The following is a 72,089-nucleotide window of genomic DNA, read 5'->3' on the forward strand; positions in this document are numbered from 1 at the left end:
GGTCAGGTCCAAAGTTAAAGGTGAAGCATAACTCGGGAGACCCATTTCAGAACCACGAGTTTACACCCAGTGACGTCTACGACGAACTATCGAAACTCAAGGTGAACAAAGCCATGGGACCGGACAATCTGCACCCAAGGGTGCTCAGAGAGCTATGTGACGTTCTGGCGGAACCGTTAGCCGTACTCTTCAATCTCTCTCTCAGTACGGGAAAAGTCCCATTGGACTGGAAAACAGCTAACGTCGTTCCTCTGCACAAAAAGGGTTGCAAGGCAGAAGCTGCAAATTACAGACCGGTGAGTCTCACTTCGATTGTGAGTAAGCTCATGGAAACACTAGTCAAACACAAACTAGACACGATCCTTGATAAGGAGAACCTACGCAACCCCCACCAACACGGTTTCACCAAGGGTAGGTCATGCCAATCCAATCTTATCAGCTTCTTTGACTGGGTAACTAGGAGGCTGGACCTGGGAGAGTCCCTAGACGTCGTGTACTTGGACTTCAGCAAAGCTTTTGACAGCGTCCCCCACCGTAGATTACTGAGCAAGATGAAATCAATGGGATTGGGTGATACACTGACTGCATGGGTCAGCGACTGGCTAAGCGGGAGACTTCAGAGGGTGTTGGTTAACGGTACCCTCTCTGAAACGTCGAGGGTGACCAGTGGAGTGCTGCAGGGATCAGTCTTGGGCCCGATACTTTTCAACATATTTATAGGAGACATGACTCAGGGGCTTCAAGGTAAAATAGCATTATTCGCCGACGATGCCAAATTATGTAACACTGTGAGTGACACCGCAAGTAAAAATGATTTGTCCGACAGCATGAGGCAGGACCTGTTTTTACTGGAACATTGGTCCACAACCTGGCAGCTGGGCTTTAATGCGAAAAAATGCAAGGTCATGCACCTTGGTAACAATAATCCGTGTAAGACATACACACTGAATGGTGAAACCTTGTCCAGGACTACAGCAGAGCGGGATTTGGGGGTAATCATTAGTGGAGACATGAAATCAGCCAATCAAGTAGAGAAGGCTTCATCTAAGGCTAGACAGATGCTGGGATGTATCCGTAGAGGCTTTGTTAGCCGGAAGCCAGAGGTCATTATGCCGCTGTACAGAAGCATGGTGAGACCTCATCTGGAATACTGTGTGCAATTCTGGAGACCGCACTACCGTAAGGATGTGCTGAGAGTTGAGTCGGTTCAGCGAATGGCCACCAGGATGATCCTGGGGCTCAAGGATGTCTCGTATGAAGACAGGCTGCACAAGTTGCGGCTATACTCTCTCGAGGAACGTAGGGAGAGGGGAGATATGATAGAGACGTTTAAGTACATCACTGGTCGAATAGAGGTGGAAGACAACATTTTCCTTCTAAAAGGGCCCTCGTCCACAAGGGGACATCCGTTGAAAATCAGGGGGGGGAAATTTCATGGGGATACCAGGAAGTACTTCTTCACTGAAAGAGTGGTGGACCATTGGAACGAGCTCCCGGAGCAGGTGATCATGGCCAGCAGCATACAAGATTTTAAGAATAAATGGGACGCCCACGTCGGATCCCTACGAGGGTAGCATAGAGGAGGGCAGATTGGGGACGAGTGATAGAGTGTAGATTAGGGGAGGGTTGTTGGAGTGGGCAGACTTGATGGGCTATGGCCCTTTTCTGCCGTCATTTTCTATGTTTCTATGTTTCTAACGGTCGGCTCGGGGGCCCGTTCCAGTAGGGCACCCGACACTGTCTTCGCTCCTCCCCTATTCCAGCAGGGGAGAGCCGACGGAGGAGGGCTGTAGTCCGGCCATCGGACCAACGGTTGGCTCGGGGGTCCGTTAAAGCTGGACTTCAGTTTTGACTGTTTTGATTTTATTTTCAATTCTTTTTAGTTTATGATATATTTTTTAATCTCACTTATTGTTTTACCACTTATTTTGTTTTATTTTATCATTCAAATTTCATTTAAATTTCTATTGCTTCAACGTTTCTCCCTCTGCATCTATTCTTATCTCCCCTCTTTTTTCAACCTTTCAAAGTCCTTTAGATCATTGTAGTCTTATTAGAATGTTTATTTTCTTATTTTTCTCATCTATTCTCTATTTTATTTCTTCATTACTCTACTAATTGTCATTTTTCCAGGTACTTTAGTTAGATTGTGAGCCTTTGGGACAGTAAGGGAATTTCTAAGTACCTATTTTACTTATAATTTTAATGTATATTTTATGTAAACCGCTTAGAATCCTAACGGAGTTTAGCGGTATATAAGAAATAAATTACATTACATTACATTACTTACTGATAACAACGCCTGATTACAAAACCCTCCGAAGGGAAATAAAGACCCTTGCTATTCAGGAATTTTGTCAAGACAAACAGATGCCATACCTTAAGTATCCCTTATTTCTGACCAAGGGCTCCTTTTACAAAGGCGCGCTAGTGTTTTTAGCGCACGTACCGGATTAGCAGCCGATAAACTACCACCTGCTCAAGAGGAGGCGGTAGGGGCTAGCATGCGCGGCGTTTTAGCACATGCTATTCTGCGCATTAAGGCCCTAATGCGCCTTCATAAAAGGACCCCTAAGTCACAGTCTTGTAATTAGTACCTGATCCTGTAATTCTCCTGGAAATGTCCAGCTTACGTTTTCTGTAATCTGCCTAGAACTGTGAAGTTAGGGCAGAATAAAAGTCATGTAATTGCCAGTAAGTGTTTTTCCGAAAGAGGAGTGTTACATGGTCAAATGTTTTAGCTTTAGATAAAAGTTTAACAGCTGTATTTTGAATAATCTGGTTATAATCAAATAATATTATGGATGGGGGCAGGGTGGTTTATAAGTTTAAAATATGTCTAAGTGGATAAATGTGTAATTTTATGTTTAAAATATGTAGTGAATTACAGAATTATAATAGATCTATAGATTCTTGAATGATAAAGAATAATTTGGGTGGGAGGGTTATTGGTCTGTAAGAATATTGTAATATTTTAAGTGATGTCTATAGTGTAAATGTTTTATTTATTGTTCTTCACTTATTGAAACTATTTTAAAATGAATAAAGATTATTTTTTAAAAAAAAGAATAATCTGCAGTCTTCTAAGTTCTTTTTTGGTTTATTCCTTGATATAAGGCATCGCAGTAATCTAAATGTGAGATAACTGGTTGAACACAAAAGATTTTGTACATTCAGCTTCTGTGCATTCAGGTTCAGCATCCCTGGTGTAATTCCAGATACTGACACCAATTAAAGCCATTTATTGCTCATTAACACCAATTAGCCCCTCATTATTACATTTATTTATGCATACAACTGACCTTATTCCCTGAGTTGTGTGCACTAATTTGTGCATGCAGTTTTATAGAACAGGAGGGTAATTGTCATGTCGTAAAAGTTTCCCCTTACTTTTATATTATTATTTAAAAAAAAAAAAAATGGCTGATTAAAATTCTTGAGGGATTTTAAAAGGAATATGCTTAAAAAAATATTTTTTCCCAATCCTTGCCAGGCATGGCATGCAAAAATTACAAGGAAGACTTTTTTTTGGAATTCTTACTGGAAAAAAAAAAATGAGGATGTTGGATGCACCTTATGAAAAGGTTACTTCCTGCTGTCTCCCACACCAACTGTCTCCTGTGTCTAGCAGACACCACCTGGAAAAATGAACACCTTCCTCTTGCCAAATTTTCATGCTGCCAACACGAATTGCTTTCAGGTGCTTGGAGAATGATGTGCACACATTGGACTATCTTGTGCCTGCTACAGGTTTCTGCATAGTAGAGACTTGTTCGGTGTCGACATGGCTTCCAGAAAAGCACAGACCCTGTGAGTTGATGAAGCAGCAGTTCCTTAACAGTCAATGGCAGAAGGTAAGGCAAGGTCACTGGGACTGACCTGCAGTTGCCACAAGGAAGGGACCACAAGGCCAAGAGTGGAGACAAAAACTGGAGGACGTGAGAGGCTGAAAGACTTGCATAAAGTCTCAGTGATTATCCAGAAGCTGTGAATGTCACATTTCTGTCTTGCAATTTTTTTGTTGTTTTGTTATAGTTAACCCTTTATTTGGCATTGTTGCTCAGAAGCTACATGTGCCTTCTACGGCTTTTATGGAAGATCTGCATCTCCAAATGCCTGTCTACTTGCTCTCGTTCAACATCAAGCCGTTTTCACCATCTGCCGATTAAAGGGTTAAGTTTGACTTCACAACTCTTCGGCTTAAAGTACAATGTACAAATTCATTCTTTTGCCAGGTCAACTTGAATTTTAATGCTTACTGCAATACTCGTTGCTTATGCTATAAGATCTGTCTGGAGCGATACGTTTTTGTAACAATAAGAACATAAGAATTGCCGCTGCTGGGTCAGACCAGTGGTCCATCGTGCCCAGCAGTCCGCTCACGCGGCAGCCCTCTGGTCAAAGACCAGCGCCCTAACTGAGACTAGCCCTACCTGTGTACGTTCTGGTTCAGCAGGAACTTGTCTAACCTTGTCTTGAATCACTGGAGCGTACTTTCCCCTATAACAGCCTCCGGAAGAGCGTTCCAGTTTTCTACCACTCTCTGGATGAAGAAGACCTTCCTTACATTTGTACGGAATCTATCCCCTTTCAATTTTAGAGAGTGCCCTCTCGTTCTCCCTACCTTGGAGAGGGTGAACAACCTCTCTTTAGCTACTAAGTCTATTCCCTTCAGTACCTTGAATGTTTCGATCATGTCCCCTCTCAGTCTCCTCTTTTCGAGGGAGAAGAGGCCCAGTTTCTCTAATCTTTCACTGTACGGCAACTCCTCCAGTCCCTTAACCATCTTAGTCGCTCTTCTCTGGACCCTTTCGAGTAATACCGTGTCCTGCTATTTCGAAAATTATTTAAGGCTCTTTTTTTTTTTGTCTTGGCTTTTAGCTGTCCCTCTGACATCCAGTAAAATGTTTGAGAATAACTACAATTTTTTGGTGAACAATGTAAACAAAGCTGATCAATGTTTGTAATGTATTGGAAAATGTATGGTAAAATTTGACCTCTACTATCTAATCTAATCTAATCTAAATCTTGGGTTTATATACCGCATCATCTCCGCAGATGGAGCTCGACACGGTTTACATGGTTAGGGAAGGAACGGAACTCCAGTGGAATTATATAAGTATGAGAGAAGAGAGGTTGGTGTGAGAGTGCCAGGAGCGGGACGGGGTTACGTTCTGGAGAAGAGCCAGGTCTTCAGATGCTTACGGAATGGTAGAAGGGGGCTCAAATTGCGGAGAGGGGAAGGGAGACTGTTCCAGAGCTGAGTGATTCTGAAAGGGAGGGAAGAGCCAAGTTTACCAACAAGGGAGATGCCTTTTAAGGAGGGGTAGGATAGTTTTAATTTTTGAGTGGATCTAGTGGAGGTTGGATTTGAGGAATTCCAGGATAGAGGGATAAAAGGAGGAAGGATACCGTGGAGGATCTTGAAGGTTAGGCAGGCACATTTAAAGTAGACCCTGGAAATAACGGGAAGCCAGTGGAGTTTGGATAGGAGCGGTGTGACATGGTCAAATTTACTTTTTGAGAAGATAAGTTTGGCCGCGGTGTTCTGGATTAGTTGGAGTCTGTGGAGGCTTTTCTTACTTGTAAGCTGCTTAGGAGATAAGCAGATAATAAGTTCTTTAAATAAATAAGGATTGCTTTGCTCACCCATCTGCTACTGCCACCTACTTCCTATGCTGTTCAGACCTTACTTGTTCTGTGGCCTTTTCCCTCCCAATTCTTACCCTGCATGCCTGAACTCTGTACTAGACTTCTGTTCTTGGTATCCACCTCCCTCTTCTTAAAAAAGCCATGGGCCAGGCACAATTTTGGTGGCCTTTCTTTGAACCTTCTCCACCTCCCCAATGTCTGTTTGTAGGTGTGGTCCCTGGACCCACATTTGCTGCTAAAGGTGGGCTCTTACCTGAAACGTCTATAGAGGTCATATTACCACCAGCTTTTTACTAGTGATGCTTCTTTTGCACACCAGACACTATCATCTTTCAAATTGACTTTGTCCTACTAATTGATTCCATTCAGACCATTTTCCTGTTTGGCGATTGTCAGGTCTTCTCATCCAAATTGAAAGGAGGTGCTAGGATGTCTCCATGCTAAGGTTAAGTTTTGCCTTTTTGGATCGGTGCAGTTGACCAGGTTTCGAAAGGTGTATATCATGTTATGTCTCTGTCTTTCTTTAAACTCTTCCATAATTTAATCTAAAAGACCATTAAAGAGGCCTGGGCTTAGGAGTTATCATCCATCTTTTTCCTGACTCAGAAGCAGTTCATCTGTCTACCTTTATTTTCCTGGCCCCCTCTGGGCAACAGTAGAGTGATAACACAGGCCAACAATAACACATTCTTGGTGCCTTCGGGGTTTTTTAAAAACCTGTTCCTGGGGTTATTTGGAGCGCTGATTCAGAAAATTGCATTGGATAGATCATAGCAACACTAGTTTCTTAGATATGGTTGAATTTATTGATTTTTTTTTAAACCGATATTTAAAAGATCTCTTCTGCAGAATCGGGATGTCATAACAAGCTTTATTTTTTTGAATGGAAAATTTATGTATTTAAATTACCCACAAATTATTTTGTGTATAATGACCTTTGTTTCACAACTATTCATCTATTTCCTTTCCAATAATGCAAGTTACACACCGAATCTTATTTAAAATATGTCTGCTTACATTTAAATCATTATTATTTAAAACCCCCGCTTTTATATATAGAGTTTTAATTCCTTATCGTACTTCGAGACAGTTAAGATCGCAGGATCAACACTTATTGGCAATACCCTCACTAAAAGTTATCAATACAAGGCGTCACACCATGTTCTCAATAACAGCTCCTCAATCTTGGAATGATCTCCCACTTTTTCTTCGAGAGGAAAGGAACCTAGATAAATTTAAATCCAAACTTAAGAGCTTCCTTTTTAATGATGCTTTTAATGTATAAATTTTATATTCTAAAACTTTTTTACTTTTCACTTTTTATTCTATATATTAAATATAAATTTTATTTGTTACCCTTCCTATTGTTTTTTCCTTAAATGTAATTAAATTAAATTAATAATGATTGTAACCCTTTAATAAACCTTCCTTAGCTTTGAAATGATATGTAGAAATTATGTATAGCAATGTCTGTAATTATATTGTTTGTTATATTTGTCTCCCCAACTGATTTTTAATGAGATTGTACATCGCCTAGGAAATGTGATAGGCGATTAATCAAATTTTTGTAATAAACTTGGAAACTTGGTATCCTTGCTTTTTATGCCTTTGGGATAGTAGAGTCAAACATGAACACTAGGCAAAAGAAGATTGGCCTCTGATGAATATATGTTGGTTGGAGGACAAAATATAGTCAATAAACCTTTCATAGCATGAGATAGAATCCTACTGCCGCCACTACATAGAAAGCTAGGCCTGATGAAACAATTTGTAAAGGCTTTGAATAAAGACGGTTTGTTCATTGAATACAGAGCGCATATGTTACTTGGACTTACCACGGAAAAACTGAAGGCAGGAATTTTCGATGGTCCACAGATCAGACAACGTATAAATGGCCCACTTTTCAAAGCATCAATGAATGAAATCGAATCATGTGCCTGGTCTTCATTTGTTCTTGTTGTGAAAAACTTTATTGGCAACAAGGAAGCAGACAACTACACACAATTAGTAGAGGATATGCTCTTTCATTTCAACAGGCTTAAAGTCCATTAACTGCACCGTCACTCAGATCGCTTTCCAGAGAACCTGGGTGACTTAAGCGAAGATTTCACCAAGACATAAAGACAATGGAAGCCATTTACCAAGGAAGATGGGCTGCAACACATGATGGCAGACTGTTGTTGGAATCTTAAGCGGGATTGTCCTGGCAGATCCCACTCTCGGAAGTCTTACGAATGGAGCTCCTTGTGTGTCGAATGACTGGAAAGTTTGTATCATAAACTTGTGCTTTTGGTATGAAATAAGTAGATTTTCATGTTGCAGACTTTTTTCTTTAAATTTTTAATATGTTTCGTTCATGCTTAAAAGATATTAACTTAAACACTACATTAAAATTTCCTGAATTTTAATGGACGAGCAGAGTGAAGAGCGGTCTATGGCACATGTTCTGTATCTCAAAACCTAGAGCTGATAGGAGAAAACTGGTGTGTAAACTCCAAGATATATTCACCCGAAGTGGTTCAAAACACAATATACAAAAATGATACCAAATATCACTTCCAGAGAGTATGTATCCAAAATTAATTCTACAATAGTTACTCAGGAAAAGGCCTCAGAATGGGAGCTTACGCAAAGTCCTATCATGGACTGAAACTTCAGCGTAACTGCTCCTGCTCCAATCACTGGCCCCAAAAACCTGAGGGTATATTCAATACAGTTTACTTCAGTTACGCTGAAGTTTCAGTCCATGATAGGACTTTGCGTAAGCTCCCATTCTGAGGCCTTTTCCTGAGTAACTATTGTAGAATTAATTTTGGATACATACTCTCTGGAAGTGGTATTAGGAGAAAACTGGTGCCATTTTTGGAATCAGCAGGTCAAATGGACCCAGAAACATTTGAGTCGCCAAAATGAATGTTGACCAGGGTAATTCATGCCGCTGCCCCCTCCCCCATCAGTACAGTGCCTGAGCTAGAGGTCTGCATGGGAACGGGGATTGCGGGAATCCCGTGGGTCCTGCGGGGGTCCTGCAGGAATCCCCCTAACCTATGGGACTCCCACGAGGACCCGCCTCTGGCCCACGGGACTCCCACGGGGACCCCCTCTAGCCAACGGGACTCCCACGGGGATGGAAGGCTTTGGAAGCAGGGTTCGTCCATATAATATAAAGGACACATCAGCCTTAGTAAAAGAGGGAGTTTATAAGTTAATTACCTGAACAGAAAACAAAAAAGGGTTTCACCAAAGAGATTCCACAAGGAAAACAGCAGCACAAACACAAAAGAAACTGTGGAATTGATGATCCTGTCAGAAGTAATTGCTGCTTTTTATGGGGACGGGCGGGGATGGAGGTAATTCCTTGAAGGGATGGGTGGGGACGGAGAGGATCCTAATGGGGACGGGTGGGGACGGAGAGGATCCTGGCGGGGACGGGTGGGGACGGAGAGGATCCTGGGGCGGACAGGTGGGGACGTAGAGGATCCTGACGGGGATGGGTGGGGATGGAGAGGATCCTGGTGGAGACGGGTGGGGACGGAGAGGATCCTGGGGCGGACAGGTGGGGACGGAGAGGATACTGGCGGGGACGGGTGGGGACGGAGAGGATCCTGGGGTGGACAGGTGGGGACGGAGAGGATCCTGGCGGGGACAGGCGGGGATGGGTGGGATTTCTGTCCCCGCGCAACTCTCTAGCCTGAGCAGCCTCAGTAATGCACAGCTCTCTAGAAATAGTGGAGAAAGATGGGTTTTGCAAAGCATACTCATCCCTCATGAGTTATTGATGCAAAGATTTTTCCACCTGGCAAAGTTAGAAATAATAAAAAGAGAAGGAAAAAAAAAAAACACCTAAAAGTGAGTGGAGATATTTTTAAAAATATGACACACAGGAGTGTGACCTGCTTAGGTTTCTAGGTGGGTGGGGGCACCGATTCTTTTTTCCATATTGCTCTTGTCATTGAGCCCAGCATTACAAATATGGTCTTTACTACTGTGTCTGATAAAGTGAAAATAAACCAACAGCGTTCCTTTCCATCCCATAATGTGTGACTGTCAGCTGCGGAACGGGTAGTGACAGAGGACTGGAAAATCGGTCGGTGATTCAAATCAAAGGTGGATACTGGGTGAGGTGAGGACAAGTGGCAAGAGAACGAAAGGAAAAAGAGAAAGAAGGAGATAAATGAGGGGAAAATGGAATGAAGTCAAACGGCAAGACAGGAAATAGAAAGACGATGGAAGGTCACAACAAAGAATCCCATTCAAACATTGAAATTGGAAGTCTACTATAGAGAATAACACGGGGACAAATTTGTCCCCGTGCCCATAGGAACTCAAATCCCCCGTCCTATCCCCATGAGTTTTGTTGCTGTTCCTGTTCCTGCCCCATTCCTGTAAGCTCTGCCTTAACTGCACAAGCCTTGGATACTTATGATTTTAAAGCGTTTGAGGCTTGTGCAGATGAGGATGGAGCTTGCAGCAATGGAACAGGAAAAGAATTTGCGATACAGGATGGGAAAATGAGTTCCCACGGGGATAGGGAAAAATTTGTCCCCGTGTCATTCTCTAGTCCAGTGGTTCCCAACCCTGTTCTGGAGGACCCCCAGGCCCATAGGGTTTTCAGGACAGCCCTAATGAATATGCATGGAGCAGATTTGCATGCCTGGCACCTCCATTATATGCAGATCTCTCTCATGCATATTCATTAGGGCTATCCTGAAAACCTGATGGGCCTGGGGGTCCTCCAGGACAGTGTTGGGAACCACTGCTATAGTCTACTACATCCGTGAATAGTCTGAATTTCAAACTTTTAGGTACTGCTTGTTTCTATCAAAGATGGGAAATATTTTGAATTTCAGTGTCAATACGCACCTCATAAATGTTTTAAACCACATACTTTAGAACAGGGGTCTCAAAGTCCCTCCTTGAGGGCCGCAATCCAGTCGGGTTTTCAGGATTTCCCCAATGAATATGCATGAGATCTATGTGCATACACTGCTTTCAATGCATATTCATTGGGTAAATCCTGAAAACCCAACTGGATTGCGGCCCTCAAGGAGGGACTTTGAGAGCCCTGCTTTAGAACGGTTGTCGTAGCAGGGACCTCTTTTCTAGCCGAAGTTGTTCTTCTTGATTGGCAAGGAATGCCACCATGGACATTCTTTCCATAAGTTCATCATGGTTGCTCTAAAGACTTCATCTCATTCTTTTTCCATGGTAGGTTCACTTAAAAAAGGGGGCCTTTATAGGCTTGTCCATTCTCATGGTCAGTTAAATGACCACTTTCTCAAAAGGTTTGCATAGTTTCTTCAATCATACATCTTATGCGTATAATCTCCGATGTAAAATCCATGAAGGGAAGAGTTTTTGAGATGACTCTGAAGTATAATTATTTGACATTTGTTGTTAATGACTGCACCATTGAAGTTAATTTAATAATTAATAAAAAATTAAAAGTTAGGTGTGGAATTCTGCATGGCGCCTAGCAATGCCTAAGTTGAGGTGCCTTCCAATGTCTAACGAAGCTTACCTGAAAAGTAGGCATGGTTAGGGGGCAAAGAATAGGCATGGCCAACTTAGGCATTGCTAGTTGTCCAAGTTAAGTGCCAGTAACTTAGGCCTGGTAAAACCTGGCCTAATAAACCGGCACCTACCTCCAGGACACCTAGCTATGTCTAAGCATGCTTAGGCACTGCTAGGCAGGATTCTATAAATGGCACCTAGCAGTAAATTGATAACCATGCCAAGTAGGCGTCATTGGGTGCCGTTTATAGAATCTGGCCCTATGTCGATAATAATCTATGTACATTAGAGGCTTTTTTGTGTGTTTCTTCTCTTTACGAAAGATTTATTCGAGCTGTGAGCCTCTCATTTATGCCTTAGTAACATCTAAACTCGACTACTGCAATATTGTTTATATTGGATTGCCATCAGCGTCTCTTAAGAAATTTCAAACTATACAAAATGCTGCTATCAGAGTTCTTGTTAATGCTTGGAGATACGATCACATTTCTCCTTTTTTAAAGGTGTACCATTGGCTTCCCACTAAATTTCGCCTTACGTATAAAGCATTACAATCAGGTCAACCAGACTACTTAGGAAAATGATTAATTCCCTATAAGTCTTCTTGTAGCCTACGTTCATCGACTGCTCACCAACTGGCTTTGCCTGCAGTACGTGTGGCATCTATGCAAAAAACTGTCTTTGCCTGAGGAATTCTCTCCCGGTTATGATTCGTTCTGAGCTATCCTATGTAAACGGTTGAGATGCATCTTTTTGGTTTAGCATTCTTATGAGAAGATTGGTGAATAGGAATCCTGGTTTTGGGGGGCAACTATTTAAACAAGGTTTAAACAAAATTATTTGCTTTTTAGTTTACTTATTTATTAAAAAAATTATATACCACATAATAACTATGCGGTTTACAAAATCACATGCATACAAAATTCACAAATGGTAAACATGTTTCAACAAGATAAACAGTATCATCAAAATCTTCTTTAAATTCATCCTACAAGATGGAATCACAGGATCCCATAAAATCATTTACAGGACAGGATTTAATTCAATTTAATTCATTAATTTTTAATTTATTTCATTTTTTATCTTTCTTTATTATCTCTCTTCTTTTGCTTTCCTATCTTATATGGCATTCCTTTCGTTTCTTGCTTTTTTATATATTTTGTACACCTGATAAACCGAAGTGGGGTTAAAACTTTTTTTTTTTAAATTGAAATTTTATTGAAATTTTACAAATACAAAAGTATAAGACTAAAACAAAACAATAAGCTGCAGATACCAAAATATACATAATAATATGCAAAATATAGTATAGTTAAAATACAAAGTAAAGTTAATTGGGATTTACATGAGTCCTTACATAGTCATCAAGAGGGGTCCAAATTTTTGTGAATCTGGCTATGTTGTTTTGTTCGAATGTTATTATTTCCTCAGATTTTCTGATGACACAAAGGTGATCCCACCATTCGTAAAAATTAAGCCTCGAATTGTCTTTGGTGGATAGCTAAGGCAATCAGGAAATCAAATATATTTTTATATAACAGTGATATTGATATATCTGGATTAGAGGAACGCAATATGATTGATTTATATGACAAGGGCAACTCATTAATATTCATGTTTACAATTGAGCAGATTTTGGACCAGATGTCTGACCAGTAAACTTGTAAGTTAGGGCATTCATATAAGAGGTGTATTAGAGTCCCAGGTTGCTGTTGGCATGACCGACAGAGCTCTGAAGTCGCATGTAACACTTTAGCCAATTTAGTAGGGGGTCCAGGGGTTAAAACTCTTAATAAACATAAACAAATGATTTTCCATGTGCTTTTTTGTAGGAACCCAAATGAGCCACATTCCTGCAAACATACACCTATCCTTTCTCAGTGCTCGTTTTTCATGTGAGAGATTTCTGGATTAAAAATTAAAGGATAAAAGCTGATAATAATGAATTCTATAAAGGATAACATTAACCTTATGCAAGTATTATTTATTATGAATTGCTAGCTTTGGCTTTATCATCAGACTATCACACAAATGTATTTATTTAACACAGAATCTCATGCAGCCAACCAGGAAGCAGGCAATTGCAGACGAGTTAGTCTAAAGTCGGAAGTGAAGAAAACTCTAGAAACATTCCGAAAGAGAGATGGGCAATACCTTGACAAGAATAGAGGGCAGGACATCAGACCACATAGTTTTAAAAGGGAAAGATCATGGACTGGCAAACTTCATTGACTTCTACATAGGGTCATTTTCAGCAGGTCTGCAAGCTGATCTTCAAAGGACTTTCCCAACTATCTATGCCACTGGAGGTATGTAGGGGGAATTTCGATAACATAGAAACATTGTAACATGATGGCAGATAAAGGCCAAATGGTCCATCCAGTCTGCCTATCTGCAGTAACCATTATCTCTTCCTTTCCCTCCATCATCCTCCCTCCATCCCTCCCTCCCGCCATCCTGACTATGGCGGTATAGAAAAATAAAGTTGTTATTATTATTATTATTATCAGAGATCCCATGTGCCTATCCCGTGCCTTCTTGAATTCAGATACAGTCTCTGTCTCCACCACCTCTTCCAGGAGACCATTCCACGCATCTACCACCCTTTCTGTTAAAAAGTATTTTCTTAGATTACTCCTGAGCCTATCACCTCTTAACTTCATCCTATGCCATCTCATTCCAGAGCTTCCTTTGAAATGAAAGAGACCCGACTCATACGCATTTATGCCATGTAGGTATTTCAACGTCTTTATCATATCTCCCCTCTCCTGCCTTTTCTTCAAAATATACAGATTGAGATCTTTAAGTCTGTCCCCATAAGCCCAATAGTCCCATGCATTATAAATTCATTCTCTTTCTCTTTGTTATTTCTGGGACCTAGACCATGGAAGTCTGCCTGCTGATGCCTTTAGGTTGCCATCCAAGCCCACTCCAGCCTATCCAAACCATCTTGTCATTTGCGGGATACAGACCCTAAAAGTCTGCCCAGCGCTATCCTCATGCTCCAAATGACTTGGGCTTCCATCGAAGCCCTCCCCAGCTCATCCTAAACCAAATTGCCAGATAAGGGACTCAGATCTTGCCCAGTTTGCCCAGCACCAGCTAACGTGTGGGCATCCTTTCTCTCCTCTCTTCTACCTTCCAAAATACTTAGTTCAATACAGTCTTGTTAGAATGTTTATTTGTTTATTTTTCCTCTATCTCTACTTTTCACTTCTTTATTACTCTCCAGGTACTTTAGTTAGATTGTGAGCCTTCGGGACAGTAAGGGAATTTCTAAGTACCTTTCTTTCTTATAATTTTAATGTATATTTTCTGTAAACCGCTTAGAACTTAACGGATGTAGCGGTATATAAGAAATAAATTACATTACTTTACATCTAAATCAGTAAAAAATCAATTTCAAAATTAGAATTAATGACATCGTTAATGAGCTTTTAACAAGCTCATAATGACAAAAAAAAATAGAGCTTAATTGGGTGGTAGGTGCCAACACAGGCGCCTACCACCATGTAGGCGTAGTTAGGGCAGGGTCGGGGGAGTTTTTTAAAGTGAGGCCTCTCTAACAGAATTGCTCCTACACTTTAGTCATGGTAGACTCTGGCGTACATTAGACACACCTACAATGTAGGTGTGATTCTCTTAGACTCTCTTAATGCATGATTGACATGTCCAGACGCCTACAGAGTAGGCGCCTACAAATATGGCCCTTAATGCACATACTTTCTACTTCTTCTGCATCATATGAACATAACAATTGCCGCTGCTGGGTCAGACCAGTGGTCCATCGTGCCCAGCAGTCTGCTTCCGCAGCGGCCCCTAGGTCAAAGACCACTGCCCTAACTGAGACTAGCCTTACCTACGTACGTTCTGGTTCAGCAGGAACTTGTCCAACCTTGTCTTGAATTCCTGGAGGGTGTTTTCCCCTATAACAGCCTCCGGAAGAGTTCTCCACCACTCTCTGGGTGAAGAAGGACTTCCTTACGTTTTTACGGAATCTATCCCCTTTTAACTTCAGAGAGTGCCCTCTCGTTCTCTCTACCTTGGAGAGGATGAACAACCTTTATTTATCTACTAAGTCTATTCCCTTCATTATCTTGAATGTTTCAATCATGTCCTCTCTCAGTCTCCTCTTTTCAAGGGAGAAGAGGCCCATTTTCTCTAATTTCTCTCAATCCAGGCTGAAAACACACATTTCTAACTTGCTTATCCTGATGCCTAAAGACCTCTCTTCTACTTGGCCGCTTTTTCCACTCTCTCATTTATTATGCATTCAGTAGGAGACTTGTTTTTTGGCAACCATGCTTACCTTTTGTGTTCTGCTGGTACAGTGCCACGAATTGGTTCTGTAAATTTTTTGAAAAATAAAATTGACCTGAGGGTAGCTTTTTGGCTTGTTTAGAACAGTGAACTCTGACGACAGTGGTTCCTTCCAACTTCAGCTCCTCCACCCACTTTGTAATATTAAACAAGTCTCTTAACCCTGTTGTGTGCGTTTCAAGCCAATTATTAGCCAATGCTCTCCGTGGTGCTCCAGCTGGAGCAGTGGATGCAAGACGGTTACCACCAAGGGTCCTATTGAGGTTCCTGGCCAGATGTGAAACCCACAGATAGGAGCTGAAAAAAAAAGTAGACTGATCTTATATCGCAGTAGCCACGGCTATTAACATAAGCCAAACCACCAGTAGAATCACTCAGATGAATGATTTTCTTTTTTGGTAAAACAATAAACACTTTGTTTTGACTGTCTATAATTGCTGTTTCACTGTTGTATAGAAACTGCATTGCTTAGACAAAGCACTTTTTCAGATTATGACCAACAATTCTGAAATGTTTTTTACTTCGCTGGCAAACTGGCCTAAGGCACATTAAACTATTCTGTGTGAGTTTTGCATCTGGGCACGCTAATGCGCATGGTATTTATTTTTTTAATTTTGGGGACGGGGCATGTCAGGGGCGCAAAATGGCTATTCTGCTAGCGTGCTGACTTCATCACGCCCGTAACACGGGGGCCCTTGATGCCTCCTAAATCAGAGCTGATAAGTGCTCCTGCATTAATTTTAAAAAATGGCCACGTGCTAATGCAAATTTTACCCCCTGTTTTACTAAGGTGCGCTAATCAAATTAGTGCACGCTAAACATTAATGCGTCCATAGACTAGCATGCGCGTGTTAGTGTTTAGTGCATGCTAATTGGTTAGCGCACCTTAGTAAAAGAGGACCTTAGTGCATGGCCAGAAACTCAATAAATAGAAAAAATGTCTCTTTTATGCCACATTGGAAATGGACTTAGTACATGGAGAAGACGGTTCATAGTCTAAAGCGTGCGAGGACAACTGAGCGCAGGACTTCATTGCGCCGAAGAAAACCGTATTTTAAAGGGCTCCGACGGGGGTTGTTGGTGTGGAACCCCCCCCCCCACTTTACTTAATAGAGATCGCGCTGGCATTGTGGGGGGGCTTGGGGGTTGTAACCCCCCTCATTATACTGGAAACAACTTTTTCCCCTCTTTTTTAGGGAAAAAGTTAAGTTTTCAGTATAATGTGGGGGGTTACACCCCCACGCCCCCCCAACATGGCAGCGTGAGGCAGCACAATCCCTATTAAGTAGAGTGGGGGGGTTCCCCCCCCCACACCCCTCGTCAGAGCCCTTTAAAATACAGGTTTTCTTCGGCGCGATTAAGCCCTGCGCTCAGTTGTCCGCGCTCGGTTCTCGGTGCACCTTTGTCCTCGCGTGCTTTTGACCCGTCACCGGGAAGTCAGACTCACATAAGGATGACCCATTTATTACCACCAATTAGTTTTAATTTAAAATGGTAACTTTCTTTTCTTAGAGCAATATCCAAAATTCCTTATTGTTTAACCCACTCTAAGACAAAATATTTTCCTTAAATTCTTTTACATTTCATCAAATTTTCATTTCATAAATTCATTAACTTTTGCATTTGCTTTTCATCAGTTCATAGACCCTTCAGTTCATTTGATTCAATTCATACCCTCCCGAGACCTCAGATATACCATTCCACCGCCCTGTGTATATTCTTATCAGCGGGGAAATCCTAGTATTATATCCTCATAGGTCTAGGTTGTGTTTTACTTAAATATTTTTAGAAATTATTATAAAAATTAATAAAAATATTTAAGTAAAACATGACCTAGACCTATGAGGATTTAATACCATTTATTACCACAACATTCTAAAATGGCCCCCTTAAAAGTTATAAAGAGCAGGTTGGGAACAACTCTATAAGTTGGAGTCTTGATTTAGCTGCTACAATACTACGCGCTGAGGCCCAGATTCTAATGGTGCCCCCAGCCAATCTAGGCGCCTAATGTAATTTTTAATTAGCTTAATTGGCGCTATTAATGAGCAATAATGAGGTCCTAATTGGCAAAAGTTAAAATTAATTGCGTGATAAGTGCTTAATTCGGTAGGCGCCTATGACTTCAGACAATGGGCATGGTTAAGGGTGGGGCAGAAATTGGGCGTGTTTTGCATTTAGCTGCCTAAATTGGGCTTTGGCGCCAATAGGAGCTTAACTTACCCCTCCCCCTTTTACTAAGCCACGGTAGAGGTTTCTACCGTGGCCCGGAACGCTAAATGTTCTGACGATGCTCCGACGTTCATAGAATTCCTGTGAGGATCAGAACAAAGTCAAAGCATTTAGCGCTCCGAGCTGCGGTAGAAACCTCTACTGCGGTTTAGTATAAGAGGGCCTTAGGAACTGGTATTTAGGCTAAGAAAACCCTGGCTTAAATAGGAGGCACCTAAGATTTAGACATCTAAGCCCAATTTAGGCTCAGCTAGGCCTGATTCTATAAACAGTGCCTAACTGATGATTGACAAGCGCCATAGAAACATAGAATATGATGGCAGAAAAGGGCCACCGGCCCAACAAGTCTGCCCACTCTAAGGACCCTCCCCCCTAAGCATTTCCTCGAAGTGAACCCACATGCTTATTCCATTTTTTCTTAAAATCGAGCACATTGCTGGCCTCAATTACCTGAAGTGGAAGATTATTCCAACGATCAACCACCCTTTCGGTGAAGAAATACTTCCTAGTGTCACCATGAAATCTCCCACGCTTGATTTTTAACGGATGCCCTCTTGTTGCCGTAGGTCCTGTAAGGAAAAAGATGTCTTCTTCCACCTCAATACGGCCAGTAACGTATTTGAACCTCTCTATCATGTCTCCCCTCTCTCTGCGTTCCTCGAGAGAGTATAGCTGCAACTTACCTAGACGTTCTTCAGATGGGAGATCCTTGAGGCCTGAGACCATCCTAGTGGCCATTCGCTGAACCGACTCCATTCTCAGCACATCCTTTTGATAATGTGGCCTCCAAAACTGAACACAATATTCCAGATGAGGTCTGTACAATGGCATTATAACTTCGGGCTTCCGGCTGACAAGACTTCTACGGATGCAACCACATTCCTCAGTGCCTCTGTTTAAGGTGCCGTTTATAAAATCGAGGCCTGAGTGCCAGGTCTATAATGGCATCCGGGCACACCTCGGCTGTAATAGAGTACAAGGGTAAAGCTACACTGGTACCAAACTTGAGATGAAGCCACTTACCCCAGGTCAATGACTGGCGTAAACTGGGAGGGGCCTCACTGCAGCATGCAATGGCTGTGCATAACGGATAATATTCTATTTGTCACACGTGCCACTTGGTGACATAACCATGACCCACCCATGCTTCACCCCCTTTTTAGTTACACCAATTCGAATCCAGAGTGCTTTTCAAATTCGCATGCATTTGCTACAAATCGATAAATGGTCTTTCGCCAAGATACATCACTCCCCACTTAAATCTTCACTGCACCAACAAGAAATCCCGCAGAATTCAGCTGTTCGCATTCCCTTCGCCAAAGCTTTGTCAACTCAAAAGATTCCTAGATAAAACCCTCGCCTTCCAAGCAGCCAAGATAAACCCATGGCTAGCCCAAATGATACTCGAGGCCCCCACCTACCTCGACTTCAGAAAATCACTCAAAACCTACCTTTTCAGCAAACAAGACCCTTAACCGACCCTTCAGATATTCTCAGGGCCCCCTACCCGACTCTTCCCCTTCACGATAGCTCCTATCTCCCCCTGCTTCTCCTACCCACTTCCTTCCTCATCCACCAAGTCTGACCAAATCCGTTGTAAATCCGATAAATTTGTTGTAATTCTGCCCTCTTCATCTACGAAGTTGGCTAAACTTGTTGTAAATTTCCCTTTTCATCTGCCAAGTTTTGGCTACAGTTGTTGTAAATCCGATAAATTTGTTGTAAATCTACAAGTCTATGCGGATCCTAATCTAATTTAATGTAAACCACCTAGAACTCGCTGGGTATGGCGGTATATAAGAATAAAATTATTATTATTATTATTATTATAGCACTGACACACTACCTTCTAGTATGTTTTTACATGAGGCTTTTCTGTGCATTAAAGCTATTTAATGGCCCATTTTCTGTTTGTTTCGTTAATGGCCATAAGCAAACATTACAGTTATAAAGAGGAATAAACTTTATAATCTCAGTAGCAAAGGCTAAAAATGATATAGAGTATAACAAGAAAACAGGCTAAGGACATTAGCAATTATACGAGTCAAATAGTGGAGAAAAAGACCTCAGGTATCTTGGTCCAACAAGTCCCAACTTCATGAGACTATGGGCTCCTTTTACTAAGGTGCGATAGGGCCGTAACACGCGGAATAGCGTGCGCTACATTGCCGCGTGCACTAGACCTTAACGCCAGCATTGAGCTGCCGTTATTCTAGAAGCGTCCTGCGCAAGTTAGCGCGCGGTAATTTTGTGCGTGCGCTAAAAACACTAGCGCACCTTAGTAAAAGGAGCCCTATATTTTTATACAAGAGCTTCTCCAGTCATTGGTCAAAAAAAATCCCTTTCGAAATTAGGGCGCTTTTTAAATTTGCTTGTATTTGCTTCAAGACGTTGTTCGGCTTGGCTCCAGCTTACCTAACTTCACGGTTTGAACTAGAGAGTTGCGCGGGGACAGAAATCCCACCCATCCCCGCCCGTCCCCGCCAGGATCCTCTCCGTCCCCACCCGTCCCCGCCAGGATCCTCTCTGTCCCCACCCGTCCCCGTCAGGATCCTCTCCGTCCCCACCCATCCCCGTCAGGATCCTCTCTGTCCCCACCCGTCCCCGCCAGGATCCTCTCTGTCCCCACCCGTCCCCGCCAGGATCCTCTCTGTCCCCACCCGTCCCCGTCAGGATCCTCTCTGTCCCCACCCGTCCCCGTCAGGATCCTCTCTGTCCTCACCCGTCCCCGCCAAGATCCTCTCTGTCCCCACCCGTCCCCGTCAGGATCCTCTCCGTCCCAACCCATCCCCGTCAGGATCCTCTCTATCCCCACCCGTCCCCGTCAGGATCCTCTCTGTCCCCACCCGTCCCCGTCAGGATCCTCTCTGTCCTCACCCGTCCCCGCCAAGATCCTCTCTGTCCCCACCCGTCCCCGTCAGGATCCTCTCCGTCCCCACCCATCCCCGCAAGGAATTACCTCCATCCCCGCCCATCCCCATAAAAAGCAGCAATTACTTCTGACAGGATCATCAATTCCACAGTTTCTTTTGTGTTTGCGCTGCTGTTTTCCTTGTGGAATCTCTTTGGTGGAACCCTTTTTTTGTTTTCTGTTCAGGTAATTAACTTATAAACCCCCCTCTTTTACTAAGGCTGATGTGTCCTTTATATTATATGGACGAACCCTGCTTCCAAAGCCTTCCATCCCCGTGGGAGTCCCATGGGCCAGAGGGGGTTCCCCGTGGGAGTCACATGGGCCAGAGGGACTCCCTGTGGGAGTCCTGTGGGTTAGAGGGGGATTCCGGCGGGACCCCCACGGGACCTGCGGGATTTCCGCGACCCCTGTTCCCGTGCAGACCTCTAGCTCACATACAGCGAATTACAATAATCAAAATACGGTGTAATCATAAATTTTTACCTGCATGCCCTAATAAAAATACCTTGAATGTTGTAATAATGGAGAAAAGTTTGAAAATTGCACTCTAAACTGGCCATCCTATCACATCAGAGCAAATTTAAAATGGAGGCTCTTAAGTACATGGATCTCCTTTCAAGAGCTCTACCACAGAGCCTAAAATAAGAGAAACCTGTTGAAAACCAGATCTCTGTGTCACTGAGCTCCAACAGATAGCTAAAGGGGTTAAGGCAAATCCATGCTTTGCCTCAGGCCACCTTCCCTAACAATAGAGTAAATGCATAATTATAACCTCTCTTAAGCTTTATCAATGGCCGCATTTAGGGTTGGTGCTCTTAAACCTTCTCCGGTTAATTTTAAATAGAAGACGCAGTTTAAATCCTGTTCTTGGCAAATATATTAGAAAAAGACACCACAGAAGCATTTCTAAGCACCAAAATTACTTATTTCATTAAAAGCAAATAATTCCACTCTGCTTTCTGATAAAATCTAGTATGTGCACTGGAAATGCATTTATTTGTGTTTTTTTTTTAAATTATTAGGATTTATTTACCTTAAGAGAGGATTCAGAAAAGAGTGACACGACTGATAAAAGGGATGCAAAACCTTTCATATGCTAAAGATTAGAGAAACTGGGGCTCTTTTCCCTGGAGAAGCGGAGACTTAGAGGGGACATGATAGAGACCTACAAGATCATGAAGGGCATAGAGAAAGTGGAGAGGGACAGATTCTTCAAACTTTCGAAAACTACAAGAACGTGAGGGCATTCGGATAAATTGAGAGGAGACAGATTCAGAACCAATGCTAGGAAGTTCTTCTTCACCCAACAGGTGGTGAACGCCTGGAATGCACTTCCAGAGGGCGTGATAGGACAGAGTACGGTATTGGGGTACAAGAAGGGATTAGATGATTTCCTGAAGGAAAAGGGGATAGAAGGGTATAGATAGAGGATTACTATACAGGTCCTGGAGCTGATGGGCCGCCGCGTGAGCGGACTGCTGAGCATGATGGACCTCTGGTCTGACCCAGCAGAGGCACTGCTTATGTTCTAAGGTGGTGCACCTCAGGAATAACATTACAAAAAACAGGAGATACCACCTTCACAAACTGTGAAAGCAGAGAACAAACAATGAAGGTGACCGATTGATGTTCATTTTCCAATTGACAGCAGCATGCACCTTCCGACAAGTGAATGGTGTTTTTGATTGCATTATAACATCGACAATAGAAGACTACATACCTGTACCGTATTTTCGCGGATATAACGCGCGCGTTATACGCGATTTTACCTACCGCGCATACCCCTCGCGCGTTATATGCCTGAGCGCGGTATAGAAAAGTTTTTAAACATAGTTCCCACCCCGCCCGACGCCCGATTCACCCCCCCAGCAGGACCGCTCGCACCCCCACCCCGAACGACCGCTCGCACGCGCTCCCACCCGCACCCGCATCCACGATCGGAGCAAGAGGGAGCCCAAGCCCTCTTGCCCGGCCGACTCCCCGACGTCCGATACATCCCCCCCCCGAAGGACCGCCGACTTCCCGACAATATCGGGCCAGGAGGGAGCCCAAACCCTCCTGGCCACGGCGACCCCCTACCCCCACCCCGCACTACATTACGGGCAGGAGGGATCCCAGGCCCTCCTGCCCTCGATGCAAACCCCCTCCCCCCAACGACCGCCCCCCCCAAGAACCTCCGCCCGTCCCCCAGCCGACCCGCGACCCCCCTGGCCGACCCCCACGACCCCCCCACCCGCCTTCCCCGTACCTTTGTGTAGTTGGGCCAGAAGGGAGCCCAAACCCTCCTGGCCACGGCGACCCCCTAACCCCACCCCGCACTACATTACGGGCAGGAGGGATCCCAGGCCCTCCTGCCCTCAACGCAAACCCCCCTCCCTCCAATGACCGCCCCCCCCAAGAACCTTCGACCGCCCCCCCAGCCGACCCGCGACCCCCCTGGCCGACCCCCACGACCCCCCACCCCCCTTCCCCGTACCTTTGGAAGTTGGCCGGACAGACGGGAGCCAAACCCGCCTGTCCGGCAGGCAGCCAACGAAGGAATGAGGCCGGATTGGCCCATCCGTCCTAAAGCTCCGCCTACTGGTGGGGCCTAAGGCGCGTGGGCCAATCAGAATAGGCCCTGGAGCCTTAGGTCCCACCTGGGGGCGCGGCCTGAGGCACATGGGCCAAACCCGACCATGTGTCTCAGGCCGCGCCCCCAGGTGGGACCTAAGGCTCCAGGGCCTATTCTGATTGGCCCACGCGCCTTAGGCCCCACCAGTAGGCGGAGCTTTAGGACGGATGGGCCAATCCGGCCTCATTCCTTCGTTGGCTGCCTGCCGGACAGGCGGGTTTGGCTCCCGTCTGTCCGGCCAACTTCCAAAGGTACGGGGAAGGGGGGTGGGGGGGTCGTGGGGGTCGGCCAGGGGGGTCGCGGGTCGGCTGGGGGGGCGGTCGGAGGTTCTTGGGGGGGGCGGTCGTTGGAGGGAGGGGGGTTTGCGTCGAGGGCAGGAGGGCCTGGGATCCCTCCTGCCCGTAATGTAGTGCGGGGTGGGGTTAGGGGGTCGCCGTGGCCAGGAGGGTTTGGGCTCCCTTCTGGCCCAACTACACAAAGGTACGGGGAAGGCGGGTGGGGGTGTCGTGGGGGTCGGCCAGGGGGGTCGCGGGTCGGCTGGGGGACGGGCGGAGGTTCTTGGGGGGGGGCGGTCGTTGGGGGGAGGGGGTTTGCGTCGAGGGCAGGAGGGCCTGGGATCCCTCCTGCCCGTAATGTAGTGCGGGGTGGGGTTAGGGGGTCGCCGTGGCCAGGAGGGTTTGGGCTCCCTCCTGGCCCGATATTGTTGGGGAGTCGGCGGTCCTTCGGGGTGAGGGTGCGAGTGGTCCTGCCGGGGGGGGGGATTTATCGGACGTCGGGGGGGGGGCATCAGGCTTTCAGGATGGGGACAGACCTTCAAGGGGGGACAGGACTTCAAGGGGGGACAGTGCACGGAAGTCAGGGGGGGGTGAACGGAGAGTCGGGCATCATGCGCGTTATATGCCTGAGCGCGGTATAGAAAAGTTTTGGTACATATCATCGTGATTTCTGCGCGCTATACCCCTGTGCGCGTTTTACACAGGTGCGCGTTATATCCGCGAAAATACGGTATATATATTTTTTATTCTTCATTGAGATTTTGAATTCCTGAGGGAGGCCCCTTGGTGCCAAAACACAATTGTGTTGAGTCATTTCATTTAATAAAGGAAACTGAACATCGATCAGTCACCTTCGTTGCTTGTTCTCTGAGTACCTCAGGAATAAGTCAGACATAAGCAATAGACAATTACAACCTCAAAAATCAAATAACACTACAAAGCATGGGATGGTGTGCTACATTACAGTGTCAACACAATACGGAATAAAACAATTTAATAGACAGCCTGGGGCAGTCTCTTGCAAACTTTGCGAAGCCGCTGCACACTAAACGCAGCGGCCGTTGCTCGAGGCATCCAGAAGTGCTTGGACGTTGATGCATGATGTCATCTGCGCATGCGTGAAGGCCCTCCAGACGGGGCCCTGAGCTTCCAGTAAGGGGGGGGGGGGGTGCTGGAAGGGAAGAGGAGAGGCGCCGGCGGAGTGCTTCTGGGTAGCAGCAGATGGGCGGCGTTGGAGGCGGCTAGACTTATACTGATCCAAAATACAGGGGTTAGAATGGTCTATGGTCGTAAAAAGTATGACCATGTAACTCCATTTTATTGTGAGCTGCATTGGTTGCATTGTCTTGTTTAAGATAGGTTGCTTTTGCTACAAGGTTATGTATGGAACATGGTCAACAGATTTTCTTTCAAATCACGCTCAAGATCTGGCCTTAACCAAGACTAGGCACCAAGACTAGGCCTAACTTCTAGACTAGGCACCTACCATCCAATTCATTTTTATTTTTGCCAATTATGAGTTGATAATTGCTTGTTTTCAGTGTCGATAAGCTTTTTAATAATTAATCCCGCTTTTACTAAGCCAATTAGCGCTGCAGCCCGCGGTAATCACACTGAAGCCCATTGGGACTTAAGAACATAAGAATTGCTGTACTGGGACAGACCATGAGACCCAATATCCTGTTTCTAACAGTGGCCAACCCAGGTCCCAAGTACCTAGCAAAATCCCAAGGAATAAAATAGATTTTATGCTGTTCATCCTAGGGATAAGCAGTGGATTTCCCAAGTCATCTTTATTTTTCTATATCGCCATAGTCAGTCGACTTCTAGGCGGTTCACATCGAAAGAAGGCTGGACATTCAGCGAATTGCAAATGCATGAGGGGAATGTTACAGAAGAAAAGGGTTGTAGGGGAGGCAAAGTAAGGGGAGGGATGATAAAGGGGAGGAAAGTGAAGGGTAAGGGTGGGGGGGGTTAGGAATTGCCTGAAGATTGCTTACAGTTTGAAGGGGGAAAAAGCGTAGAGAGCGCGGAATGGTCTGTTTAGGTGATGAATTTGCCAAACAGAGTGGTTTTGAAAGATTTTCGGAATGCGTTGTAGGTCAGTCTGGTTTTATTTATGTAGCTTCCCAGCCAGGATTGTTGTCTGTTAGCTTGGAACATGAAGGTTCTGTCAAGGTAGGACTTGGCCTTTGGACTTCTCTTTTAGAAAATTACCTAAACCTTTTTTTAAACCCCGCTAAGCTAACTGATTTCACCACATTCTCCGGCAATAAATTCCAGAGTTTAATTACACATTGTGAGAAGAAATATTTTCTACAGATTGTTTTAAATCTACTACTTAGTAGCTTCATCGCATGTCCCCTAGTTCTAGTATTTTTGGAAAGCGTGAACAAGCGATTCACGTCTACCCTTTCCACTCCACTCATTATTTTATAGACCTCTATCATATCACCCCTGAGCTGTCTCAGCCGCTTTAGCATTTCCTCAAAGGGAAGTCGTCCCATCCCTTTTATCATTTTTGTCGCCCTTCTCTGTACCTTTTCTAATTCTGCTATATCTCTTTTGAGATATGGTAAGCAGAACTACATACAGTATTCGAGGTCCAGCCGTACCATAGAGCGATACAAGAGCATTATAACATTTTCATCTTTGTTTTCCATTCCTTTCCTGATAATTCCTAACATTCTATTACTTTCTTAGCAGCCGCCACATATTGAGCTGAGGGTTTCAACGTATCCTCAACCATGACACCTAGATCCTTTTCTTGGGCAGTGACTCCTAGCACAGAACCCAGCTATAGTTCGGGTTCCTCTTTCCCACATGCATCACTTTGCTCTTGCTCACATTAAACGTTATCTGCCATTATGACGCCCAGTCTTCCAGTCTCACAAGATCCTCCTGCAATTTTTCAGAATCCTCCCGCGATTTAACAACTTTGAACAACTTTGTGTCATCAGCATATTTAATTATCTCACTAATTATTTCCATCTCTATAACATTGATAAATACGTTAAAAAGCAGCATTCCCAACAAAGGATGGGGGGGGGGATATGCACTTATTGTATCATTTGATGGAATTAAGTGCTGTTTTATTTTGTAAACTAGTCTTTGAGTCCTTTACATTAACGGATGCTAGAATAGATGTGTGTCTTTCTTTCTTTCTCTCTCTCTCCTTGGCCACTTTCTGTCTGTCTGTCTTTCTTTCTTTCTTTCTGTCTCTCTCTTTCCTCGGCTGTCCACCACCACCCCTTGCCTGCTCCCCCTGTCCAGCAGCAGCCCTTTTCCCTTCGTTTTACCTCCCCCCCCTGTCCAGGAGCACCCCTTCCCTGCTCCCCCTGTCCAGCAGCAGCCCTTTTCCCTTCGTTTTACCTCCCCCCTGTCCAGCAGCACCCCTTCACTGCTCCCCCTGCCCAGCAGCAGCCCTTCTCCCTTCCTTTTACTTCCCCCCTGTCCAGCAGCACCCCTTCACTGCTCCCCCAGTCCAGTAGCAGCCCTTCTCCCTTCGTTTTACCTCCCCCTGTCCAGCAGCACCCCTTCCCTGCTCCCCCTGTCCAGCAGCAGCCCTTCTCCCTTCGTTTTACCTCCCCCTGTCCAGCAGCACCCCTTCACTGCTCCCCCTGTCCAGCAGCAGCCCTTCTCCTTTTCTTTTACCTCCCCCCTGTCCAGCAACACCCCTTCACTGCTCCCCCTGTCCAGCAGCAGCCCTTCTCCCTTCCTTTTATCTCCCCCCTGTCCAGCTACACCCTTTCACTGCTCCCCCTGTCCAGCAGCAGCCCTTCTCCCTTCCTTTTACCTCCCCCCCTGTCCAGCAACACCCCTTCACTGCTCCCCTGTCCAGCAGCAGCCCTTCTCCCTTTGTTTTACCTCCCCCCTGTCCAGCAACACCTCTTCCCTGCTCCCCCTGTCCATCAATACCTGCTCCCAAACCGCGGCTGCTTCCGATGCGTGGTCCTCTTAGAGTGAGTGAGGGTGAGAGGGGGGAGTCGCCAGCATGTTTTCCGCCTCTTTGAGTCCTTGGTCGCCATTTCAAACTCCGCATGCGCAATAGGAGCCCAAAAACTGCCACAGGCTCATTCTACTGGCACGGAGCTACGGATCACTGACTCAGGGATCATGAAGTTTGAAGTGCGCATGTGCACTTAGGGTTTATTATAGTAGATTGTTTGATAACATGATGCACTTGTTGGTTTTTAAAATGAATAAAGAATTTTTTTTTAAAAAACCCAAAATATATTGATATTCCATAAGAACATAAGAACATAAGCAGTGCCTCTGCCGGGTCAGACCACAGGTCCATCCCAGCAGTCCGCCCCAGCGGTGGCCCAACAGGTCCTGACCTGCCTTAATCACCAGAAGGGGCCCCCTTTGCCCCCTAGGTTTGTCATCGAAGTCCTATCTTCCCATCAAAGTCCTAACCCTCTGGCCTTGCACCTGCACAACCTGGTGAGCTGTCTATATTTATGCATCACCCCAGCACCTCCCTCAGTACCCCACGATCCCCTTTTCCCTCAGGAATCCGTCCAATCCCTGTTTGAATCCCTGTACTGTACTCTGCCGGATCACTTCCTCCGGGAGCGCATTCCATGTGTCCACGACCCTTTGGGTGAAGAAAAACTTCCTTGCATTTGATTTGAACCTATCCCCCTTCAGTTTCTCTGAGTGCCTCCTCGTACCTGTCGTCCCTTTTAGTCTGAAGAACCTGTCCCTGTCCACCCTCTCTATGCCCCTAAGTATTTTGAAGGTCACTATCATATCCCCCTTGAGCCTCCTCTTTTCCAGAGAGAAGAGCCCCAGTTTATCCAGCCTCTCGGCATATGGGCAGTTTTCCAGCCCTCTTACCAGTTTCGTTGCCCTCCTTTGGACTCTCTCAAGAATTGCCTTGTCCTTCTTGAGGTGCGGCGACCAATATTGAACGCAGTATTCCAGATGTGGGCGCACCATCGCTCGATACAGCGGCATGATGACTTCCCGCGTCCTGGTTGTTATGCCCCTCTTGATGATGCCCAGCATCCTGTTGGCTTTCTTCGAGGCTGCTGCACACTGTGCGGATGGTTTCATGGATGGATCCACTAGCACACCAAAGTCTCTCTCAAGTCCGGTGTATCCCAGCAATGCCCCCTCCCCCCCATTTTATACTCGAACAACGGGTTCTTTTTCCCTATGTGCATGACCTTGCATTTATCTACGTTAAAGCGCATTTGCCATTTGTTTGCCCAGTCCTCCAGCTTATCGAGGTCCCTTTGCAGTTCCTCACACTCCTCCCTGGTCCTAACTCTGGCGCAGAGTTTGGTATCGTCTGCAAATTTTATAACCTCACACTTTGCCTCCGTTTCCAGGTCGTTGATAAATATGTTGAAGAGTAGCGGCCCCAGCACCGATCCCTGCAGCACACCGCTCGTGACTCCCCGCCAGTCAGAATATTGGCCCTTTACTCCGACCCTCTGTAGTCTATCTGATAGCCAGTGCTTGATCCATCTATGTACATCCCCGCCCACCCCGTGGTTCCACAGCTTCCTAAGCAGCCTTTCATGTGGCACCTTGTCAAAGGCCTTTTGAAAATCGAGGTAAATGATGTCTATGGGTTCCCCTTTGTCCACTTGACTGCTTATTCCCTCAAAGAAGTACAGAAGGTTTGTCAGGCACGACCTTCCCTTACAGAATCCATGCTGGCTTGTCCGCAGTAGGCCATTTTTCTCGATGTGCTCGCAAATGCTGTCCTTGATTATTGCTTCCACCATCTTCCCTATAACTGAAGTCAGGCTCACCGGCCTGTAGTTCCTGGGGTCACCTCTTGATCCCTTCTTAAAGATAGGTGTGACATTCGCCAGTTTCCAGTCCTCTGGTACCTCTCCAGTTGTCAAGGATAGGTTGCAAGCATGCTGGATTGCGCCCGCTATTTCCTGTCTTAGTTCCTTTAGAACCCTTGGGTGGATCCTGTCCGGTCCCGGAGATTTGCTGCTTTTCAACCTGTCAATCTGTTTGAGGACATCTTCCCGACTTACCTCTATATGCCCCAATTTTTCGGCCTGCTCCCCACTCATGAGATCCTCTGAGTCCGGTATATTGGACGTGTCCTCACTCGTGAAGACCAACGAGAAGAACGTGTTCAACCTCTCAGCTACCTCTTTATCCTCCTTAATCACTCCCTTCCTATCCCCATCATCCAATGGCCCCACCTCCTCTCTCACTGGTTTCTTCCCCTTTACGTAACTGAAGAATGCCTTGAAGTTTTTTGCCTCCCTGGCCAGCCCCTGCTCGTATTTCCCTTTTGCTTTTCTAACCTCTTGGTGGCATTCCTTTTGGCATATCCTGTGCTCCTGGTGATTTTCTTCCGTTGGGTCCCTCTTCCATTTCCGGAAGGACACTTTCTTGTCACTGATTGCCCTCTTTACTTCAGGTGTCATCCAAACCGGGTCTTTTGGCCGCTTGTTCTTGCTGGGTATGTACAGTTTTTGCGCTTCCTGCAGTGTGTCCCTGAGGAGGGTCCAGGCGCTCCCTGCAGTCTCCATCTTAATGCCGTTCCTGAGCTTCCTCCCCACCATTTTCCTCATAGCAACATAGTTCCCTTTCCTGAAGTTGAGCGCAGTCGTTGCGGTCCTCCCCACTATGGGTGACCCCCTTTCTAATGTGAATTTGATCACGTTGTGATCACTGTTGCCTAGTGTTCCTCCCACTTCTACCCCTCTTGCAGGACCCCCCTAATCCGTTAAGGATGAGGTCAAGAGTAGCACCCCCTCGCGTCGGTTCCTTGACTAGTTGCTCCATGAAGCAGTCCCTCACAGCTTCTACGAATCCTGCTTCCCTCGTGGAGTTGGAGTGACCCGTACTCCAGTCTATCCCCGGGTAGTTGAAGTCCCCCATCACTGTTACACTTCCAGTCCTGCATTCCTGTCTCAGTTCTGCTTCCAAGTCGTGTCCTATTGTTTCTGACGCACCAGGCGGGCGATAATACAGCCCCAGCTTTATGTCTGCACTCTTCTTTCCCGGCAATTTGACCCATAGCGATTCCAGCTCCTCTGCCTTTGTTGCCGTATCGATCCCAATCGAATAGATATAGTCCTTTATATATAGCGCTATGCCTCCCCCCTTCTTGTGGGTCCTGTCCCTCCTGTAGAGCTTGTACCCTGGCAGCGCCACGTCCCATTGATTTTCCTCTGTCCACCAGGTTTATGTAATTCCTATTATATCCAGGTCCTCCCCCTTGGCCATGACTTCCAGTTCACCCATCTTAGCCATGAGGCTTCTTGCATTTGCGTATAAGCACTGTAGGTCCCGGTGTTTGTCCTCCACCTCTGCCTTTACCTGGGCCGCCTTCCCTTGAGTCTCGGGCCGTTTTCCCGCTCCCGGTGCCACCACCTCTGCCTTTACCTGGGCCGCCTTCCCTTGGGTCTCGGGCCGTTTTCCCGCTCCCGGTGCCTCTGCTGTGCCCTCCACCTTTACCCTCGCAACTCCCTTCCTCCCCATGTCCCCTCCACCCCTCCTCCCCGCTTTTCCCCGGGGAGTACCAGCCCCCTCCCGTGCTATCGTCCCCTGAGCCTTGGTTTGTTCCCCCTTGCCTTGTGGCTCCCCTTTGCCCTGTGGCTCCACCTTATTGCCTTCTGTTTGCACCCTGGTGCGATCTCGCCCCCCTGAATCCCCTGTTTTCTCCTGTTAATATTAATATTATTCACAACTTTATTTAATACTGAATCATAATTGTATACTTTGCGGTATTTCTTCGTACTTGTTTGGCCTCGATCGACAGTGTCAATTTGCGGCGTTGTAGGTAGCTCTGGCGCTGTGACTAATCTTTAAATTGAATCTGGAAGTTCATTACTAGTCGTAACGCTTAATTGTCCATAAGAATACTTGCAGTGGTGAATTTGCGGTTTGCGAATCGCAGACTCAGTAATTTGTGATATTTTCTGACTGCCTCTTCCAGGAACTAAAGTCAGGCTACACCAATCAGGAGCTGCTTTGACGCGCCAGATAGCGTGTCAAAGCAGCTTCTGATTGGTGTAGCCTGACTTTAGTTCCTGGAAGAAGCGGTCAGAAAATACTAAGAACGATCCCGCAGGACATCAGTCTTTTTTTCAGCATCCACCGCCGCCCCTACAGCCCTCTCCCGCCTCCGATCCGCTCCTAAACTGCATTCGCGGTTTTTCTAAATTCGCGGGCGCTCCTGGAACGGAACCCCTGCAAATTTTGGGGGAGTACTGTACTCAGTTTGTAATTGCATAAATTTATATTCAAATGTGCGTATTCACTTATTCACATTTGAAGCCACTACTTGTAATTAGCGTTTCAAAATTTGAACTTCAGTTTAATAAGATTTTAAAAACACAAAAACTGTTCCATCATCCACATTTAATGGTTTTATTATAGTTTGTGATGAAAGCATGAGAATTTGCTGGTATCGTTCGTTGCCTTTAATATACGATAATTTAATCTCACATACTCTGTAATTAGTTTATAAAATTTTCTGCTTTCAATAGAACTCATAGATCTAGCGTTATTTATCTTTCTTGTTTTTTACTACGGCCTGCTGAAACATGCTGAAGTACCCAAAGGGGCCCTCGTGGCGAAAGGTTTGGAGACCCCTGATCTAGGATATCCTAACCCCTCTCTTCTACGCTAGCGGTTTTTAGCGCGGGGAGCCACGCTGAATGGCCTGCGCTGCTCCCAATGTTCATAGGAGCATCAATGAGCGTCGGGAGCAGCGCGGGCCATTCAGCGCCGCTCTCTGCGCTAAAAACCGCTAGCGCAGTTTCGTAGAAGAGGGGGGTAAATGTTTCCAAGGCAGGAGAGGAGCCTCACGGTCTTCATTTTCCAATGCACTTTCTCGCTATCATGCAGGTCTTCAGTAATAAATAAGTTGCCCTGTGTAATAGCCACTAACCCAATCCAATTACATAGTTCATGCTTTATCTCCACCAGCAGCTCAATGCCTGACAGCTCTCTTTTTTTTTTCTTCTTTTCTTTCCATGCAGACCTGGTGAGATGTGCAGCCCTGGTCTCCTGATTTATCAGGCGACTAGGGAGAAATTATCTGAGAAAGCGGTTACAACGTGTGTTGGAGTTGCAGGGTCAAGTTCTACGAAGGACACCCTGTGCAGAAGAACTAGATTAATTTCCCTGTTTTCTACAGTTCGATGTCTCGTTCTGGGAGCTTCCCACACAGAAAGAGATTCATTTAAGAACCGCAGTGTTTCTACGGGGTGCCTTTGAAGTGGGAGAGAATCCCATAAATTCTGCCCTCATGATCCAAATTTTTCTTATTCCCCCCCTGCTTTTGGGCTACTACTATAAGCTACACAAGAAAAACCTGAGGAGTTAGATATTAACTTCAAAGCAAATTAGAAACTAATAAGGTTTAACCCCCCCCCCCAAAAAAAAAAAGAACTCAACATGATTTTACAAAGTGATAGGAAGTAAATCTCCTTTGAAAGGTGAATCTGCAGATGGCATTGCAACTAGAGAGTTGCGCGGGGACAGAAATCACACCCATCCCCGCTCGTCCCCTCCAGGATCCTCTCCATCCCCACCCGTCTCTGCCAGGATCCTCTCCGTCCCCACCCGTCCACATCAGGATCCTCTCCGTCCCCACCCATCCCCACAAGGAAATTACCTCCATCCCCGCCCGTCCCCATAAAAAGCAGCAATTACTTCTGACAGGATCATCAATTCCACAGTTTCTTTTGCTGTTTTCCTTGTGGAATCTCTTTGGTGGAACCCTTTTTTTGTTTTCTGTTCAGGTAATTAACTTATAAACCCCCTCTTTTACTAAGGCTGACGTGTCCATTGTATTATATGGACGAACCCTGCTTCCAAAGCCTTCCATCCCCGTGGGCCAGAGGGGGGTCCCCGTGGGAATCCCGTGGGCTAGAGGGGGGTCCCTGTGGGAGTCCCGTGGGTTAGGGGGGATTCCTGCGGGACCCCCGCGGGTCCTGCGGGATTCCCGCGATCCCCGTTCCCATGCAGACCTCTAATTGCAACCCCTCTTCTGCTGATGCTTTAGCACCGGCAGCGTTGGTAACTGCTCCGACGCTCATAGGAATTCTATGAGCGCCGAAGGAGTTGCTACCGCTGCCGGCGCTAAAACCCGTACGAGGCATTAGTAAAATGAGGGGAGGGGGGTGGATTTTTACTTTTTTCGTCCTTTCTTTGAGCATTAGTCCCCAGGTTGTCAGAAAATGTTTTGTTTACAAAGAAGGTGGGACCAATTTTTTTTTTTCCTTCAGGAGTGAAGCTATAGTGGCCATTTGGTGGAGGATGGGCTGGGGAGGGCTTCAATGGCTGGGAGGGTGTAGATGGGCTGGGGTATGTTTTAACGGAGATTTCGGCAGTTGGAACCCAAGCACAGTACCGGGTAGAGCTTTGGATTCTTGCCCAGAAATAGCTAAAAAAAAAATGTAAAAATTTAAATTGAACCAGGTTGGGCAGACTGGATGGACCATTCGGGTCTTTATCTGCCGTCATCTACTATGTTACTATGTTACTCTTTGTGACTCTGTGCAGTGCTGCGTGCGTCTGGTAGCGCTCTATAAATAATTAATAGTAGTAATATTAAAATGCTGTTTTGGGTTTTTAGTAGTTAAAAAATAAATTCTTCCAATTGTAACCTTTGACCTCTGCTGGAGGGCTACAAATATGCATCTTCCACAGTATGGCAGATTCTTCATTTCTGCCGGTGGAAGTGCGAGAGGCACGTCCTGTAGCCAGTCAGCCAGCGCTGCCACATCTCCTCCTCCCCAGTGTGCCGCTTCTGCCCCGCTTCACTGCTAGACCACCAGGTAAGGTGTGGAGAGGTCCAGGAGGTGGGGGGTTGGGTCAGGGTTTAGAAACTCACGAATAACCGAAGTCGCGAGTCCTACACCTGCACATTTGGAGGGAGAAGTGTAAAGAAACGGTACATAGATGAAAGCGCTTGGGACAATCCCGCGAGCACAAAGGAGTGCCAGCACTTCTAAGTAAAGTGTGTGTGTGGGGGGTGGTTTTCCCCCTATGCCCCCCTCGGAGTGCTTTAAATTTAACTTTTAATCCGGCTCGCTGACGACCTGCACGCATTTGTCTGAGTTCCTTTGTCTGCACGCGATTGTCTGGCGCGCTTTAGTCCCGTCACCAAATAAACAGAGGGCTGTGCAGTAACCAAATAAACCCGCCTTCATTGAAATGTAAACTTGGGTCACTCGGGTTTTTCCTTTCCAAAAGTCTTTTGCTTAGCAGTGGAACTTTTAGAAGAAAAAAAAAAAAAACACAGGTTGATAAACCGTGCCCAGTTTCAGTCTGAACAAGGGAGACTTTAAAATCAGCTGGAGAACTGTGCCCCAGCTGGCACAGAATCAGCTGAAACCTACAAGGTTTCAAATTGCTGTGGGGTTTTTAATACTAGGCTTTTCTGAGGTTACGACACTGATATGCATTTGTCCGTTGCAGATGAAGAAGATTACAGAAGCCATGCGATCAAAGAGACTCGGAGGCTGTTTATTACCACATATTTAACTTATGGTAAGAAGGGTTTTCCTTGTATTAGGAGAAAGCCACAGAGATTTTTTTGTCAATTTCACCAGAGCCTTCCAGTGTTGGCAGGCTCTGTGTAATGTAAAGAACGAGGATTGTACTTAAGAGCTGAGTTGATCTGATTGTGCGGGATAGGCCTTCTTTCTTTCTGAGTGCCACAAATGGATTACAGTACTCCCCCCGATATTCGCGGGGTTTCCGTTCTAGGAACCCCCCTGAATATTGAAAAACCGCAAATACGGTTTTTCACCTGGGGAGGCAGGAGAGGGCAGCTGGAGAGGCAGGATAGGGCAGCTGGAGCGCCAGCGGGTGAAGGGAATTACTGGCGGTATGCTGCGACCGCCTCTTCCTGCACTAAAGTCAGGCTTCACCAATCAGGAGCTGCTTTGACACGCAGCTCCTGATTGGTGAAGCCCGACTATAGCACAGGAAGTCCCGGTCGGAAAATATCGCGAATGACCGGGACTGCGAATTGCGAACCGCGAATGACCGGAGGAACACTGTATTCTACAATTTCTATACGGAAATGTTCCAGAACTACTGTATTTAAAAATAACATATCTAGGTGTATTCCAAAAAGATCTTTGCGTTCTGAGAATTTGGGCCTACTGAAGACGACTGTGAATCCGAGGTTGGATGATCCTGGTAAAACAAGCTTTTGTTGTGCAGGAGTTAAGTTTTGGAACTCTTTGGTAGGGCAGATACGGAATTGTTGTGAGAAGGGTATATTTAGAAAATTACTCGAAACCCAGTTATTTGCTGATACTTATGGCCCTACGTTATTCATTTTAACTGTGATTTCTAAGTTTTAGTCTTATGCAAAGTTATGTCATCATTTTTAGCCATGAAATTTTAAGGTCTGCTTGTATGTCTATTTTATTATGCTCTTAAAATTATGTATGCATACAGTACTCCCCCGATAGAAGCACACATAGAAGGTAATTTACAAAATATCCATGCATAAAAGTATGCATAGAGACAAGAACACACACACACTCTTAAGGAACTTTGACGGAGAATGTGGTGAAATCAGTTAGCTTAGCGGGGTTTAAAAGGGGTTTTAGAGAATTTCCTAAAAGAGAAGTCCATGGCCGTTATTGAGATGATTTGGAAAAATACACTGCTTATTCCTAGGATATCTACCAAACTAATATGACTCACTTCAAGTTATGAAAAGATAACCTCAATAATAGTTATGCTCAGAGTACCTTATACAATCCAATGGGAATTCTGATTCCACTTTCTCAAAACGAGTCAGTGGTGTTGGAATTCTTCATCATTCCCAATACATGGAAAGTACCCGTTGTATTTTTTTAGAGAATTATGTTTTTAAAGATTTTTTCTTTTTAAAGATTTTTTCTATTTTCACATCAATATAACTTATTATAGCTTAAATAGCTTGTATATAGAAAAAGGTTTAAAAGTGCATCACTTAACTTAAATCCTTATCGGTTCCCCTTCCCGACGCGTTTCGGAATTCTTTTTCAAGGTCGGGGGAACAAGAGATAAGGTTAATCCTCAACCATACATTTACTGCCACTGGCTATCAAGAAACACCACTGACTCGTTTTGAGAAAGTGGAATCAGAATTCCCATTGGATTGTATAAGGTACTCTGAGCATAACTATTATTGAGGTTATCTATTCCTAGGATAAGCAGCATAAAATCTGTTTTACTACTTGGGATCTAGCCAGGTACTTGGGACCTGGGTTGGCCACTGTTGGGAACAGGATACTGGGTTTGATGGACCTTTGGTCTGTCCCCGTACAGCAATTCTTATGTTCTTATGTGAGCCAAGTATAGGATAATCAAGCCATTGTGACATCACTGATGAGGTTGGCTCTTAGCCATTGGTGGAATGAGGCATTATGACATCACAATCTCAGCTCTGGAATGTTGCTACTCTTTGGTCTTCTGCCAAATACTTGGGACCTGGGTTGGCCATTGTTGGAAACAGGATATCGGGCTTGATGGACCTTCGGTCTGTCCCAGTAGGGCAATTCTTATGTTCTTATGTGAGCCAAGTATAAGATAATTAAGTCATTGTGACATCACTGCTGAGATTGGCTCTTAGCCATTGGTGGAATGAGGCATTATGACATCACAATCTCAGTTCTGGAATGTTGCTACTCTTTGGTCTTCTGCCAAGTACTTGGGACCTGAGTTGGCCACTGTTGGAAACAGGAGACTGGGCTTGATGGACCTTCGGTCTGTCCCAGTAGGGCATTTCTTATGGTCTTATGATTACTGTTTGGTCTGAGAATCAGGAGCTTATGAATATTGATCAGGTCTGCTCCTGTGCAAATGCCGTTAAACGCCTGGGAGCCAGCATGGTTCTGCAAACATCACACAGTGCCTTGAAGGGAATGCGAGCTGATTGGTCCAAGCAGCCTGTGGGATGTCATGGATGACATCATAATCATCATGAATCAAGCGGATCTGGGGAAGGTGAGGCAAATGATGAGTCTCTGCGCAAAAGGGCCCTTTCCCAGGGCGGCAGGAAAGCTGCAGGACGGCTGTTTAACGTAAGACAAACCGCGCATAAGTTGCGACCCATTTCTTTGATGCAGGGTAATTCATTCTACTCACCGCGTTTGCTTTGGAAATGTGGCACACTTCTTGGCACAGGTGTCTCTGAAATGCACTTAACAGAATGGACTTTTGGAGCGCGTTCTGCTCATATATCACTCTTGAGAGAGCAAATTCTGCTGTGATTTCGGTTCACTTTTGGATGCCCGAGTTAACAGAGAAAGGGAAAGTCCAGCATTCCACAACCATTCTCTCACAATGCTTCATGCCACGGATGCCAGGAAGTTCTCACACCTGGGCAAAATTCTTCACATATCATTTAAAAAAATCAGGCCCACTGTCTGGGTTGCTTCCTGCCTGGCCTGAGAAATGCAAACAAGGATGCAGCAGCAGGTGCTAAAAATATCCCTTTATCTATGTCCCTTCTGCCAGGACTCCTCATCCGCATAGTACCAGACAGTAGCAGCGATTGAGTCTCTCGTGTTTAATGTACAAGGCTAGTAGACGGTAGAAGGTACAAATTTACAAGAGGTAAAACTCTTCACAGTTTATAAATCTTTCCTATTGGCTAAGTCTTAATAATAATATTGTCATTTATGGCTAGAGAGAAACTGTTTTATTTTACTTTTGTGATTATGATAAACATACCGAGGGCCTCAAAATAGGACCTGGTGGGCCACATGTGGCCCCTCGGGCTGCGAGTTTGACACCACTGAGTTAAGGGGAACAGTTAATCTGCTGGCTGGGTTGGAGGGCAGAGGGGAGAACAGGACAATCAAGCCATTGTGATATCACTGATGAGGCTGGCTCTTATTGGTGGAATGAGGCATTATGACATCACAATCTCAGTTCTGCTTCCCAAAGGCAAACAGGATGTCATGGTTACAGTTTAGCCAGTGGTCTCCAACTCCAACCCTTTGCCAGGGCCACATTTTGGCTTTGTAGGTACTTGGAGGGCCTCAGAAAAAATAGTTAATGTCTTATTAAAGAAATGACAATTTTGCAGGAGGTAAAACTCTTTATAGTTTTGGCTAAGTCTTAATAATAATATTGTCATTTATAGCTAAAGAGACAGATGAACAAGAGACGATTTTATTTTATTTTTGTGATTATGATAAATATACTGGGGGCCTCAAAATAGTACCTGGCGGGATGCATGTGGTCCCCGGGCTGCGAGTTTGAGACCACTACATTAGACCAACAAGTATGGAATGGTTGGACTCTAGGGGGTGGTTTCTTTGGGGAGGGGAGAGAATTCTCGGGTGTAATTGGAAGTCTGAGTGGTTTGGTATGTGATTCCGGGGTTGCATTTCTGATCATATATGTATGTGTGGGGCGGGGAGGGGGAGGGGATCAGCACCATGGTACTTTTAAGATGTGGCCTGGGAGCACCAGGTCATACTTTGATGTCTAATTCTCTCAGGACAGTAAAATAACCCCTGTTTTTTTTCCAGCTACACTTCTCCCTCCATATTCACGGTTTCAGCAATCGCTGTTTTGATTATTCACGGTTTTTAGCTTGCTGGCTCCTCCCCCCAAATTACATCATCTTGCATAATCGCTGATTCCAAGCATTTACAGAGAAAATCGCCGATTCACAGCACTTTCTTCACCGTGTTTTGCCTCTCCTTCAGGAACAGGCCAGGACTCCCACCATGTTATTGCGGTTTCATCATATTCATGATGGTTTTTAATAGAAAACAGCCAATAACACATGAAAAAGTTATTTGTGGTTTTTCTGTATTTGCGGTTCTGTTAATCCCCTATCACAGCGAATAAGGAGGGAGAAGCGTACTTGACTTGGAGTGCTCACCACAAGTTAGATTCAGAATTTCCATAGTAGTGAGCTACTTCCATTCATTTAAATGTTTTGCATCTCATTACAGTATAGCAGACAGTGACTTAGTTATTACATATTTTAAGAGATAACATGATTTGGAGCTGTAATGCAGCCTGATGGTCCATCCTTAGATTGTAGAGTATATAAACCTTCTGGGAATAGGGAAATGGCTACTTGACATGAATGTACACTTCTCCCTCCCCATTCGCAGTTTGCACACTCGTGGTTTCACATATTCACAATTTTTTTGGGGGGGAACCCCATATTTTACCACTTTTCCGCCTCTCCAGCCTTCCTCCTGGCATCCTGGCCTTACCTGTTGATCTATCAGGCTTTCGGGGCAGGAACGATCTTCCTACGCTCCTGCCCCATCTAGATTGCCAAAAGGAAATGGCTGACGTGAGCTCCCGTCGTAGTCTCGAGAGCCTACGGGAACTCATGGCAGTCATTTCCTATTGGTGATCTGCACGGGGCAGGAGTGTAGGAAGATCGCTCCTGCCCCGAAAGCCCGCTAGACCACCAGATAAGGCCGGGATGATGGGGGGAAGGCTGGAGAGAGGCTGGGTGGGTCAGAGCTGGACGAGAAGTTATTCGCGGTTTTTCTCAATTCGCGGTCCACTCTGCCTCTATCCCCCGTGAATACCGAGGGAGAAGTGTAACCCAGTGTGAAGTAGTACTGAAAAGGGTTCAGCTAAATCTATAGACACAATAACTGATCTTCAAATGCAAATTCTGGCATTTAACTGTTGTGGAAGATGATCAACCACTCTCTCTGTGAAGAAATACTTTCATGGCGACACCAGAAAGTATTTCTTCAAAGAGAGAGTGGTTGATCATTGGAACAAGCTTCCAGTGCAGGTGATCGAGGCAGACAGCGTGCCAGACTTTAAGAATAAATGGGATATCCATGTGGGATCCCTACGAGGGTCAAGATAAGGAAATTGGGTCATTAGGGCATAGACAGGGGGTGGGTAAGCAGAGTGGGCAGACTTGATGGGCTGTAGCCCTTTTCTGCCGTCATCTTCTATGTTTCTATGATTTTCAAGTTAACCCTTACAGACTTGCAGTTCTGGGTTTTGTGATTTTTTTCCCCCATGAAAAATGTCAACACAACGCACCACAGTGGACTTAAGAAAACTATAGCTTGGTGACTATAGAAATCCAGAACCTTCCACTAATATGACTTACTGGAGAATTCTCTCTTTAGCTGCGCAGTAATACATTACATATATCTGCCCTCATCATGCCATCATCTTGATTTGGCTCAACAAAGAGTCAAAATATCTTCCAAATCCAAAGAAAGTCGCAGATGTTCATCATTACCATCCTTACAAATCAAGACTTGTCGAACTGCAAGAACCCTAGTTGAGTTGATAAACAGATTGTGAGGAATCCTTCCAGTTTTTTGCAATACGTTCTTTTGGTTTCTGTGAAACTGCACATCCCATGCCAAGTTAACCCTAATCTGGGTCTGCCTGTCTGTGAGCTGTCACACCTGAGTGATGGTAGTTTGGCAGGTTTTCTCTTGGTGCAATCCATGGGAGCAGGCTCCAGGGAGAATCCAATGCCTTTTGCCTGTTACAAACTCAAACGTTGGCATATGGGCTACAAAGATGGAAGGATAGATGAAGACAGAGAGAAAAAAAAAAAACCAGGAAGAAAGGAAAAGAGAGGCCAATTTGAAAGAAAAGATAAAGAAAATATAGCAGGTCATGAATAGCATTGTTTAAATGTTCAGCTCATTGCATTCTGATTCACGGATAAACACAGATTAGAGATGTGGAGAAGCTTTTTAGAAAGAATATACAATTGGAATTGAGATCTCTAGGTTGGGACTTCTCATTTTGAGGAGAACCTGCCAACATATGAGGGGCCACCGAAAAGTTCTCAGCCCAACCAAGAAGAAAACTTACAAGTTATTTCACACTTCTCTTGACACTTTGTTTCAATGAGGCAAATGCATCTAGTAAATGGGTCCAAGTAGAGGAAAATCAAGCCATTGCGACATCACCGATGAGGTTCTCTCAGGCACTGGTGGAATCAGGCATTATGACATCACAATACAAGGGGCCACTGAAAAGTTCTCAGCCCAGCCAAGAAGAGAATGATGTGGAGCCAGGAAACTTACAAGTTATTCCACACTTCTCTTGACACTTTGTTTCAATGAGGCAAATGCGTCTAGTAAATGGGCACAAGTAGAGGGAACCCAAGCCATTACATCATCACCGATGAGGTTGGCTCTTAGGCATAGGTGGAATGAGGCATTATGACATCACAATACAAGGGGCCACTGAAAAGTTCTCAGCCCAACCAAGAGGAGAATGATGGTAGCGCATATATATGATAAGGCAGCATTTATGTGTCTGAGTTGACCTGTAGATTTTGTAGGTGTCCATTTCTTCATGCATTTTAGAAGAGGCTCTATGAGGGGCCTCTGAAAAGTTCTCAGCCCAAGGAGAGAATGATGTGGAGCCATACTTTTCTTAACACTTTCATTTAATATCATTAATGCAAAAAGTGTAAAGGAAAATGTGGTATAACTTGTGAGTTTAGTGGCCCCACATCATTCTCTTCTTGGGCTGAGAACTTTTCAGAGGCCCCTCATAGAGCCTCTTCTAAAATACATGAAGAGACGGACACCTACAAAATCAACTCAGGCACATAAATGCTGCGTTACCATATATATGCGGTCAACACACGAACATAAATGCTACCTTACGTGCAATTATTTTTGTCCCACGTGGTTTTGACGTGTCACCATACCGGTACTGTAACTAAAACATGGGGCACCATATCATATATATGTTTATGTTGTGAAAAAGAACATGAACATCTACATGAGCCATTTTAGAAATGCAAATATTTATTTTTGCTGAAGCTGTAAAAACAAACCAACCCATATCCCTTACCAATTTCACTTGTATTGGGGGGAGGGGCATCAACTACTGGGGAGGGATTAAGGGGGATAATCTTTCCTAATCCTTTCAGTGGATCACTTTTCTGAAACCTAGACATCTCAGGTGGTAGGTACAAATCAGTGTTGGACAAGTAACATATTACTAACCCTGCGCTAGCAGTTTTTAGAAACTTTGTGGAGTGACGTTCTTTTGGTTTTCTCTGGATTTTCTTCTCTGTGGATATCTTGGGGTCAATTCCTTTTGTTTTTTGATAGCAGTTTTTAGCGCAGGGAGCCGCGCGGAATGGCCCGTACTGCTGTTAGATGCCTTGTTGTAGACTCGATTACAATGCCTATCCTAGTAAGCACCTCCCAGCTCTGGAACGCATTGCCAGAGGTTGTGGTAAGAGTGGATAGCGTAGCTTGTTTTAAGAAAAGTTTAAACAAGTTCCTGGAGGAAAAGTCCATAGTTTGCTATTGAGAAAGACATGGAGGAAGCCACTGCTTGCCCTGGATTAGTAACATAGAATGTTGCTATTCTTCAGAGTTCCGGAATCTTGTTACTCTTAGGATTCTGGAATGTTGCTACTCTTTGGGGTTCTAGAATCTTGTTACTCTCTGTGATTCCGGAATCTTGCTACTCTTTGAGATTCTATGAGGAATGTTGCTACTCCTTGGGTTTTGGCCAGGTACTAGGGACCTGAATTAACCACCGTGAGAACGGGCTACTGGGCTTGATAGACCATTGGTCTGACCCAGTGAGATTATTATGTACTTTAAAAAAAAAAATTTTAATCGGTTTTTAATGGTGCGGTCAATTACCACTCCAATTAAAGCCAATTAAGTTAGGCGGCGTATGCAGAATCCAGCCCATATTGTCTCCTCCAATGTAACTTTTGATCTCATGTGGTCAAATGCTTTCACTAGGTGAAAACCATTCAGAAAAGGTTTATCAGACTTCATCAATTAAAAACTGTCATTTGAAACGTAACACGTAGGAGAAGAGATCAGTGTAGAACGCTGGCTATGAATTTGTTATGAATGGCTAAGTCGGACATGGAAAAAATAATAGAAAATGTTCATTCCTAGCCAAGGTTTAAGTGAACATACGTTTCTTTTTATTTTGGCTAGCTCAGTAAAGGCTCGTGGAAAACCTAAGAATGTATTTCAAGATTTCCTACAACATAAGGAACTGAATGCTGAAGCTTGGTATTAGGGAATCCTTTTGATGCGACAAACGCAGGTTTATTTGGAAATGCCAAGGTTCTGTCGCCACGGCTCTTTGCAATTTCTTAATATAATTTTTCTCATGTTAGCGCTGAGAAAAGGCTGCTCCTAAAGCACACTTTTTTTCCAGTAAGTTTCATACTCTTTCTTGAAAGCCACTGAGGGCCGGATTCTACAAACAGCGTCAATATCGGTGATTGCTTAAAAAAACAATTGTCAATCGCGTGTCAGTCATGGAACGGCGCAATTTGCGGAATCACGGTTACCTTAAATATAGGTGCTGGAAATCTAGGCCAAGGTTTTGAAGGTCTACGTTTCTGGCAGGTATGTTTGACCTGAATCGCGTCTACCGAGGCGCCTAAGAATGCGTAAGGTCTTTTCCAGCATTGACCGTGCCCACTTTGACCTTAGGGGTTCCAAGGTGTCTCCGTAGATGTGATGAAGGCACCATTTTTATAGGTGCCTCAAGGCTCCCCCTAGCGCAGGATAGAAAATTTTAAATAAACTTGGAAACTTGAAACCTAAGAACATAAGAAGTCGCCTCCGCTGGGGCAGACCAGAGGTCCATCCTGCCCAGCGGTCCGCTCCCGCGGCGGCCCATCAGGCCCACTGCCTGAATAGTGGACTCTGACTAATTTTGTAATTTACCTCTAATCCTGTCCCTATAACCTCATCTCTACTCCTATCTGTACCCCTCAATCCCTTTTTCCTCTAGGTACCTGTCCAGACCTTCTTTGAAGCCCTGTAGCCTACTTCTGCCTACATTGTTTTAAATGTTGTTTAATCTTTTTTTTAAAAGGGTTTGCCAATTAAGGGTTCCTTTTATCAAGCTGTGTTGGAGGTTTTTAGCGTAAGCCGGCACAGTAAATACTCCAATGCTCGTAGAATTCAATGAGCATCAGAGCACTTGCATTACTGGCCCATGCTAAAAATCTCTAGTGCAGCTTGATAAGAACATAAGAATTTCCACTGCTGGGTCATCATGCCCATCAGTCCGCTCACGCGGCGGCCCTCTGGTCAAAGACCAGCCCCCTAACTGAGGCTATCCCTATCAGCGTACGTCCTTGTTCAGCAGGAACTTGTCTAACTTTGTCTTGAATCCCTAGAGGGTGTTTTCCTCTATGACGGACTCCGGAAGAGTGTTCCAGTTTTCTACCACTCTCTGGTTGAATCTATCCTCTTTCAAATTTAGAGAGTGCCCCCTCGTTCTCCCTATCTTGGAGAGTGTGAACAGTCTGTCTTTATCTACTAAATCTATTCCCTTCATTATCTTGAATGTTTCGATCATGTCCCCTCTTAGTCTCCTCTTTTCGAGGGAGAAGAGGCTCAGTTTCTCTAATCTTTCGCTGTACGGCAACTCCTCCAGCCTTTAACCATTTTAGTCGCTCTTCTCTGGACCACTTGTTACTAAACAGACCATTTGATACCCAAAGACTCCTAAGACTCCTGATGTAGGCCGGATGGCCGAAACATGATCATGTCGAGTCATTGAGTTGCTTTGGATGTTTGAATTGTTTTGGATGAATAAAGATCATTGGATTTATCAGATGAGTTGAAAGACGCATTTTTTGTGCACCATTCTGATTGGACATTTCCACTTTGCTCTTGCTTGTTCGATTTTTGTGGAATTGGTTCCCCTGTTTTATTGGGACTGCACACCCAGACATGCCACCTAAATAGTGGGGTACCTTACAGGACACTGCTGTGAACTTCACAAAAAGGGTGCCATGGCTTCTCCTCACTACAGCTCCCTTATAGGTCATGGTGAGCCCCCCAAACCACCTCCAGAATCCTCTAGACCCACTTATCTACCACCCCAATAGCCCTTATGGCTGCAGGAGCCACTTATATGCCAGTACAAAAGGGTTTTGGGGGTGTATAGAGCAGTGCACATGTTTCATTATCAATGCAGCGATTACAGGGGCTTACGGGCATGGGTCTTCCTCTCTATTGGTCCCTAACCCACCCCCAAGATGACTTAAGCTGCCTCTGTGTTGGATGACTAGGCTTTCCTATGCCAGGCGGCCAGGTAATGATGGTCTGGAGGCTGAATTTTAAAGTTGTGAATAACATTTTTATGGGTGTATGTGTTTGAGGGGGGGGGGGGTGTTGTTGGTGATCACTGTGTTATGTGTTTGCAGTGCTTATCTGGTGAGTTTAGGTGGGTTTTTGTTACTTAGACCATGTTTTACATGGTCTAAGTCACAACATCCAAGTTCCGTCGATCGTGGGTTGTATAACTTTCGGTTATTCATGCTGTACGACTACATGCCGCCCAACTCCTGCCCTCGACACGCCTCCCGAAACACCCCGTGTAGCTTTGGACGTTGAGCGGCACTATGAAGGCCTAAGTCGTTTAGAAAAACATCCAAAACCCGGTTTTATTATTGGCACTTGGATGTTTTTGAGAAATGTTCGTCCAAGTGCCGAATTAGGCCGGTTTTTGGATGTTTTTCTCTTGATTATGAGCCCCTTAGTAGATAAAGACAGACTGTTCACACTCTCCAAGGTAGGGAGAACGAGAGGGCACTATCTAAAGCTAAAAGGGGATAGATTCCGTATGAATGTAAGGAAGTTCTTCTTCACCCAGAGAGTGGTAGAAAACTGGAACGCTCTTCCGGAGTCTGTGGTTGGGGAAAACACTCTCCAGGGATTCAAGACAAAGTTGGACAAGTTCCTGCTCAACTGGAAAATACGCAGGTGAGGCTGGGCTCATTTAGAGCACTGGTCTTTGACCTAGGGGCCGCCGCGTGAGCGGACTGCTGGGCACAACCCAGCAGCGGCAATTCTTATGTTCTTATGGGTATACTGTTCAAAGTGGGGAGAAAAGGTTTCTAGAAACATTCTCGGCAATGCTATGCAGAAGCTGCGATCATTAGATAAAATTCATTATAAGCAAAAACATTTAACTGTGTGAATTGGCATTTCACCAGGCAATTTGGGCCATAATGTCACATGTGAGCTTCTCCAATGCACAGACTTTTAACCAAATTAAAAAGTTTTTTCCACAGATTTGTCTTTGTAAAAGGGGCCCTAAATAAGAACTGCCGCTACTGGGTCAGACCAGCGGTCCATCATGCCCATCAGTCCGCTCACGCGGCGGCCCTTTGGTTAAAGACCAGCGCCCTGACTGAGACTATCCCTATCAGCGTACGTCCTGGTTCAGCAGGAACTTGTCTAACTTTGTCTTGAATCCCTGGAGGGTGTTTTCCCCTATGACAGACTCCGGAAGAGCGTTCCAGTTTTCTACCACTCTCTGAGTGTAGAAGAACTTCCTTATATTTGTATGGAATCTATCCCCTTCCAAACAATGTCTCCCTAGCCTTTTACAAGCATTATTGGAAATCATACAGATTTGTCTTTTATTAACTTAAGTATCTGTTGGGACTATTGTCACACAGGGCCAGATTCTGTAAACGGCACCTACATCGGGCGAAGCTACAAAATGTCTCTGTTCACGTGTCAATCACAGGTAGGTGTCATTTAAACAATTGCAGTGGCAGAAAAAGTTAGGCGCCAGTACCAATTCTGAATAGAGGAGAGATTATCACAGATTATTTCTGGAATACTTCCAACCAGTGGTGTAGCGAGGATGAGAAGTGCCCCTCCCCCACAGCCAGCTCTTCCCCCACTCCCTGCTCCTTGCCCAATCTCCCATTTCCAAGTTTATTCATTTCTTGTTATAACATCTATTTCAAGTATCTAGACGATTTACAATAAGTATATACAATTAAAGTTAAAAAAAATATAAGCTAAAAATATTAGGTGGGGGGGGGAGAAAACAGACTTGACAAATAGGAAACGTGTGGGGAAGCTGGGGAAGGGAAGTAAAGTTTCAATAAAATTAAGGTGACAGAATTTCTTCTATTTTTCATCATAAAATAGAATAGCATCAACCCATATTGAAAGCATCTTGAACCCATATTGAAAGCATTTTGAAATAGGAAGGTTTTAAGTTTGGATTTTAATAACAATAGAGATGATTCTTGTCTGAGTTCGTTGGGCATCGTGTTCCATAATGTTGAGGCCATAACAGAGAAAATTGATTTACGTGTAGGGTCGTAGAAGATTTCATGAATGGAGGGGATCATGAGAAGATTTTGAGAGTTGGATCGTAAAGTTCTGGAAGAAGAATAAGGAAATATAAGTTTGTCGATGAAAACAGGAGAATTTGTGAGTCTGGTTTTAAAGGTAAGGAGGAAAGTGATCTGATGGGAGATTGGTAGCCAGTATGGTTTTCAGAGAAGAGAGGTTGGAAACATAGAAACATGATGGCAGATAAAGGCCAAATGGCACATCTAGTCTGCCCATACACAGAAACCATTATCTCTTTTTCTCTCCAGGAGATCCCACATGCCTATACAGGGCTTAAAAGGAAATTTTGAATTGATGAATTTACCTTTATATTATTGTATCAAATTGCTTTTATTCTTTATTCATTATGTATGTAATGATTGAAAAAAATTATATTAAAAAAAAAAAAGAATGCATTGTCAGGGGAAATAGAGAGGAGTCAGATTTGACACTAGAGGCCTCTTATACAAAGCCGCACTAGCGGCCCCGAAGCCCATAGAGATTTAAAGGGCTTTGGGGCTGTTGCTCTGCAGCAGCCACTAGCACAGCTTTGTAAAAGAGACCATAGGTGATATCATGCTTTAATATGGCTTGGAGATAAGTACGCAGACTACACAATCAATAGATATGATAAATGAGACAATCCAATAGAAAGTGAGTATGTAATCTGTAACTAGGTAGTATTCTAGGCTACTGAACTAAAGTATATAAGTAGCATTCCGGTTGGCTTAAGCTTTAGGATGGATCCATGACAGAAGCCGACTACTCTGTATGTTATCCATTGGCTCAATCTGCTGTACTGTTGTTCCATATAAGTTGACTTTTGTCTGTTACTAATAAATCTATATTATATACAGCAATTGGGTTGTCGTAGCGAGGTCATTTGTCTAAAAAGGTTAGCAGCGCCTTTTCACCTCTCATTCCAGAACTTCCTTTCAAATGAAAGAGACTTGACTCCTGCGCATTTACATTATGTAGGTATTTAAACATCTCCATCATATCTCCCCTCTCCTCCATATCACGAAGACCACACACCACTTTAGTAGCCTTCCTCTAGACAGACTCCATCCTTTTTATATCTTTTTGAAGGTGTGGCCTCCAGAATTGTACACAATATTCTAAATGAGGTCTCACCAGAGTCTTATACAGGGGCATCGATGCCTCCTTTTTTTCTACTGGCCATACCTCTCCCAAGTTTCAAGTTTTATTAAAAAAAAAATTGATACAACGCTTATAAAATTTCTAAGCGATTACCATAATAAAAATGGGGTAAAAGAACATATAGTAACTGACATCAACATTACTTACTTGAGGCTCAGGGAAGGAGAGGCAGCATCTTTCTAGCTTTCACCGTCACCTTTTCAACCTGTTTGGCCACCTTAAGATCATCACATACAATCCCACCCAGGTCCCGCTCCTCTTTTGTGCACAAAAGTTCTTCTTTATGGATAAGCTTAATGGTTGTGGTTTGAAGAATTTGAAGTCTACGGATTTCTTTTTGTGTCGAACCGTGGTATAAGGAGTTGCAGTAGTCAAGCCGAGAAATAACAAGGGAATGAATAAGAATGTTTAGAGAAGGGGGGGGGTCTAGAAGTGTGGATATTTAATGGATCATTTTTGCTTTATAGGAGGATTTCTTGACAACAGATTTGATCATGATAGGAAAGTTTATTATCAAGAATGACTCCAAGTTGTTTTATCGTAGAATCCATTTTGTTAAGAGAATTTTTCAATGCAACTTGGTGTGGTAAGATCATCCTTGTCAGTGCAGAGGAACAGAACACCTTTGGTTTTTCCAATATTTAAGGAGATTTGGTCGAGTTTACGTGCGCGCCCCCCCTTACCTTTCCCCGTACCTCTAGCTGTTCACTGCCGCGAGCAACGACTTCAACGTGCTGCTCGCCATCCTGGTGGCTCTCCCTCTGATGTCACTTCCTATGTGCGGCACCTGGAAGTGACATTAGTAAGAGAGCTGATGCGGTTGTGAGGAACTTGTTTTCTGCGGTGGGGAACAACTAGAGGTGTGGGGGAGTGAAAGGGGGGTGCATGTGGCGAGGGGAGCAATGGGAAGAGGTGGAAGGGGTGGAAAGGAGGAGGGATGCCTGTGCCTCCATCCCCTCGCCCCCCCCCCCTTATTACACCACTGTTTCAAACCAGTATACCTTTTTATATCATTCTCAAGATTCTTACCTTGTAGAATGAGTTACTGGAAGTCAAATGTATCATTATTTATTTTATCTAATCTAATGAAAACATTTCTATTCCACTTAAGCAAAAATGGCTCAAGGTGGATTACAATAAGAAAAATCTGTGATAGTTCACTCTGTACAAAGGAAATTCAAAACTATTTCTTCTAATTACAAGACTTTCATGATACTTGTTGGTTAAGTACAATGAAAAGGGTGATAGCTCTTAATATCCCTAATCTCTCTAGGTAATTTATTCCAGAGATCGGGACCAATGCTCCATCAAGCCCAGTAGCCCGTTCTCACAGTGGCCAATCCAGGTCACTAGCACCTGGTAATTTTTTTTACAGCAGGTATTTACAGAACATAAAAATTGCCACTGCTGGGTCAGACCAGTGGTCCATCGTGCCTAGCAGTCCGCTCATGCGGCGGCCCCAAGATCAAAGACTAGTGCTCTACATGAGTCCAGCCTCACCTGCATATGTTCCAGTTTAGCAGGAACTTGTTCAACTTTGTCTTGAATCCCTGGAGGGTGTTTTCCCCTACGACAGACTCCGGAAGAGTGTTCCAGTTTTCTACCACTCTCTGGGTGAAGAAGAACTTCCTTACGTTTGTACGGAATCTATCCCCTTTTAGCTCTCTTGTTCTCCCTACCTTGGAGAGTGTGAACAGTCTGTTTTTATCTGCAGAAGGAATAGTTAATCTAATTTCCCTTTTCTGCTCTTATCTCTCTAGAAGCCAAGTAAGAAGAAATCATTCCCGTCGAACTCTCTAAAGAGGCAGAGTCAGAAGAAGGGTGCAGTAGAATGTTTACCAAGGAGCTAACATTAGCAGAAGGTAAATCATAGGAGAAACCACCATTCTAGGATTTAAGGGAAAATTGGACGCACATCTTCTTGCAGGACACATTGAGGGATATGAGTGACTAAGGTATTCGCCAGAGTACGCCTGGCTGAGCCTCCGCGTGTGCGGATCACCGGACTAGATGGACCACAGGTCTGATCCGGTGCAGGTATTTCTTATGTTCTTAAATGATTTTTTTAAAAAAAGTTAATTATTTGACCAGGTAAGAAAGTATCCCTCTTAAAGCAAGAGAGTTGACAACTCAGTTGAAGAAAGGACACTGTTAATTCAATGGCTCGCCCTAAAGGCGCAAGTTCATCTCATGGTGTGTGTTGAGTACAGCAGAGCGTCACTAATGACCTGCAGACACTAGGGGGCACATGAAGGAAAACCTTGTCCAAGCTTTAATCCAGAAATTGCCTGGCTCCTCTGACGAATACCCTCGTGGAAAGGTTGAACAGTAGCTGGATACATAACAGAATTTCATTGCATTAAGCTCCACTGGGAGACTGTAAAAACCCTCTTTAATAGTCTTTCCAAGAGTTATTATTATTTTGCTTGGTTTGCCCGTTGAAAAAAGTCTTTGTTTTCCTCCTAGCGAACATTTTCGTCCTACGCGAAATGAAACTCCTCTCCTTCCACAAACTTGGGCCGGAGTGAAACGCAGAGGAACAATGAGACAGCACTGTTTATAAAACCTTCAAGACATTAACTGGCGGAGGAAAGGTTTTCACCAAGCCCTTGAACAGACTCTACACAAACCAGAAACACATGGAAAAGAGAGAATGTGGAATAAGGGCTGGAACACGAGCAACAGCTTAAGACATACAATAAGCGAGGAATGAGGTTTTTCTCTTAATGACTTGTTTTGCTAGGAACATGAAACTGCGCGGTGTCTACCTCTTGGAGAACTGTGAGTTATTCAGAAGGGCAAATTTACTGTACTGGGCCCTTAGCCCAAAAGGGAAATATGTCTGACCGAATAGAAAATCAGTTAGTCACACAAGTACATGTTCAAGTGTGATCTCTCTTTCTCTCACATGCACACTGGTTAGCATATCTGGGCTTTAAAAATGTTTGGACAAGTTCCTGGAGGAAAAATGCACAGTCTGCTATTGAGGTAGACATGGGGGAAGCTACTGCTTTCCCTGAATTGGTAGCATAGAATGCTGCTACTTTTTGAGTTTCTGACAAGTACTTGTGACCTGGTTTGGAAACAGGAAACTGGGCTAGATGGGCCATCAATCTGCCCCCAGTATGGCTATTCTTGTATTCTTATGTTCTAAAGCTGATGAATGAACAAAAGGGAGTCCTAATCCCAGGCATAAGAGCTTAAGAAAAGCCATATTGGGTCAGACCAGTGGCCTATCTAGCCCAGTATCCTGCTTTCAAACAATGGCCAATCCAAGTCACAATTACTTGGCAGAGCCCCAAAAAGTAGATATTTCCAAGGCCATGAAGTGGCTTTCTCCATATCTACCATAATAATGGTTTATGACTTTTCTTCCAGGAATTTGTCCAAACCTTTTTTAAACCCAGCTATGTTGACAGCTTTTACCATATCCTCAAGCAACGAGTTCAAGAGCACATCACAGCACAAGACTACCGTAGGATTTCATCGCGCAGCATTCACTTGGATGCAAACGCCAACAGTAAAGCCCGGTTTGCAGATTCCACTAAAGAAGCAGAGAAGGAGCTCCTAGGGCTCTCCGCAACGCAACACCTGTCAGCAGAGGTCTGCATGAGCCAAACTCACTTCTCTTATCAGCCACATACTGATCAGCAACCTTCTGGGATATTTGCATTTCTTCACGAGGTTTGGGTACTTCGCACATTTTTGTGACCTAATTAGGTTAATCAAAACACGGACCATGTCGGGTCCTTGTTCCGTTATTTCAAACGTGGACAATACCCTTAAGACAGCGTTTATTGATTATCATAAAGGCTCGGACTCAAATGCATTGCCACTGCAGTATCGTTCTTTGGTCTTCTGTTGCTTTACGTTTGCAGCCGTGTTTTTTTGAGATAGCCTTTGTGTTTTTCCATCCTTCCTCATTTCATTTCAGCATTTTAGAGCAAGTTAATGTTCAATCATTTTTATTGAGCTTTAAAAATAAAATATACATAACAAAAATCTTACAAAGAATCTCATCTCAACTCAGTTAATACATTGTAGATATGGAAATTCAAAGAAATCAACAATCAATTATCACCACAATACAAACACGATAAAGTACATCCCCCTTCCCCCCTCCACCCATCCCATTTTCAAATATTACTAATAAATAGTGCTTCACTTTCTGATTACATTTAATGAGTTCACTCCAAAACTGCCTGCTCTGACTGATAATTGCTGTATATAAGGTTCCCAGGTCATCCCAAATTTACTCTGTTTTTTATAAGATGGGGAGGTTGCCCTAGCTTCCGTAATCATAAGAGCATGAAACGCTGCCCTCCAATGCCAAAATGAGGGTGGACGTTCTTCCAACCAATGTGGTAAAATACATTTTTGACCTACAATAAAGGATTTGCGAAATAATTCCCGAACCCCTTTCTTAAAACTCCTGTCCCGTTGAAGAAATAATACCATCTGGGGAGAAGGAACCACGATTCTAGAAATAATTGATCCAAGAAAAACACAAACAGCAAGTTAAATAAGTAGGTCCTATATCAAAAACCAGAAACAAAACCAAGGTTTGTTGGCTTTTGGTATCATTTCAGATGAGAGGGATGAGTCTTTTTTTCTTCGCCTTCTTTTTACAGTTTACAAAACATTTGAAAGCCATGGCAATTTAACCAGCATTTCACTGTTTAATAGTTTTCGTACCGTGTATGTTTATTTCCTCTATTGCTTGTATTTTTATTTATATCTAGGGGTTTAACCATGGGGCGGGAGGCTTGGAGAGGCAGAGGCCCCTCCAATTCTCCAAACTCAATTGTTCTGTTCTCTGTACGCTGCTTCATTGTCGCACTAGAGCAGTGGTCTCAAACTCACAGCCTGGGGGTCACATGCGGCCCGCCAGGTCCTATTTTGAGGCCCTCGGTATTTTTATCATAATCACAAAAGTAAAATAAAACAGTTTCTTGATCGTATGTCTCTTTAGCTATAAATGACAATATTATTATTAAGACTTAGCCAAAACCATAAAGAGTTTTACCTCCTGCAAAATTGTCATTTCTTTAATAAGACATTAACTATTTTTTTCTGAGGCCCTTCAAGTACCTACAAATCCCAAATGTGCAGACCACTGGCTTAACTGTAATCATGACATCCTGTTTGTCTTTGGGAACCAGAACTGAGATTGTGATGTCATAATGCCTCATTCCATCAATAAGAGCCAACCTCATCAGTGATGTCACAATGGCTTGATTGTCCTATTCTCCCCTCTGCCCTCCAACCCAGCCAGCTGATTAACTGTTCCCCTTAACTTAGTGGTCTCAAACTTGCGGCCCGCCAGGTAGTATTTTGAGGCCCTTGGTATGTTTATCATAATCACAAAAGTAAAATAAAACAATTTCTTGATCATCTATCTTTCTAGCTATAAATGACAATATTATTATTAAGACTTAGCCAAAGGGAAAGATTTATAAACTATAAAGAGTTTTACCTCCTGCAAAATTGTCATTTCTTTAATAAGACATTAACTCTTTTTTCTGAGGCCCTCCAAGTACCTACAAATCCCAAATGTGGCCCTGCAAAGGGTTTGAGTTGGAGACCACTGGCTTAACTGTATCCATGACATCCTGTTTGTCTTTGGGAAGCAGAGCTGAGATTGTGATGTCATAATGCCTCATTCCACCAATAAGAGCCAACCTCATCAGTGATGTCACAATGGCTTGATTGTCCTGTTCTCCCCTCTGCCCTCCAACCCAGCCAGCAGATTAACCCTTCCCCTTAACTCAGTGGTCTCAAACTCTTTAATAAGACATTAACTATTTTTTCTGAGGCCCTCCAAGTACCGAGAAATCCAAAATGTGGCCCTGCAAATGCTTTGAGTTTGAGACCACTGCACTAAAGCATGCATGTTGAAATGTTGGAGCAAGGTTGCCATCGAGATGTACGCAGTAGGCGGGTGTGGAGGGACAGAGGGGCATAATCAAAACATGCGTCTAACTCCAATTTGGGCGTATGGCACTAGACACCCAAAGTCGGCAGTGGGAAAATGCCCATATACATATATATATATATATATTTTTTTATTTTTTTTTTAATTGCCTATTTAGACATCCAGGCTATTGTTTATACCTTGTTTATACCATATTTTTGATCAAAATTTCATCCAAGTCCCAAATGCCCAGAACAAGACCATTTGGATGTGGGAGGGGCCAGTCTTGTAATGAACTGGCCACCCAGACATGGCAACAGAGCAGTGAGGCACTGCTGTGAACTTCACAAAAAGGGTGCCGCATAAACATCTCACCAGAACTCCCTTATAGGTCATGGTGAGCCCCCAACACCCACTATACCCACCTCTCTATAACCCCAATAGCCCTTATTCCTGCAGGTGGCACCTATATGGCAGTAGGGTAGGATTGGGGGCACATTTTCCACCATAAGTGTAGTGGTTAAAGTGGCTTATGGGCCTGGGTCCTTCTCTCTGGGATTCACTAGCCTACCCCCCAGGCCATTTAAGACACCTCTATGCAGCTGTACTAGACTTTCCTATACCAGGTTCTAGAAACAGGTATGTACTTTTTTATTTTGATCTTTGTGGGCATGTGAGGGGTTCAGTGAACACTTATACCTGTTTTCACATTGTCTAGCTCACAACGTCTAAGGTTTGTCCAGGATGTCTAGTAAAACATTTGATTATCCCTGCAGGATGACTAAGTCTAGGTCAGCCCCCATCCTGCCCTTACCACTCTTCCAGATAAGCCCCTTTCAGCTCTGGGTGCACAGACCTTGGTCCTCGTGCGCTGGACCCAGGCAGCGGACGCACAAATCATGAGAATCCAGTGTACTTATCCTTTTTCTGCATCCCGGACATTTCTTTGATGTTTCTGACATCTTCAAGATGGTAAGTAGAAAAAGTCTTGATGGTAGAAAAGTTGTAATGGAGAGCTGTAGAAAATCCGACCGACGGGAATGGGCGGAGACTAAAGACTGAGGATTAGGGGGAAGCAGGGGGAAATGGGTAGTGTTCGGGCATGCCCAGTGGGGCCCGGGTACTGCACGTGCTCAGAGAAAAAAAAAAAACTCTCTGAGCTATTGGACAGCTTATCCGCAAATTGGGAGCTGTTGGGACAACACCCATATGTGGCTGACTATCCTGCTGTCCACGGAGAACCTAAGTTACAGGTAAGTAACTACACTTTTCAGCTCTGGGTGCACAGCAGCATTCAGAGGCATAAGAAGTCTCGCGATATGTCTAGAAAGTCAGTTTGATTATCGGCAATTGGATGATCTGTCTTAAAGGTCATCCAAGTGCCAACTTGGCGGGGTTTTAGACATGTTTAAGTTTTGATTATGAGCCCCATAGTGTCTAGCAAAAAACAGTAGTGAGTAGGGGGCTAGAGGGGAAAGAGAAAAGGCAGGAGAGCAAGTTGGCGGTATGATGGAGGAAAGGATAAAAGCATGACAGGTATGGAAGGAGGAGCAGAAGAGGCAGGTGGAGAGGCAGAAACTGGAAAGGGAGAAGAATGGAGTAAGATATTGGGAGAGTGAAAGGGTGAGGGGTCAAAATGTATGCTGGGGATTTAGACAAAAGGGATGCAAGGGGGGAGGGAGGCAGATGCATGAAAAGGGAAGATGGAGAGGTAGTGAGGATGGATGCTTGGGAAGGAGAGGAGCAGGGGAGAAAGACAAGAGAAGGAAGAAAGTAGGTGCTGGAGAAATGGGGATAGGGAGAATAGGGACTGAAGAGAACAGACCCCCAGAACTAGCCGTGGATTGAGTAGGGAATTTGTTACTTGGGTGGGAAAAGAATGGAGGTTCAATTTGGTATACATTTGCATATGTCGAGTAGCGCTGTAGAAATTAGTAGTAGTAGCATGGAATGTTGCTACTCTCTGGAGATTCTTCATGAGATGTTGAGATTCTGGAATCTTGCTACTCTTTGGGGATTCCAAAAATGGCAACATTCCAGAACCTCAAAGAACAATAACATTCCAGAAAACTGACTTGATACATTAGGCTCCGTCTCTGGTAATATTCAAATCCAGTCTCAAAGCCCAGTTCTTTGACACTGCTTTCAACTCCAAACTCCGACCCACCTTCTAAGCACCAATATCTGTCTTATCATTTTCCCCTGTGTATTGATGCACCTTCTTGTCCAGTTTGTCTATCTTGACTAGATTGTAAGCTCTTCTGAGCAGGGACTGTCTTTGGATATACAGCGCTGTGTATGTGTATGTCGACTAGCACTATAGAAATGATTAGTAATAGTAGCAGCATGGAATGATGCTACTCTTTGAAGATTCTTCATGGAATGTTGAGATTCTTTGAGATTCTGGAATCTTGCTACTCTTTGGGGATTCCAAATAATAGCAACATTCCGGAATCCTGACTCGATATATTATTCAAATCCAGACTCAAAGCCCACTTCTTTGACGCTGCTTTCAATTCCAAACTCCGACCTACCTTCTAAGCACCAATATCTGTCTTATCATTTCCTCTGTAACTCCCCCACTTGAGCACTGTGTATTCATGCATCTTCTTGTCTAGTTTGTCTGTCTTGACTAGATTGTAAGCTCTTTAGAGCAGGGACTGTCTCTTTTGTATTTGGAAGTACAGCGCTCCTTATGTCAAGTAGCGCTATAGAAATGATGAGAAATTAGAGAGGCCAGAACTCCAGAGGATACCCCCTTCCCCTCCCCCTCCCCATTTCAACTCCTACAAATGAAGCAGAACTGAGCAGGAAGTGCCAGGTCCTAGTAAAAGGACCTCAAAGGTAAGCTACAGACTGGTAGGTTATAGGACGTTTTCCCCCTCCTTTACAAAGCCGAACTAGAGTTTTTAGCGCTGGCCGCAGCGGTAACAGCTCAGACGCTCATAGGAATTTAGCGCAAAAAACGCTAGCGTGGCTTTGTAAAGGAAAGGAGATTTTATTTACAGGCTAACATAGCCCTTGCCTATTCCCGAAAGCTCTACAACCTTACTCTTGGCCCTTTTTAAAAACTTGAATGTTTATGAATATTTTCCATGCCTTTAAAAGGTTTTAAAAATTGCAATCATTTTACTTGTATTAAACACTTTAGACCCCTGCCTCTGCTTAATCCATTAAGATAACTCTTGAGTATCCCATGCATATAAATCAACAGGGAAAAAAAACCCTAAAAAAAGAGGAAAAGGAAAAGTACTTTGAAACATTGTCGTGTAATTTTCTAGCCAAATCTTAAAGCTATTATGGCTTAGTTACAAACGTATTTTCCTTTAAGCCACTTACTGTGTTCTTGATAACTCAGCAAAATTGAGAGACTTTTCCAGCCAGAGGCCCCTGTAGACTCCTGAACATACCAGGCATCTAAATCAAAATTATTCCTCACCCTAAAGAGTCTGGGATTAAAATGTCATAGCATTGGATTAACAACTGATAGCACACCCCAATAAATCATTCAGGGTAAGCCTCTGATCTGTGCAAGAAAATGTTGACATCTCCATTTTGGATCCCGGACTCCTGCCAAAACTCCACATGAGATGACCTGATCATATGCAAGCCCTAAAAAAACCCAATGGGAGCTATTTGGCTAACTTAGGTTCTAATTACATTTATTTTTGTAATTTTTTTAAATTTTATTTTGAAGAGGGACCTTTGCTTCCACTGGCCACACACACTATGTTATCCTGCAGCATTTTTGCATTACATTCAAGCAAATCCAGTGTGTGTGACCAGTGGTTTTGTTCATATGGTGCAGTATTAGATTAACATTTCTAAAGCCTGTTTGGGAAGCTGTTCAATACTGACCCCTATTGATGACCCCTGACATCAGCTAATCCGCCAAATCACAGGTGTGCTGGGTCCTTCAGTAAACATCACTTCTTTTATCTGCCATCAGGTTTCTAGGTTTCTGTAACCATAAAGATCTATGACATCACAATGCAGGTGTAAAGAGCCTTAGCCTATAGGAAGAGGAGATGCAAATGTTAAGAGCCTTAGCCAATAGGGAGAGGAGGAGATAGTGGATGCTGCGGATAGGCCATTTGGCCTTTATCTGCCATCAGGTTTCTATGTTTCTATAAGCCTAAAGTTCTATGATCTCACAATACAGGTATAAAGAGCCTTAGCCAATAGGAAGAGGACATGTAAATGTTAAGAGCCTTAGCCAATAGGGATAGGAGGAGATAGTGGATGCTGTGGATGGGCCATTTGGCCTTTATCTGCCATCACGTTTCTATGTTTCTGTAACCATAAAGCTCCATGACCTCACAATGCAGGTGGAAAGAGCCTTAACCTATAGGAAGAGGAGATGCAAATGTTAAGAGCCTTAGCCAATAGGGATAGGAGGAGATAGTGGATGCTGTGGATGGGCCATTTGGCCTTTATCTGCCATCACGTTTCTATGTTTCTGTAACCATAAAGCTCCATGACCTCACAATGCAGGTGGAAAGAGCCTTAACCTATAGGAAGAGGAGATGCAAATGTTAAGAGCCTTAGCCAATAGGGAGAGGAGGAGATAGTGGATGCTGCGGATAGGCCATTTGGCCTTTATCTGCCATCAGGTTTCTATGTTTCTATAATCATAAAGCTCTATGATCTCACAATGCAGGCGTAAAGAGCCTTAGCCTATAGGAAGAGGAGATGCAAATGTTAAGAACCTTAGCCAATAGGGAGAGGAGGAGATAGTGGATGCTACGGATGGGCCATTTGGCCTTTATCTGCCATCACATTTCTAGGTTTCTATAAGCCTAAAGTTCTATGATCTCACAATACAGGTATAAAGAGCCTTAGCCAATAGGAAGAGGACATGTAAATGTTAAGAGCCTTAGCCAATAGGGATAGGAGGAGATAGTGGATGCTGCGGATGGGCCATTTGACCTTTATCTGCCATCATTTTTCTATGTTTCTATACCATAAAGCTATATGACCTCACAATGCAGGTGTAAAGAGCCTTAGCCTATAGAAAGAGGAGATGCAAATGTTGAGAGCCTTAGCCCATAGGGATAGGAGGAGATAGTGGATGCTGTGGATGGGCCATTTGGCCTTTATCTGCCATCACGTTTCTATGTTTCTCAACCTCTTATTATGACCACTATACATTTTGTTATGGGTTGTGAATTATGCTGGCATTTGGTCATTTCACAATTGTTATGCTGTTTGTCAAGGTGCCCATTGCCTTCGGTGAATCTCTTCATGAAAGAGATAGTCACAGTGGCATAGTAAGGGGGGGGTGGCGGTCCACCCCAGCCGCCCTATTGGTGGGGGCACCTGCACCTCTCCACCCCCCGCATCTCTTCCCACTTCTCCCCTCCCCTTTCCCTTGCCCTGTACATCTAGTTGTTTACTGCCACGAGTAACAACGTCGACGTGCTCCTCGCGACCTAGTCGTCTCTCCCACTGATGACTGGGTGATAGGTCCAATCTAAATCAGGGTCTCTTAACCCAGTCCTTGAGTCTGGTTTTCAGAATATCCACAATGAATATTCATGAAAAAAATTTGCATATACTGTTCCATTGTATACAAATCTTCTCACATCGTATATTCATCGAGGATAGTCTGAAGTGACTGGAGGTGTCCTGAAAACTGAGTTGAGATCAACTGATTTAAATCAATCAGTTGACATTTATCTAAGGTATCATTAGCCATGGGTGGCAGGGGCTTTGATTATAGGAAGCCCCCCAGGCCAGGGCTGCTTATCAGTCATGGGCTGTCAAAGGAAGTGAGAGAAGAGAAAGCTCAGAGCTATTATACTTCAAAATTTGCTTCCCTCCACCCCCCTCCCTTCCTATTTTCTGTAGGGTAATTTCATCCTACAGAAAACCTGTCCCCCTGCAATTAGCGGTAATTCCCTTTAATTAAAGGAGAGTAATTCCAGCTAAAGTCAACACGTCAGGGTCCTGTGGAAAAAAAAAACCTGTTTATGCATTAGGGGCTTCCAAAGCTGAGCTCCATTCGCATCAGATTAGACCAGGAAAGTCTGCGTGGTTTTGTCCTCTTCCTTATCATCAAAAGGTCACAGAACTGCCGTGTACCTAGAATTCTGTCACGGGGCTACCTGCACGCCAGGCACAGGAATCAGATAGCATGAGTGATTACTGCACCGTTAAATAATTCTTTCCAGGAAGAAGAAAGTTTGAGCAATTTGAACAGAACCCCCCCCCCCACACCCCTCAATACACACACAGAATTAAGTGACTGGGATCTCATACACACTCTCTTCCGTCTTTTTCCTGTTTACATTAGTTTTCTTGGTAATATACAGAAATAAAACATAGAACAAAGGAAATAAGGTAATACCTTTTTTTTATTGGACTAAATGCATTCGTTTTGTTGATACCACTGTCATAGTAACATAGTAAATGACAGCGGATAAAGACCCGAACGGTCCATCCAGTCTGCCCACCAGTGATACCCATCAAAAATTCATGATTAAATTAACTTGTCTCTTCTTTGATATGCCTGGAAAACAGACGGCAAAGTCCACCTGGCATTGTCCTAGGCTCCAAATGCTGAAGTTGCCATCTAATCAAGCCATTGTGATATCACTGGTGAGGTTGGCTCTTAGGAATTGGTGGAATGAGGCATTATGACATCACAATCTCAGCTCTGGAATGTTTCTACTCTATGGGTTTCTGCATAGTAAATGACGGCAGATAAAGACCTGAACGGTCTGCCCACCTGCCATATCCATCAAAAATTCATGATTAAATTAACTTGTCTCTTCTTCCATACGTCTGGAAAACAGACGGCAAAGTCCACCTGGCATTGTCCTAGGCTCCAAATGCTGAAGTTGCCGTCAAAGCACTCTCCAGCCTATCCAACCATCCCACCCACAGGATATCTTCCACAAGACTGGCCCGCAACATCCCCATGTTCCAAGTTAGTGGAGTTCCCATTGATACCCTCCCCTAGGGTTACCAGATTTTTTTGTCTGGAAAATCTGGACCCCCTAGACCTGCCACCAGGCCTGCCCATGCCCACCTATCTCCCCGGTTCCGCCCTATCACACCCTCAAGTCTGCCCCAAGCTCCGCCTCCAATTCTACCCCAGCCACGCCACCACTTCCTTCTTTCATTGGACAGGACATGCGCGGATGCCCTCCTACACAAAGGAAAGCTTTTTAAAAACCGGACAAAGTGCCAGGTTTTGAATAGCCGTCCGGATCCCCGGAACCGTCCTGAAATCTGGACGTCTGGTAACCCTCCCCAGTCCATCCCACACCAAATCACTACACATGGAACACAGACCGTGCAAGTCTGTCCAGCACCGGCCCTAGTTCCTTAATTTACAGCTTTCGTTTTCTAATTAGAGAATCTGACCTACAATTTCTTCCTCCTGTCATTTTCACTTTACTGCAGTAGTTTCTATTAAAGCCCAGGTCTATGACCCTATGCGCGGTATACAATCCTTTTTAAGATTAAGGACATGTTGTCGGCGACAAGGTTTCTCCTTGTGAATCCTTTACAGATCTACTGTCGTTTACAAGAACATGAAACATCAGTGATATTAGTCATATTGCTCTCCAGCCATATCATATCTATAGTATATGTATATGTTCTTCCATGATGCCCATTTAATATTATTTATATCCTTCTATCTACCAAACGTTATCTAAAACCCCATAATTCACCCTATTCTTATCTTCTAAAGACTTCTATTTCCCATTGCTAACTCTTTACCCAACGTTTTTATTACCTTAAAAATTTTATGTCATCGCTTATTCTATTCCTTTAAATTTTGAATGTAATTCTTGTTTTAGTTTGGATGTAATCCGCCTTGAACAGCAAGGTAATGGCGGAATAGAAATCACTAATGTAATGTAATGTAATTGTACTGTATTTATGTTATATGATTGGTTTACAGGCTGTTTTGGCTGAAACTGAATCCGTGAACAAAATTTGCCACTTAAACCAAAACCATAAGCCAAGGGTCTCCAAAGTCCCTCCTCGAGGGCCGAATCCAGTCAGGTTTTCGGGATTTCCCCAATGAATATGCATTGAAGGCAGTACATGCACATAGATCTCATGCATATTCATTGGGGAAATCCCGAAAACCTGACTGGATTTGGCCCTCGAGGAGGGACTTTGGAGACCCCTGCCATAAGCGATACCAGCACATTCTCTCCCTCCCCCCCCCACAAACAAATGTGAGCCCCAGTCCAGCCTCACTCTGCCGCCTCCACCCCCCCAATAAACCAGATATTCTGCTCCCACTCTGCCCCCCCAAATAAAAATTGGCCCCCACCTGTAGCTCCCCCAAGCCTTCCTTACAAATCCTGATGTTTTAGTGGCCTTGTCAAGGCAGGAAAGCTCTGAAGTTGCTCCTACCCATGTCAGCTCTGCAATCAAATGAGTTGCCATAACTTCCCACACCTGAGTGCATAAATGCTTGAGTAGATTTGTGGCTTTCTATCCAAAAAAACAATTTAACAGATGCAAAATGCACTTGGAAATTTGATGTGCTCAAATTCTTTTACTGCTTTGGTATGTGAGTGTCTGAATTCAGAAATTGCTCACCTATCAAAAATATATAAATGGAAGTTACCTGTTTGCGTTTTGACGGCTCTGTTGGTCTTCTGTCCCTTTTGACGTCAACTTCCTATTCTGGGGCAGGGGGGCTGAAAGAGCCAACAGCTGTGTGCCTGTAGACAATGGCTCTGCAATTGCTTGATGCACCCCCAAACCGCTTGGGGAGGGGGGTGGGTGGGTGCTGCACCCCAAGTGGCGACCAAGTTAGATGCGCCACTGAAGTTTACCATACCATTATCATATTGGTTTTTCTATCCCACCAATGTCAACTGGGAATCAATGCGGCGTACATAAGATTAATAAGGTTAGCAAGATAGACATTATGAATCATAGCAAGACTATAATGAAAACAGATGCATGCTTAGCACCTTCCTAAATTGAAGATTATACATTAGAAATATTATACATTAGAAATATTAAAGATCTCAACTTATTTAAAATTAATTTAAAAACATTCCTCTTTAAGGCTGCATTTAACCTCTAAAAAAAAATAAAAAAAAAATTTTCTTTTCTCTCTGATAATTTAAAAAATTTTTGATTTTACTTATATCCCACCCTATTGTTTTACCCTTCCCCCTCCAACTCTCTTCTCTATCTAGGAAACAAAATATTGTAACTTTTTTCCCTAATGTTCTTTCCTATCCTATCCAGTTTTGTCCGTATTGTCAGACAAGAAAGCACTGTTTTTAACTTAAAATAACAATTATATTAATTTTCTTTTTTTAATGTTTTTACCCTAATTGTATTTTCTTATGTAATTCGCTTAGAAATGTTAAGCGAACCATCAAATTTAAATAAACTTGAAACTTGATTGGAGGAGGTCCGACGTAAGCAGGTTGGGAGGCAGTTCCAAATGTTGGGGCTTTGGAACTCGAAGGTGGATTCGAAGAGTGATTTCCTCCGAACTTGATGTGGAGAGGGAAGAGGTAATTTATAGCGTTGGGTCATTCTCGAGTTATTGAAGGAGTGTGAAATTTGGATGGCTGAAGTCAGCCCAGTCGAGCTTTCTCCATATATATAGCCCTGTGAACCATGCATGCAATTTTAAATTGAATTCTAGACTTGACTGGCAGCCAGTGGCGAACAGCATGTTCAGGTAACTTGGATTAGAAGGGGAGGAGGAAGATGGGGCAATGGAGGGGCATGTGTGGTCTAGTGAGGGTTTTTGGTTTTTTTTTTTAGGAAAGGTGTAAGTACAGCATGTTTGAAAACATCAGGAACAGTTGCAGTGGAGAGTGATAGGTTGAGGATATGACAGATAAAGGGGATGTCAGTGGGAGAGATAGCACGGAGTAAGCGGGTGGGAATCAGATCAGAGGAGCAGGTGGTGGGTTCAGAGAAGGAGGGAAGATGGGCAGTTTCCTCTTCAGTGATTTCAGAAAAGGTGACAAGGTTTGAGGGGAGGTTGGCAGACGGGAGAGATGAAAGGGAGGTGGGGGGGGGGGGGAAGGTGACCTGGTTGAGAACTCACGGTGAATCTTTTGAACCTTGTCATAGAAGAACTCAGCCTTAGTCTGGGGAGAAAGTGAATGGGGGATTGGAGGTGAGGGCACTTTGAGTAGAGAGTTTATTGTGGCAAAGAGACACTGAGGGTTAGAGGCAAGAGAGTAACTGGGCATAGTATTCTTGTTTGACAAGTGAGAGGGCAGACTGGAATGAAGTCAACATGTGGGTGGGATTTAAGTCAAAGACGTTCAGCAGGTGGTGGGTCCCTGACGGTTCCTCGAGGATTCGGGGGCGTGCCAAGATGGCGGCGATGTGAGGAGCAGTGAGAGACGAGACGAGATCTCTCTGAGTTTGCATATCTTTAATAAAGAATTATACCTCGATGCCCCATACGAAGAGGAAAGGGGTGGTTAGGGGTCCTTCCTCGCTGGCCCTGGCGTCCACCCCGATCCAGCAAACCATGGACCGCTTCTTTTCTGCTCTTCCGGCACCAGCATTTTCCGGAGTGGAGAGCCTGGCTTTGGGCGGCGAGTTGAGGGAGTCGCTTGCCCTTTCGGGCATTGAAACATCTTTGTCTCCTCCGGTTGCCCTCACACCTCCGTGCCCTGCGACCGCCGAGGCGCTGGGGCGGGAGGCACGCGATCCCGGAAGTGGAGACGCGGGGTCTCCTGGCGGGGGTACGGCATCCGAGTTTGGTCAGCTGATGGAAGTAAGCAAGAGTGGGGAGAATTTGTCTTCACCGACGGAGGTTTCCTTACACAATATCTGGGCTTTGCTTCAGCGGATGGAGACAAAAATGGAAAAATCGTCGGAGGAGGTAACTAAAATAGTGGAGAATTTAGACTCATTGACTAAAACTGTTGAAACAATGAAATTGTACTCCGTTGCTCAAACTAAGCAGATGCAGGAGGAGATACTGCATTTACAACAGTTTAAGGTGGCTTCTATTAAAGATAGTACTTTTATACATAAAAAATTAGAGCAATTTGAAAATTTTAATAGACGATTGAACCTCCGTATTTTAAATTTTCCCCAAATTCCGGGTATATTGCCTTTTGACTTATTGAAAAGATATTTGATTGAAAATTTAAAGATTTCCTCAAATTGTATTCCTCCAATAAATAAAATTTACTATTTACCAAATAAGAAGATACCTGGAAGAGAAGGAGGAGAGAATGAGATTGAGAAAGATAGAAAAATAAAAAATAAAGAAATAGAATTTGCTGACGTGACTGCTCTTCTTGAACAAACAATAACTGTGGACACTGATAGAGCTACGCTCTTAGTATCATTTGTTTTTGAACAAGATGTGAACATGATTATGAAATTGTTCTTTAAAAACTCACAAAAGTTATTTGGGGAACAAAAAATATGGATATACCCTGACGTCGCAAAGACTACGCAAGAACGGAGGAAAGAATTTCTTTCTATGCGTCAAGATACTATTAATTTGGGAGCAACGTTTCTTCTAGCATACCCCTGCAAATGCTTGGTTAGGTATTTGGGAGTCAAATACACTTTTTTTCTCCAAACCATCTGAAGGAATTCCTAGATGTGAAGAAGATCATCAAGGACTGAGGGATAACGAACTTTAATAGCTGGTGCTTAGATACATTAAGCCTATCTGTCAATTTAATTCTTCTTTAATTTTTCTCTCATATATTTTCTTGAATGACCACCCCCAAAAATTGAGGTCTAAGAAGGGGATAAAGGAATATTTTTATTTTCATACGTATGAGTTTATAATACTTCTGTGTTGTTTGCCTCCCTGTGTTCATTGTAGCAAGATGTATTCTTGTAAGTTTTGTTGAATATAGAAATAAACAATTAAAAAAAAAAAAAAAAAAAAGACGTTCAGCACACTGGGCACAGGAGCGTAGTTAGTGGGTGTTGGAAGTCAACCAGGGCTGGGGTTTGACACACCTTACAGGACGTGAAATGGAAGAAGTGAAGGTATCTAGATCAGAGGAGAGAATGGTGTTATAGGAGAAAACAGTTTCGTCAACAGACTTATATGACTTAATAGTTGAAGGGAGGGATGAGACAATGATGGAGAGGTTCCTAAACATATTGGTAGTGATTGGCTGGGTCTGGGGGGCAGGGGGGGAGAGGATGATGAATTGTGAGTGTTAACAGAAGATGTTCAGAGAAGGGAAAAGTTGAGCTGCAGAAATTGGTGGTAGAGCAGTTGAAGGAGAAGACAAGGTCACGGCAGTGGCCATTCTCTTATATAGGGATGGTGGAGCACAGCTGGAGATTGATCGGATGTTAGAGCTAAAAACCTGGAAGTGTAGGAGTTGGTGGGGTCATCAACATGGAGGGAAGGAGATGAGGGTTTGAGAAAGAAGGAAAGCCAGGAGTCAATGTCAGGGAGGAAGGAAGAGGATGGCTTATCAGGGGGTCGGAGAGGTAGAGGAGTGAATAGATGGATAGAGTGGACTTTAAAGGAGGGAGACCAGTGAGATTTAGGTGAAAGAAGGGGTTGATATCTGTAAGATGATGAAAGAACCAGCCCAACACCACCTTTTTGATCAACTCCATGACACAGGGTGACAACTAAAGCAGAGTCTTCAGGGCAGATCCAGATCAGATCCAGGTCCAGGTCAATGTCCTCAATAGGATTTATGTACCACTTGATTGATGTGGGTGGCTATTTTTGAAAGGCACATAGTCAGCAACATTATTTATATGAAAGAGGTATATAATAGGTTCCTATTTTGGCTTTCCATATAGGCATGTAAACTGCTTTGCCTTTTGGCATTAATGGCAATAAGCTGATTCATAAATAAATAAGAAATGATCAAGTTTACTACTGTTTATTCGTTATTTAGTAGGATAAAATCAACAGCTGAAAATTCTACTTCCCTTATATAGACGGATGTCCCCTAGTAGTACTGTTAGACCACTTCTGGGAATTATGGCAGCCATTTTGAATCCTGGCCAAGGCCTAGATTGGAGCAAAAGAATATTGCTCCTACTTGGATTCTACTGAATTACCAATAATGACTGCAAAGAGATCCTGGAAGAAGGGAGGGGGGGGGGTACCAGGGGTTAGGGTTCAGGGAGGGAGGAAGTTTTCTTTGGGGGGATTCTGTACAGGGGTGATATTGTGCCCATAGGGATCAAACATTTGGAACATCTTGAGAGGAAAGATCATATATGTGGGAGGAGAAGAGGGAGGATTAGTGAAAGTATCAGGGGAATCAGATGTATGGGGGATTTCTTGGGAGATCAGAAACGTGGGGTGGGATTGTATGTGTGTAGGGATGTCTTGAGGGTGGGAGTTAAGATTGGGTGGAGTGTCAGGTGGAAGTACTGCTGTAACTCAAATGACACCAGCTGTGCTAACAGACTGGTAACATCACAGTAGCACTTACATGGAAATTCTATAAACAGCGCTTAAACTTAGGCATTGGCAGACACCCTGCCAATGCCTGTTAATTGAAAAACACTATTGCAAATGGCAACCCCCCCCCCCCCCCAACAACAGCGCCTACTAATGCCATGGATGCACAGGGAAGGGGAGGGGCCTTAGGCACTTTGGCCAATCAGGACCTTAGTTCCCTCTCCAGTGCATCCCAGGATGCACTGGGAAGAGGAAAGTCCACCATTGTGAAGAGACAGGCCTGCTGGCCAGAGGGTGTAGGCATCCCTCTGTCCGGTCATACTACAAAAGATATGTTGAGGTCGGGCCTTTGGGGGGGTTGTCAGGGTTGGGAAGTTGGGAATATTGTCAGTTGGGGGTTATGGGTTCGGTGGGAGGTTGGAGTTTGGGGGCTATTGGAGTGGGGGTTAAGGGGTTTTTTTGGGTATTGGTGGTTGGGGCGGGTAATGGATTCAGGGGGGGCTGCAGGCAGGATGGAGTGGGCATCCTTCCTGCTTATTGTAGTCAGGGGAGTCTCCTACCACAGGCGCTCAGCTGATTGTTGCAGGGGTATTTCCCTCCCGATCAGTGAACCGGTAGAGCACTGCCGGCTCAGCCGATCGTGGATATCTTCCCCTGCTGCAATCAGCTTATGGCTGCTGCGGCCTGACTTTAGGATCCCACGGCGGCATAGATAGGGAGCTGATTTCTGGGCCTACATTTCAGCAACCTATCTTGGCTGAATTTAGGCATGATTCTGTAACTGAACTCTCCAAACTTCAGTTGAGTGATTGACACACGATCGGTGGCCAGTGATAGAATTCAAAAAAGCGTGGGATAAAAATAGAGGATCTCTAATTAGAAAATGAAGGATGTAAATTAAAGAACTAAGGCCAGTATTGGACAGACCTGCACGATCTGTGTCCCATATATGGTGATTTGGTATAGGATGGGTTGGGGTGAACATCAATGTGAACCCTACTAATATGGAACATGAGGATGTTACTGGCCAGACTTTACGGTTGATATCCTGCAAACAACGGGATGGTTGGATAGGCTGGAGTGAGTTGGACGGCAACATCAACATTTGGAATCTAGGACAAATCCAGACTCTACAGTCTATGGTCCAGAAGTATCAAAGAAGAGACACATTAATCAAATAATGTATTTATTAAATGAGTATCACTAATGGGCAGACTGGATGGACCGTTCAGGTCTTTATCTGCCGTCATTTACTATGTTACTATGTTTTAAGGTGGCCACCGACATAGGCGCCGGTTACAGAATTCGGCACTTACTGCCTCCTCTTATGGTGGTGGTAACTAGCTGTACTAGTGGCAGCCATGACAGCTAGGGTGTGGCATCGACCTGTGTGCTAGATTTCAAAGGCAACCACCCTTCTGCCTGCCCATCTCATATTCAATTTTTACACAATCCCACATTTGTGCAGTCATTTTTACCACGTTGGCCATTGCAATAGCGGAGAAAACATTAGAGCGGGTCTGTGTGAATGTCAACCATGTGGTAAAACACACCTTTGCTGCTTAACACAGCCTAATAAAAGGCTCCCTAAACATCTGACTTTATTGAAATCCAATATGTACAAGTGTTGCATGTTTGCTAAGTGACATGATGGGCGATCTTTTGCACAAACGTAAAGTTCTTTCGTGATATTCCCGCAGCTCTTGATTAGAATAGCTTTGTCATCAGACTACGAGATGTGACTTACTCCCTGGGGATTTGAGTTCTTGATTTCCTCATTCCATTATATCTCTGGGTTTTGTTTTTGCGGTTGATAATATCGGCTATTAGCAGGTTTATTTTTCTAGAGTTGAAAGAAAGTTAGAAAGTGCACAATGGGAGATTGATAGATATTCATTCAACAGATGCATCAAACATGGCCGCCGTTTTCCCACACATATCACTCAAACATCCAGTGGCTTCAGGAGGGCAGAAAATTAAAGACCATTTTAGGATCAAGCATCTACCAATTAAAAAGGGAAGAGGAAAAGACTGAAGTGAGAGGGACCGGGGTGTGGGAAGGGTGAAGTAGCGCTCATTTGTACTGCCATCATGAATTTATTTCCATATCTAAAACTAGGAGTGGTAACTTTATCCACATCGTTTGTTCCGACCAATTGCATCGCCCTGGCCCTCTGATCGTATCTCTCCTGTGATCAGGGAGATGATTACCACTGAGCTTTTCCTGAGTTTCAGTTTCAAAACCTGTCCTTTCAGGTAGAAAGCTACCTAGCAACTTAGACACACAGTTTGCAATTATCCGTGTTTGCCTTGTCTCGTACATAAAAGGAGGAAAGATAGCTACTGTGCAGATGTAAAGGTCACTTTTAACAAGAGGCTGGGCCTGACACTGAGCACGGAAATGCATTAATCTTCGCACACCTTTTTCCTCTGGTTTTAGCACACATTTCTAAGGATGCAAAATCTTTATTAGATGTTGAGTATATTAATACAGTGAAGTCTCGAATATCTGACGTCAACAGGGTTGTTGGATGATACTGAAAAAGTAGATGAAGGATGAAAGAAAAGAAAAATTGAATGGATTTTTCAAAAGAGGAAGCAGTAAAAAGAATTTAAAACTGAATCTGCCCGACACTCAGCAGCATTTACCTAGTGGTCTCATCTAATCTAGTCTTCGATTTATATACCGGGTCATCTCCCGGCAGAGCTCGACTCGATTTACAAGTAATTAAAGACCAGCAAACAAACGAACAAGAGCATAAGAGAAAATAAGTGTTGTAGAGCCATCAATTCGTTGAATCTTTAGGTAAAACTGTTTAAGTATTCTGAAAATAATAAAGTTTTTAGGACTTTACGAAACTGTTGTAACTGACCGAGTCAGGAAGCCCATTCCACATTTCTACCAGTTTATAAGCAAAAGGTTGACTGAATTTCCCGGTCGATTTAATTCCTCTGAAGGAAGGGAACAGTAGTTTATATCTCTGTGTATTCCTCGAATGACACGATCTAAGGGTCAAAGGGCCAAATATTCCAATGAGAAGTTTAAAAATGATGCAGGTACATTTAAACTGGATCCTAAAATGGATTGGGAGCCAATGACATTTTCTCAACAGAGGGGAGACATGATCGTACTTTCTCTTCCCAAACTGGTGTAGTAAGGGGGGGGGTGCGGGGTGCGGAGTCTGCCCCGGGCGTGGTCTTCCTAAGGATGCAGTGGCACCCCTCCTCCTCTCTGCTCCCCCCCCCCCGCTCGCCTGCTCACTCCCTGCTTGTTCCCCGCTCCTCTCCTTGCCGTGTGTGCCCCTTGCCTTCCGTCGTATCTTTTGGCGCTCTCTGTCACTTCTGGGACCTGTGCCTAAGAAGTGATGTCAGATAGAGCACCAAAAAGGTAGAAAAAGCAAAATGGTGGCCGAGCAACTCGCATGTTGGGAGCTCCCGTTTTGTTTGGAGACTTACTCCTTGTTAAGCCATCGGATTACCTTTATTAATGCTTCCTTAGCAGTCTGACAAGGTACCACATGAAAGACTGCTAAGGAAGCTATGGAACCACGGGGTGCAAGGGGAGGTCCACCGATGGATCAAAAACTGGCTGGCGGACAGGAAACAGAGGGTTGGAATAAAGGGCCATTACTCAGACTGGCAATGGGTCACGAGCGGAGTTCAGCAGGGGTCGGTGCTGGGACTGCTCCTGTTCAATATATTCATTAACGACCTGGAAGCAGGAATAAAATGTGAGGTTATTAAATTTGTGGATGACACCAAATTATACAGCAGGGTTGAAAGCAAGGAGGACTGCAAAAATCTCCAAAAAGATCTGACAGCGCTGGAAGAGTGGGCCAAAAAGTGGCAAATGAGCTTCAACATAGGGAAATGCAAGGTCATGCATGTAGGGAAAAAGAACCCGATGTTCACTTACAAAATGATGGGATCACCGCTAGGGGTGAGTAACCTTGAAAGAGACCTGGGAGTGATGGTAGACACATCATTGAAGGCGTCGGCGCAGTGCGCCACAGCCTCAAGGAAGGCAAACAGAATGTTGGGCATCATTAAGAA

The 72,089-nt window shown here is 44.2% G+C and overlaps 1 long non-coding RNA gene across 3 annotated transcripts; it reads left to right on the forward strand.

Moving 5' to 3' along the window:
• The first annotated feature begins 34,033 nt into the window (after window positions 1-34,033).
• Window positions 34,034-51,725, forward strand: LOC117368510. 3 transcript variants are annotated; one of them, XR_004540965.1, is made up of 4 exons: window positions 46,920-46,987; window positions 47,573-47,706; window positions 50,511-50,612; window positions 51,217-51,725. It is a non-coding gene; the product is annotated as an uncharacterized LOC117368510 (long non-coding RNA). The 3 variants fall into 3 exon arrangements; XR_004540966.1 differs by lacking the exons at window positions 46,920-46,987; window positions 47,573-47,706 and adding an exon at window positions 34,034-35,011; XR_004540967.1 differs by lacking the exons at window positions 46,920-46,987; window positions 47,573-47,706 and adding an exon at window positions 50,367-50,388.
• The last annotated feature ends 20,364 nt before the right edge of the window (window positions 51,726-72,089 follow it).

Source organism: Geotrypetes seraphini, chromosome 10 (genome assembly GCF_902459505.1).
Source record: "Geotrypetes seraphini chromosome 10, aGeoSer1.1, whole genome shotgun sequence".
NCBI classification, from domain to species: domain Eukaryota; kingdom Metazoa; phylum Chordata; class Amphibia; order Gymnophiona; family Dermophiidae; genus Geotrypetes; species Geotrypetes seraphini.